The following is a 72,089-nucleotide window of genomic DNA, read 5'->3' on the forward strand; positions in this document are numbered from 1 at the left end:
TCAATATGGCCAACTTTTTGAGAGTGTACTGCGTCCATCTCTTTTTGGATTTTGACTTCCTTCAGCAAATTGTGCAGCAAACAATTTGTGAGGAAGCATGGAGGCACTCTAGAGCCCCGTTCTAGGGCACACCAGTAGACTCCCAGTTCGCTGACAGAGTTGAAGATATTTTTAGTCCTTACACTCAAAATGGGGTTAGTTTAGGAACTCACCTTGCAGTCTTACTGGGCGACTCATACGGTTTGGGTATTCCCCATCCTTGCACTGTACATGAACAATGATCGTTCTTTGCTATTGCAGCACACGCTTCATTTCAATGACAATTGTGCTGCACTGCCTTTGGACCATTAACACAATGACAGGTTGTTCAAAATTCAGCCTGTTGTGGAACATTTGTCTGACTGGTTTCCAGAGACCTATGCTCCTAGAAAGAATACAGCAGTCGATGAGTCCTTGATCCTATGCAAAGGGTGGCTGCTGTTCAGACAGTACATTGTGAACAAAAAAGCTTGCTATGGCATCAAACTGTACATGCTGTGTGAGAGCTCTTCTGGCTATGTGTACAGCTTGGGAGTGTATAAAGAGAAGGTCTCCACTTTAAACCCTGTAGGTTGCCCTCCTGCATTAGGGTCACAGGTAGGATTGTATGGGAATTTGTCCAGCCACTCCTTCACAAGGGTTATAACCTTTATGTGGACAATTTCTAAACAGGAGTAGAGCTGTTTAGTGAGCTTTACAAAACTGGCACTGTGGCGTGCGGTACAGTTTGCTGTAACCGCAAAGGATTCCCAGAGGAGCTTGTCTGCAAGAAGCTACAGAAATCCCCGAGTACAGCATTGGGTTCCAATGAACTATTCACAGTCAAGTTCTCGGATGGGCGTGATGGATACATCATTTCATGACGTATACAATTCATGATGAGACCACCTCCCCAACACAGTTTGGGGTCAGATCGCCGAAGTCCACAAGCCCACCTGTATACTTGATTACAATAGGTACATGGGCAGAGTGCACAAGAATGACCAGGTTCTTCAACCATACAATGTGTGTTGTAAAACTTGCTATAAGAAACAGTTTACTCCCCTGTGCCAGATGGCAACATACAATGTGTATATTGTTTATCATCAGACAACCACAGGAAGACCCATGACTTTCCCTGACTTCTATTTGTCTGCAACTGAAAGACTCACTGATGTTACAGAAGCAGCAGCCTCCACCTCATATGTTCTGGAGGATGTGGCAAGGCTGCAGGAGTGACACTTTGCTGAATGAATTCCTAAAAACACCCAAAAACGATCATCCATGTTGTTGCTGTAATGTGTGCTTGAAGAATGGAAAGCGGCAGGAGAGTAGGTATTACTGTCCCCAGTGCACATCCCAGCCAGGCCTCTGTGTCCCTACTTGCTTTACGTTTTATCATACTAATGCATATGTCTGTGAAATTGACTGAGATGGAACTGCCATTGAGTAAACCTTTCAGTGGCTGTGCATGGATACCAAACTCCCATGAGCCAGTGCCTCATTAAGCAAGCAACCACAGAATTGTACTTCATCTACTTCAGAAAATCATGGACTTCCTTATGGCCTGCTTGACACTTATGTACACAATCAGAATGTGGTAGATGTTTTGTTCGATTACCATGCATTATAGTCCCCACCCTGCATATACTAGTGGACAGAACATATGCCACATTGCCACAGAGTACCCTGTGTGGCAAAATGTTAAAGGCATGACTGAATTTCGAAGTGCTTGTTGGTGAACTTATGTATGCTACACAAGGACCACCATGATTGCCAATGAGAACCAGAGTAAGTGCAATAAGGCAAACAAATGTTGTGTGGGACATATTTACCAACATTTCTACATGTTTGAAAGTGTGCAAACTCAATTTATAGCTTCACTTTCAAAGCAAAAGTAGAAACATTGGTAAATGAGTCCCACAGGATATTTATTTGACTTTTTACTTTAGAGAACTTAGGATTTATTCACCATCATGTCTGCCTTAGTTTCAACAGTAGATATGCTCATTCAGTACGAAGAATAGGCCTCCCAAAGCATACTCGGACACCCCCAATTTGCATTCACAAACTGAAAGGCGCTGGATTTAACATAGTAAGCGCGCTGATGGTGCATTAAAGCTATGTTATCTTGAGCTTCAAGTAGCTAATGGCGGAAGGCATTAGTATAGGTTTACCTGGCAATTATACAGGATTAGTCAGGACTCTGATGAGGACAGAGACATGAATGGGTAAGAAAAGATTATGGTAGGTGTGCATTCACAGGGATATTGCACAGGTAGAAGACAGATAGTAAAGGTAGTACTAATGAACATCATCTATACCTATAGATACCTATAGATTCAAACCCACTGGTGCCACCCCGGGACTGAAGGGACAATGACACGTATGGGTCAGTGTTTGACCTGCTTGCCATGTTCATCCTCCATCAGAACTTAGTAAATGTTCAATTTGCTGTTTGATATGTGCATGATAGTCACAGTACTGCATATAATTGTTGCTGGGACATATGCTACTGCCTCACGGACTAACGTGTGTGCCAGGCACTACCCTTTTTCATAGTTGTTAGAAATTAGGTCTTTGGTTGGAAGTCGGGTTGCCCCCTGTCCAAGCAAGGGCCCTCACTCCTGTCAGGGTAAGTCACACACAATCCAAATTATCCTGTGCCTACCCTCCTGTAGCTAAGCACTGAGCAGTCAGGCTTAACTTCGAAGGCAATGTGAAAGTATTTGTGCAATAAATAATACAATAACACCATATAGCACCACAAAAATACACCACACAGTGTTTAGAAAAATATATAATATTTATCTGGATAAATGCAGGTCAAAACGATTAAAGATGCAATAAGTAAATGTTGAGATATCACTGAAAAGTGATATAAGGGGGGTCATTACAACATTGGCGGTAAAAGCCGCTTACTACCGTGCAGAAGACCGCCAATACACCGCAGCGGCCGCGGAAATCCGCCACAGCTATTATGACCCACATCTCGGAATCCGCCGAAATTCAGACACCCACAAAAGTCCACCACACCAAAGGTCAGTGGTAAACTGGCGAAAACAAAACCTCCACCGTCACGCCAACAGAAACACACCCATGCTATCACGACCCACGAATCCACGCGGCGGTCTTTCAACCGCGGTATTCCATTGGCGGTACACACCGCCGCGCTCAAAATACACACACATCTCCAAAACACCGCCACATTGGACAATTCCAAATACACACACCTGATACACATACGCACACCACTCCCACAAAATCAATACTATATAAAACACACACCCACATCACCCACAAACCCCTACGACCAAAACATTTTGATGGAGGCCAGAGAGACTGCACAGCATAGACAACCCCACCACACAGAGGCACACAACACCATCACCCACTCAACTTCCACGCACAAAACACCACACACTACTACACATCACCACACTCATCACCACATACACCACCCCACACATCACCTACACCACCCCATGGCACGGCAAAGACACCCCAGGTTCTCAGAGGAGGAGCTCAGGGTCATGGTGGACGAAATCTTACAGGTAGAGCCACAGCTATTTGTATCACAGGTGCAGCACACCTCCATAGCTACGAAGATGGAGCTATGGAGAAGAATAGTCGACAGGGTCAACGCAGTGGGACAGCACCCAAGAAATAGGGAGGACATCAGGAAGAGGTGGAACGACCTATGGGGGAAGGTGCGTTCCGTGGTCTCCAGGCACAACATCGCGGTACAGCGGACTGGCGGCGGACCCCCACCTCCTCCCCACAACTAACAACATGGGAGGAGCAGGTCTTGACCATCATGCATCCTGAGGGCCTCGGATGAGTCGGTGGAGGAATGGACTCTGGTAAGTCAAATCTTAACTATCATATCCCCCACCCTACCTGCATGCTATCACAGACCCCAACCCTCACCCCCTCCCCTATCACTCCGACTCCTCACTAATGTACTAATTAACACAAACCACACATCCCAACACCAAGCCCTGCATGACACAACAAAGCATGTACACCCCTCACTAAAGCATGCCCACTGCGCATACCCATAACACCCCCCAACCATCATCACACAAGCCCACACACAGGAATGCTAGCACTGGGGTACACGCTCACCCACCCATTGCACACCATGACACACACAGATGCAATAATCATGCTTTTACACCCCTGCAGGACCACTACCTATCATCACCAGACAGGAGGGTCCAGACATCTCTACCCCACCCACAGAAGAGGCCCACAGTGATGACAGCAGCTCTGGCCAACTGGATCCCGATGACCAGCCCGGACCATTGTGGGCCTCGGGACAGTCGGTTCCCCTCGCACAGGCACAGCCCAAACAGACATTCCCCCCTCTGGAAACACCAGCACAGCACCCACCCAGCGGGCCCATACCTCCGTACCCAGGACACGTCAATCAGCTATGTGTCCACCACTACAGAGAACCCAGGATAACCCACCACCCCAACAACAACAGGGACCTGGGGGCAGTGGTAGTGGGCACACGGTCCAGGGGACGGAGGCCCAGGAACACAGGGGAACTGGGAGGGCTGCTGTGTGATACGGGGCGGGCAGGCCAAGGGAACCCACTCTCCACGAGGCCCTCTACTCCATCATGGGAGCAAACCACCACTCGCAGGAGATGATGGCTACGTTCCTGGCCAACTTTCAGGAGACCCAGCGCCTGCAGGAGGAACAGTATTAGGGGTTCAGGGAGGAACTCAGAACCATCAGCTCCGACCTGGGCACCATCGTAGGAGTGCTGAAGGACATACAGAACACCATGAGGGACACCATGGCACTCCAAGGGGCCCCTGACACTAGCATGGAAGATGAACTGCCCACCACCTCCGCCGGCGCTAGTGGACAGGACGCCCCGCCACAGGACCACCACACCAGCACCCCACCCCCTGCAGATGGAGAACCACCCTGCAAGCGGTCCCTGAGATCCAGGAACAGGACAGAGCACGATGGCAAGACCCCCGCCAAGAAATGAGACCACCCTGATTGTCATCCCACTGTCCCACTTTGTAACCCTGTCCATATTGGAACTGCCCTAGCTCCACTTCCTATGCCCAAATGGGCAGTGCACCTGTGAGACTAATAGACTGGACTCTGCCATGGACATTCCTCCACCATCACCCCTCACTATTGTACAACCCCCTCCAATAATTAGCACTTCAATAAACACCCTTGAAGCACAAAACAATCTGGAGTCAGTCTGTGATTTAGAAAATGTGTATTAGCTATGACAGTGACAAAATCCGTACGCAAATGTAATGTCCACATACCTATGTCACACATCACAAGTCCATGAAGAATGCAAGCAGATGACACACGATGGTAACCACACGTGTGAAACCGTAATGGAAATGTACAACTCAGTTACCAAATACTGCTTGAAATTGACAGACAGGATAGAGGTAGAAGTGTGAAAGTACTTGTAGTAGGCAAGAAAGTGTTCTCACCTGTGTGACACTGGAAATATTGCTGGATGACTGAGTCCCTGTTGTCAATGTCTTCTTCCTCTGCTTCCTCCTCATCACTGTCCACAGGCTCCACAGCTGCCACAACACCGTCATCGGGACCATCCTCCTGCAGAAAAGGCACCTGGCGTTGCAAAGCAAGATTGTGAAGCATACAGCAGGCGATGATCATCTGGCACACCTTCCTTGGTGAGTAGAATAGGGAACCACCTGTCATATGGAGGCACCTGAACCTGGCCTTCAGGAGGCCGAAGGTGTGTTCGATCACCCTCCTAGTCCGCCCATGGGCCTCATTGTAGCATTCCTCTGCCCTGGTCCTGGGATTCCTCACTGGGGTCAGTAGCCATGACAGGTTGGGGTAACCAGAGTCACCTAAAAGCCACACCCGGTGCCTCTGGAGTTGACCCATCACATAAGGGATGCTGCTATTCCGCAGGATGTAGGCGTCATTCACTGAGCCAGGGAATATAGCATTCACCTGGGAGATGTACTGTTCTGCCAAACATACCATCTGTACATTCATGGAATGATAAATCTTCCGGTTCCTGTACACCTGTTCACTCCTGTGGGGGGGGGGGGCAAAGCCACATGGGTCCCATCAATGGCACCTATGATGTTAGGGATATGTCCAAGGGCATAGTTGTCACCTTTAACAGTAGCCAAATCCTCCACTTGAGGGAAAACAATGTAGCTCCTCATGTGTTTCAGCAGGGCAGACAAAACTCTAGACAACACGTTGGAAAACATATGCAGGGACATCCCTGATGCCATGGCCACTGTTGTTTGAAATGACACACTTGCAAGGAAATGGAGCACTGATAGCACCTTCACTTGAGGGGGGATTCCTGTGGGGTGGCGGATTGCTGACATCAGGTCAAGCTACAATTGGGTACACAGTTCCTGGATTGTGGCACGGTCAAACCTGTAGGTGATGATTAAATGTTGCTCCTCCATTGTCAACAGGTCCACCAGCGGTCGGTACACCAGAGGATTCCGCCATCTCCTCACATGTCCCAGCTGACGGTGCCTAGGAAGGACAACAGCGACCACAGCGTCAAACAACTCAGAGGTATGTACCCACAGCTACACAGAACACAAAACATAATCCAAAAAGTTGTCTGTATGTGTGTTGAGTCTAGAACTAGGTATGTGTGACGCAGTTGAAAATGAAGCCATGTGGGCCCCTGAAATGGCGGCTGCCTGACCTCCAAACTGGGACAATGGGTTGTGAGGTAACTGCGCTGGCGTTGTACACCGTTGCGGTAGGCGGTCGAAGACCGCGGCGCAATGCTGCATTGGTTAACATTGGACCCTATGGGTCCCAGGAGCCAATGACAAAGTGCGCCGGCGGTGATGATACGCACCGGCGTGGACGTCACCGCCGCGGACGTCACCGCCATTTTCTATCTGTTGAATCACTCAATACCTGATCTTCGACAGGAGAGGACCTATACTGCAAGTTCTGCTGTGACCTCGGTCTGGAAGAGACAATGGCTCGTGCATCTGGGGAAAGGGCCCCTGCCTTCACTGCACAGGAGTTGTAGAAGCTCGTGGACGGGGTCCTCCCCCAGTACACGCTACTCTACGGTCCTCCAGACCAACAGGTGAGTACACAAGGAGCAAGTTGTATGGGCTGCCTGGGTGGAGAGGGCGAGTTGTAAGAAGGAAGGGGGCACAGTTCTGCGTGCATGAAGGACTGTGAATGCATATGCCACATGGCAAGGGTAGGGATGTGGGCCACTCACTTCGACGGTGCAGTTGGTAATGACTTCTCTTCTTTCCCTGTAAATTTCATGTAGGTCAGCGCCCACCAGAAGAAGGATATTTGGCGTGCCATCGCCAAGGACGTCCGGACCCTGGGGGTCCACCAGAGACGGAGCACCCACTGCCAGAAAAGATGGGTGGACATTCGCAGCTGGAGCACGAAGATGGCGGAGGCTCAGCTGGGGATGGCTTCCCAATGTGGGAGGGGTGCCCGTCGAACCATGATTCCCCTGATCTTCCAAATCCTGGTGGTGGCCTACCCTGAGTTGGATGGGTGCTTGAGGGCATCACAGCAGACACAAGGGGGTGAGTACACTCTCATGCAGCGGACTTTGCGCTCAGTGAAGGTGTCTGAGTGGGGGAGGAGGGCTGTGGGTTTCCCTAGGCCAGGGCGAGTTCTGTAGGCTGGGGCCCCTCCGTAATGCAGGCCATGTGGCACTCCACCCCACCTCTGTAGAATGCCTAGTACAAGTATACATGCCCCTGTGTCATCTATGTGTGCTGATGTCCACCATAGCCATGTAGGCCATATCCCAGGAACTGCATCAGTAGAGCCCAACAGCACGGCGTAGTGCAGGGGGCTGCTGTGTCTGTATTGTCCGCCAACTGTAGCGGTAAGCCATGCACTCAACCTGTCTTTCTTCTGTCGTCCCCCCCTTTTTGTGCTCTCCCTGTTCTTTTGTGCATCACCATCATCAGGCGGAGGTACAGTGGCACCGGAGCACGAGGGAGCTGCATCCCACATGGCCATGGAGGGCCACACCACGGACTCTGAATATACCAGTGGGACGGAGGGCGAGGGGAGCTGCACGGCGGTCACAGGATCAGCAAGCAGCGACACGGACTCGTCCTCCGATGGGAACTCCCTTGTGGTGGCGGAAAAATCTGTGCCCCCCACTTCTACAGGTACAGCCGCCACCCCCCCTACCAGCACTGCCTTCCCAGCAGCCCCTCAGCCTTCGCCCCGTGCCCGCTCACCCAGGAGGGTGGGCATCACCTTCGCCCCAGGCACCTCAGCCCCTGCCCCAGTCACCTCTGCTGCCCTCAGTGAGGAGGCCATTGACCTCCTCAGGTCACCCACTGTTGGGCAGTCTACCATTGTGAATGCCATCCAGTGTGTAGAAAGGAAGTTGCAACACACTAATGCATTCCTGGAGGGCATTCATTCTGGTCAGGCTGCCCATCATCGAACCCTGCAATCTCTGGCCTCAGAACTGATGGCAGCCATTGTCCCTGTCTCTAGCCTTCCCCCTCCAACTTCCTCCACCCAGACCCAATCCCCTGTACCACAGCCTATCCCAAGCACACCATCAGACCAGCATGCACACACGTCAACACACAAGGGAAGCTCAGGCAAACATAAGCACCACACATCCCACAGGAACTCACGCAAGCATCACACACATACAGACACAGCAACATCCACTGCCTCCACTGTGTCCCCCTCCTCCTCGTCTTCCTCCTCCCTCCCAGTATCGTCTACACTCTCACCTGCATGCACTACCACTACAGCCACTACGTCCCGCACCAGCACACCCACCAGCACACCCCGCTCACCTGCACTCACCACCCCCACTACATTTACACGTCCCCTGTGTCCTCTCCCAGTGTGTCTGTGACGCCCCCTCCCAAAGTACACAAACGCAGGCAAACACCCACCCAACATTCATCCACCTCACGACAGCCTCCAGCGCATGCACCTGCACCCAAATCAACAAAAGTTACACCTCCTACAACCACCTCCTCTTCCTCCACTCCCAGACCCCCTCCAGCTACCCGTCCCAGTGTTCGTCAGAAACTTTTCCTGAGCAACATTGACCTCTTTCCCACCACCCCCCCCTCCAATTCATAGGTCCCGTACTAGCACCTCAGCCAAAAAGTCTCCGGTACCAGTGGTGCCTGTTAGAGGTATGTGAAGTGCACCGTGCACCAGGGCAGCCAGTGTGACACGGAGCCACAGCACAGCCAGTCCCCCCCCTGTGAAGCACCAGAAGTTGGACAGTGCCCGACGGGATGGGGGAAGACTCCAGCCGGCAAAGCTGCTCACAAGGGTCCCAGGGGGACTGTCCACTCAGCTGTGACTCCTCCCAAGGAGGGGAAGGGGCAGAAGATGGTGCCAAAGTCTTTGAAGAGCAGCACGACGGAGAAGCCCGCCGTCATCCCGCTGCCCAGGAGGCCACCGCCAGCCTCATCGTCAGTGGCCAGGAGGCCACCGCCAGAGTCAGTGCCCACGAGGGCAGTCCCATCGTCAGTGGCCAGGAGGGCAGTCCCATCGTCAGTGGCCAGGAGGCCACCGCCAGAGTCAGTGCCCAGGAGGGCAGTCCCATCGTCAGGGGCCAGGAGGCCACCACCAGAGTCAGTGGCCAGGAGGGCAGTCCCATTGTCACTGGCCAGGAGGCCACCGCCAGAGTCAGTGCCCAGGAGGGCCTCAGCAGCCACAGCCCCGCTGGGCAATGAGGGACCGCCATGGCAAACACCGCTGCACAGGTCAGAGACAGCAAAGTCAAGCACCGCTGAACAGGGCAAAGACCGCCATGGCAAGCACCGCTGAACAGGGCAAGCACCGCTGAACAGGGCAAGCACTGCTGAACAGGGCAAAGACCACCATGGCAAGCACTGCTGAACAGGGCAAGCACCGCTGAACAAGGCAAGCACCGCTGAACAGGGCAAAGACCGCCATGGCAAGCACCGCTGAACAGGGCAAAGACCGCTGAACAGGGCAAAGACCGCTGAACAGGCCAAAGACCGCCATGGCAAGCACCGCTGAACAGGGCAAGCACGGCTGTACAGGGCAAAGACCGCCATGGCAAGCACCGCTGAACAGGGCAAGCACCGCCAACTCAAGCACCGCTAGCCCATGTGCGGCAGGGGCAGTGACGGAACTGGGACCGTCACGGGGAGAGTGATGCACTCTGGGCACCAGTCCCCCTCCAGAACCAGTGGAGAACAGCATCCACTACCTCAGTCCTTATCAGGATGAAGCACTCTGGGCACCAGTCCCCCTCCAGAACCAGTGGAGAACAGTATCCACTATTTCAGTCCTTAACAGGATGAAGCACTCTGGGCACCAGTCCCCCTCCAGAACCAGTGGAGAACAGCATCCACTACCTCAGTCCTTGGCAGGATGAAGCACTCTGGGCACCAGTCCCCCTCCAGAACCAGTGGAGAACAGCATCCACTACCTCAGTCCTAAACAGGATGAAGCACTCTGGGCACCAGTCCCCCTCCAGAACCAGTGGAGACTGTTATTGACTTGAGAGACTGTGGCTTTGCACTCCCCAGGACTGAACAGTGGGCAAACCACCCACTGTAGAGACTTGAGAGACTGTGGCTTTGCACTCCCCAGGATTGAACAGTGGGCAAACCACCCACTGTATCTACTTGAGAGACTGTGGCTTTGCACTCCCCAGGATTGAACAGTGGGCAAACCACCCACTGTAAAGACTTGTGAGACTGTGGCTTTGCACTCTCCAGGATTGAACAGTGGGCAAACCACCCACTGTAGAGACTGTGGCTTTGCACTCCCCAGGATGGTACAGTGGGCAACCCACCCACTGTAGAGACTTGAGAGACTGTGACTTTGCACTCCCCAGGATACATCAATGGGCATTGAGCCCCCTCGTGGATCTTGCGTGGTGCTCTCATCCGGCTGAGGTGCCCCCCCTTCTCTTCCCCCTGAGGTGCCTGTTGTATTTCTATCTGATGCCCCTGCAGTGTTCTCTCCATTTTGCTCAGGTATCGTGTGTGGGCCTCGCCCATGCATTTTGGGACCAGTGGTCCACGGGCATTGATTGGTGCATACCTGCACTACTAATCGTGATGTATATTTTGTTGGATGTGAGATTATATCTGTATATATTTGGTTACTGTATTTTGACACATTACAATGGTTGCACTCATTTCCTTTTGTCTTTGCATTCTTCCGGGGGGTATTGGGGTTGTTACTGTTATGTTTGGATATGCATTGGTGTGTGTGTTGTAGTGGGTGAGGGTCGGGGTGGGGGTGTTGCGTGTGTGTGTCCCTGACTTTTGCCTCCCCCCTCCCCTATGTCGTAGGTGCAGTGCTCACCGTTGTCTTCGGCGCCGGCGTTGCTGACGATCGTACAGGAGCACGAAGACTATCGCAGGGAGTATTTGGAGTTCTGGCTTCATGGTGGCCTCCTTCCTCGTGGAGTGTGTAGAGGTGAGCGTTTTCCCATTGAAATGGCTGTTTCCGTCGTGTTTTTATCCACAGTGAATCTGCCCCGGAAAAGGTGGCAGATTGGTAGGTTGTGATACTGTGGGCGGTACTTTGTCTCCCGTCTGCCTTTTGGCGGTGACTGCCGCGCTGTTTGTCTGTACCGCCGCGTCGGTCGGAGTGGTAATGTGGCTGTCTTTGTTGGCGGCTTCCGCCACGGTCATAATTCCCTTTTTTTTCCGCTGGCCTGTTTGCGGTCTTACCGCCGCTTTAACACCGTCCGCGGCGTCAATTCCTCTCTAGAAGTCAGGCTCCGTCATTCCGGTTTGTCTGTGCATTGTTCCGGTGGGCCGTACAACAAATTTCCAGTCACCACGCTGGTGCTGTGTTGATCTGCTCGATACAAAGTAGGGCTGCGCTATTCCGGTTCGGCGTGCAGTGAAATTTTCACTGCGGTGCAGGCTGTGTGTCATTTCTGGCAGGCTGTGCATCAAGTTTTGCCGCACAAGAAGTCCTTCTTGTAGAGATGAAGTCGTTTTTGGCCCTAAGACTTCGGGGAACAGGAGGCAAGCTCTATCCAAGCCCTTGGAGAGCACTTCTTCACCACAGCCAGAGAGCAGCAAGACAGCAGGGCAACAGCAAGGCAGCAGTCCTTCACAGAAAGCAGATAGGTGAGTCCTTTGGGCAGCCAGGCAGTTCTTCTTGGCAGGTTCTGGTTCCAGTTTCTTCTCCAGGAAGTGTCTGAGTTCGTAGGGGCAGAGGCCCTGTTTATGTACCCAAATGTGCCTTTGAAGTGGGGGAGACTTCAAAGAGTAGCTTAGAAGTGCACAAAGCCCCCTTTCAGTTCAATCCTGTCTGCCAGGGTCCCAGTAAGGGGTATGGCTGTCCTTTGTGTGAGGGCAGGCTACTGTCCCTTGACATGCAAGTATCAGGCCCTCCACCCTCCGAGTCCAGGAAGACCCATTCAAAATGCAGATGCATGCAAATGAGGCTGAGTATCCTGTGTTTGGGTTGTGTCTGAGTGAATGCACAAGGAGCTGTCAACTAAACCCAGCCAATCGTGGATTGTAAGGCACAGAAAGACCTAAGTGCAGAGAAATGCTCACTTTCTAAAAGTGGCATTTCTAAAATAGTAATATTAAATCCAACTTCACCAGTCAGCAGGATTTTGTATCACCCTTCTGGCCATACTAAATATGACCTTCCTACTCCTTTCAGATCAGCAGCTACCACTCAAACAATGTATTAGGGCAGCCCCAATGTTACAAAAACACAACAGGGAGTACGGGGTTATTTTAATGTAACATATTAATTGCCTCTCCAGAGGCCGCTCCTCTTTTCCTGTTTGTTTATATCCTCACATAGTTTCCCCTTTCTCCTTCTTCTGAACCTTAGTGTCTGACAATAAGGGGACACTCCCTCTCCTGGACACCAGAGGCCAGTAGCCTCTAGGGATAGGTTAAGAACATCTTACATACGGTCCCAGTATTATTGTCCTCCACTTAGTTGTGATTTTTGTCCATAAATTATGTGATGAAGGCCTTGTGCACCCAGTAATTCTGTTTGCTGTATGATTATCTGCTTCACGTGTGCTGTGGTTTGCTGTGCATTGCTGTGTCACAATGTTACTCTCATTGTTGGTCTGTTTTACTTCCAATAGGCCACTCTACCAGGTAGTTTCCTGGCAAGGTAGGCCCCCCTATATTATTATATATTTGTTTCCACATTTATTCATACACTTAGCATGAGTAGCAGGGATCCTTCGCCCTGATGAATGCCCCAAGACTTTCCAGAGCTCATTACTCAGGGCAGAAACATGTCGACTCCTTCCTCCTAGATAGGTGACCCTGTGAGTCCTTGTTCTCACAGAGGTGTCCCAATCTCCACTTTTTAACCACACCAAACAGAACCTTCTATTAAATACTCACACAGGTATCTGTTTAGGTGTTGTTATTCCTTAGTTTAGCTGGATCCCTCTATTTCCAGAACCAGAATTAATTTACGCACTCCCTCCTGTTCCTTTAACAGTGAGGTCGAGTCCGCCCAGGTGGCACTGTCCTACCTGGGTGGGGCTAGGTGGTCATATGATGAAGCATGGCACTATATAGTGTGTTTAGTACCACCTAGTCCATAAAGGAAATTCCCTTCCTTCCCCCCCTGTTTTCTAGACCCTCTGCAGCACCATAGCTAACTGATACCCCACCTCCAATTGAGGACCACAAAGGATCTGGTTTTACAATTGATACACCATTGATCCATCCCTCGTTACATTAAAAGAACCCCGTACTCCCTGTTGTGTTTTTGTAGTGATTTTGGGAGCTAAGTACGGTTGTGTTCTTCTCTTGCCTTTCCCCTCTCTCCCATATACTCTCTCATTGTGAATTGATAGTAGAGCAGCCATCTGGCTGTGAGAGTTTCTTCTCTCTAGGCGAGCACTCCACACTCACCTCACCCCTAGCACAGTACTAAGGTTCTACCCACCGACTAAACCCTTTTTTCTTCGCCCCCTACACCTTCCCCTTAGCAAGATGGCAGAAGGCCTATCCTTTGATGATGAGGAAGTATCAGCAATCCTCGAAGCCCCCACTCTCCTTGGGGACACAGCTCTATCCAAGAGTCAGTCCCAATTGGGAGACTGGGATACTCTAGTGGAGTTAAAACGCTCACAGATCAAAACCATCCTACACGGAGCTGTCCTAACGGAATACCTCCGCAGCAACACGGCACCGAACGGGCTACTGGTTACCAATGAACCACGTATATTTCTAGACAACCTTGAGTTTAGGAAAGATTGGGCCCTTATAGCGTGGAAATGTACACGTGACTGGCTTATACTAATCATAAAAACAGCCACTAGGTTATCTGAAGTCCTCTTAATTCAGTTAAAAAACAGTGAAAATAATTTCAAGTCAGGTGTGAACATTCTCTCCTTTAAAAAGAAACTGGAGGAGGTGAATAGGAATATAAACGAATACAAAGAATACCTGACCCAGCAGAAAATAGCAAAATTCAAAAAATATCTGAACCGGTTCCCCCTAGAAAGAGTGTACCCCTACACCAAACCCGATTACGTAGCCAAAACCTCCAATAATACATCTGAGACATCATCAGGCAGCAACACTAGCTCAGACAATGAGAGCGATTCCTCAGGGAACACACAGGAATGCCGCGGACGACGTGGGCAACGCCGGGGCAGATAAAACTACCCACCTATGCCACCCCCTTGCCCTCCGTATTTCAACCAGCAATGGGGCTAGTCAAACCAATATGGGCCTCCTACGCAATACCAAGCACCCTTCCTGCAGCAACCTGCCCAATGGTCCTTCCCTGACCCACCACCTCCTTTTTTAGACAGAGGCCACGGGAGGGGAAAAGGGAGAAGGAAAGAAGTGCAGTGGTGCCCAAAAGAGGACACCATGGAGAACCTAACGCTCAGAGAAGCCACCCCAGGGACAAGCAAGATGCAATAAAAAAAGATTCAGACAATAAGATCAACATCATAAACCTGAGCAACCGGACACTGAGGGGGTGATTCTAACCCTGGCGGTCGGTGATAAAGCGGCGGCCAACCTGCCAACAGGCCGGCGGTCCAAAAAATGGAATTCTGACCCTGGCGGGAACCGCCAACAGAGACCGCCACATTAACACTCCGACCGCCACGGCGGTACAGACAAACAGCGCGGCGGTCACCGCAAACAGGCAGGCGGCAGACAATGTACTGCCCACACTATCATAACTCACCAATCCGCCACCTCTTCCGGGGCGGGAGCACAGCCGATAAAAACACGGCGGAAACAGACCACGAACGGGAAAACGCTCACCGAAACACACTCCACGAGTACGGAGGACAGCATGGAACCCGAATTAAACATCCTACCTGCTCTCGTCTACCTGCTCATCTACCACGAGTACGAACGCCGGCGCAGACGACAACTGTGAGTACTGCACCTACGACACACGGGAGGGGGGAGGAGGAAAGGTTACAGGCACACACATATGCGACCCCCACCCCCCCAAACTATGTACACACCAATGCAGAGCAACAAGTCACAGTGACACCACCCAAACCCCCCTGAAAAATGCAAAGACATAATTAAATTGTGAAAAAAAATGTATGTAATAAATAGGCTCTGACAAATATAGGTCAACTATGCAAAATATTCATACCAAAATAATACTATATACACTGCAATGTTAACCGAGGCAATTAGTTCCGTACATCAAAAGTAAATCGAAGTGTCCGTGGGCCAAAGTGTAACAACACAAGGGCAAAGCCCACACAGGAGACCTGAGTCCTTTGGAGAGAACACTGCAGGGGCATCTGATGACAAAACTACAGGCACCTCAGGGGGAAGGGAAGGGGGGGGCACCACAGCCACATGAGTCCACGACGCCAGATCCACGAAGGGGCCACCATGCCCACTGTGCCATCCTGGGGAGTGCAAAGCCACAGTCTCACAAGTCTCTACAGTGGGTGGATTGCCCACTGTGCCATCCTGGGGAGTGCAAAGCCACAGTCTCACAAGTCTCTACAGTGGGTGGATTGCCCACTGTGCCATCCTGGGGAGTGCAAAGCCACAGACTCACAAGTCTCTACAGTGGGTGGATTGCCCACTGTGCCATCCTGGGGAGTGCAAAGCCACAGTCCATCAGGTGGATTACAGTCTCCACTGGTTCTGGAGGAGGCATGGTGGGCACAGTGAACCGTTAACATTGCTTGACAGGAAGGGCCCAGCGGAGCGATGCTTGAGATGGCGGGGCCCAGCGGAGCGGTGCTTGAGACGGCGGGGCCCAGCGGAGCGGTGCTTGACAGGAAGGGCCCAGCGGAGCGATGCTTGACAGGAAGGGCCCAGCGGAGAGGTGCTTGAGACGGCGGGGCCCAGCGGAGCGGTGCTTGACAGTAAGGGCCCAGCGGAGCGGTGCTTGACAGGAAGGGCCCAGCGGAGCGGTGCTTGACAGGAAGGGCCCAGCGGAGCGGTGCTTGAGACGGCGGGGCCCAGCGGAGCGGTGCTTGACAGGAAGGGCCCAGCGGAGCGGTGCTTGACAGGAAGGGCCCAGCGGAGCGGTGCTTTAGACGGCGGGGCCCAGCGGAGCGGTGCTTGAGATGTCGGGTCCCTGTTCAGCAGTCCCTATCTTCACGGCGGGGCCCTGTTCAGCAGTGCCTATCTTCACGGCGGGGCCCTGTTCAGCGGTGCTCTTCTGCACGGCGGGCCCTGTTCAGCGGTGCCTATCTGCACGGCGGGCCCTGTTCAGCGGTCCCTATCTACACGGCGGGGCCCTGTTCAGCGGTGCCTATCTTCACGGCGGGGCCCTGTTCAGCGGTGCTCTTCTGCACGGCGGGCCCTGTTCAGCAGTGCCTATCTTCACAGCGGGGCCCTGTTCAGCGGTGCTCTTCTGCACGGCGGGCCCTGTTCAGCGGTGCCTATCTTCACGGCGGGGCCCTGTTCGGCGGTGCTCTTCTGCACGGCGGGCCCTGTTCAGTGGTCCCTATCTACACGGCGGGGCCCTGTTCAGCGGTGCCTATCTTCACGGCGGGGCCCTGTTCGGCGGTGCTCTTCTGCACGGCGGGCCCTGTTCAGCGGTCCCTATCTACACGGCGGGGCCCTGTTCAGCGGTGCCTATCTTCACGGCGGGGCCCTGTTCAGCTGTGCTCTTCTGCACGGCGGGCCCTGTTCAGTGGTGCCTATCTTCACGGCGGGGCCCTGTTCAGCGGTGCTCTTCTGCACGGCGGGCCCTGTTCAGCGGTGCCTATCTTCACGGCGGGGCCCTGTTCGGCGGTGCTCTTCTGCACGGCGGGCCCTGTTCAGCGGTCCCTATCTACACGGCGGGGCCCTGTTCAGCGGTGCCTATCTTCACGGCGGGGCCCTGTGCAGCGGTGCTCTTCTGCACGGCAGGCCCTGTTCAGCGGTGCCTATCTTCACGGCGGGGCCCTGCTCAGCGGTGCTCTTCTGCACGGCGGGCCCTGTTCAGCGGTGCCTATCTTCACGGCGGGGCCCTGTTCGGCAGTGCTCTTCTGCACGGCGGGCCCTGTTCAGCGGTGCTCTTCTGCACGGCGGGCCCTGTTCAGCGGTGCTCATCCAGTAAGTCAAGGGAGCCAGACCTGGGCTGGACTCCCTGCTCAGTCCCCCTCCGACCGTGATGTTTCTGGAAGCTTCGGTGACGGAGTCCTGGGCCCATGGGTGTCCTCCCTTACAGCTGGGACGTGGCATGTGGGGCCCACCTGCTCCGCGCTCCTGCTGCCTGACTTCTCCGCCCTGCTGCCCTTTCGCTCCTTAGATGTGGCTCTCGGGCCCTTGCCTCCCCTAGATGTTGTGGCAGGTGAAGTGGGCGAACTTTGCTCCTTGGGGGCAGCCGTGTCAGTCCTCTCACGGCGGCCCTTGTGTTTCCTGGTCCTCTTCCCTGGGGGGGGCTGGATGTGTCCTTGCTGCTGATTGAAGTGTCACTGCTGGCAAAGGGTGGACTCCAGAACCCATGCACAACAGTGACACTCATAGCTGGGCTGGTGGTGGCTGTGGTGCTCTTGGGACTCTTTGCAGATGGAGGGGGTGGGTCATCGGAGGGAAAGAGGTCAAGATTAGCGAGGAAAAGTTTTTTAGGACCAAGGTAAAGGGTAGGAGAAGTGGTGATGGGAGTGGAGGAAGAGGATGTGGTTGTAGGAGAGTCAGGTGTGCTGTCATTGGGTGAAGGTGCTGGTGCTGTAGGCTGTCGTGAGGTGGATGGCTGTTGGGTGGGTGGCTGCCTGCGTTTGTGTGTCTTGGAAGAGGGGGTGACAGACACAGTGGGAGAGGACACAGGGGACGTGTAAATGGCAGTGGGGGTGGTGACTGCACGCGTGCGGACTGTACTGGAGGGTGTGGTGGTGATGGAAGCACTGGCTGATGTTGGTGTGCATGCAGGTGTGAGTGTAGACGTCACAGGGAGGGAGGAGGGAGACGAGGAGGAGGGGGACACAGAGGTGGTAGTGACTGTTGGCATGTCTGCATCTGGGTGTTGCTTGGGTGAGTGTTTGTGTGATCTGTGGTGCTTGTGTCTGGATGAGCTGCCCTTGGGTGTTGAGGTGTGTGCAGGCTGGTCAGATGGTGTGGATGGGATAGGCTGAGGAACAGGAGACAGAGACAGGGTGGAGGCAGTCAGAAGAGGGAGGCTGGAAACAGGTACAATGGCTGCCGTCAGTGCTGAGGCCAGAGCATTGAACGATCGTTGATGGGCAGCCTGACCCGAATGAATGCCCTCCAGGTAGGCATTGCTCCGATGCACCTCCCTTTCTACCCCCTGGATGGCATTCAAAAGGGTAGTCTGCCCAACAATGAGCGTCCTCAGGAGGTCACTGAGCTCCGCACTGAGGGCAGCAGGGGTGACAGGGGCAGGGGCTGAGGTGCCTGGGGCGAAGGAGACGCCCGCCTTCCTGGGCGAGCGTGCACGGAGAGTAGGCTGAGGGGCTGCTGGGAGGGCGGGGCTGGTGCGCTGGGTGGCAGCTGTACCTGTAGAGGCGAGGGGCACGGATGTTGCCGCCACCGCTAGGGAGCACCCATCCGAGGACGTGTCTGTGTCGCTGGTCTCACCACTGGTCCCCGTTGTGGTGCTCCCCTCGCCCTCCGGATCACTGGTGCCCTCGGTGTCTGTTCCTGGGGCCACTGGGGCCTTGTGACTGGCAGCTCCCTCGTGCTCCGATGCCAAATCTCCTCCGCCTGATGATGCTAATGCACACATGCACAAGAAGATGAAGAAGAAGGGTGGGGGGAGAAAAACGAAGACCAGGTTGAGTGCATGCAATGTCAACACCGTTGGCGGAGAGGACAGACCGAGGAGCCTCATGCACTACGCCGCGCATTCGGGGTACACTACTCAGTACTCCTGACTAGGACAACAGGTCTAGAGACGACAAACGTGCACATGTGTGATGCTGGACCATCAATAGCTGTACTTGTCACCCTACAGAGGTGGGGGCCGGGAGCACAGGGCCATGCCTAAGGGAGGGGACTAGCCTACACAAAGCGCCCTGGCCTAATGTCACCCACAGCCCTCCTCCCCCACCCAGACGCCTCCACTGCGCAGAAAGATAGGAGAATGTGCTGATACTCACCCCCTTGTGTCTGCTGTGATGTCCTCAAGCACCCATCCAAATCAGGGTAGGCCACCGCCAGTATCCGGGACATCAGGGGGGTCATGGTACGACTGGCACGCCTCCTAGGTTGGGAGGCCATCCCCAGCAGTGACTCGGCGGTCTTCCTGGTTCCGCGGCGGATGTCCTCCCACCTCTTGCGGCAGTGGGTGCCCCGTCTGTTGTGGACCCCCAGGGTCCGGACTTCCTTGGCGATGGCACGCCAAATGTCGACTTTCTGATGGGCGCTGACCTATTTGACATGTACAGGGTGGGAAGGAAACATTCATCAATGAACTGCATGTTAGATGTGATTGGCCCCCCTCACCAACTTTGCCAAATGGCACATGCTCTCATCTGTTGTGCGTTGCACTCCTCATTCGCCCCCCACCCCAACAACTTACATCCACCCCACTCCACACAGGCATCGCCCATTCCATGTGCACACGGTGTACTTACCTGTTGGTCTGGAGGACCGTAGAGTAACGCATACTGGGGGAGGACCCCATCCACGAGCTTCTCCAACTCTTCAGACGTGAAGGCAGGGGCCCTTTCCCCAGTCGCAGCAGCCATTGTCACTTCCAGACCGAGGTCACAGCAGCACTTGCAGTATAGGTCCTCTCCTGTGGATGATCAGGTCTCGAGTGATTAAGCAGATAGAAAATGGCGGTCACGCCCGCGGTGGTGCGTACCGCGGCGGTGCATACCGCGACCGCCGGCGCACCTCGTCATTGGCTCCTGAAACCCATAGGCTACAATGTTAACCAATGCGGCTTCGTATAGCGGTCTTCGACCGCCTACCGCCACGGTGCGCCCCGCCAGCGCATTGACCTCACATCCCATTGTCCCACGTCACAGGTCAGGCAGCCGCCATTTCAAGGGCCCACATGGCATAATTTGTACTGCGTCACACAGGCCTAGGCCTTGCCTTGCCACACATACACGCTCTCAATACATAGATAACCGTGTGCTATGCAAGCTGTGGTGAACGTACCTGTGAGTTGCTTGACTCTGTGCTCCGTGTTGTCCTTCCTAGGAACCGTCCGCTGGGACTTGCGAGGAGAAGGATGAATCCTCGCGTGTACCGACCGCTGGTGGACCTGTCGACAATGGAAGAACACCACATCATACTACGATACCGACTTGACCGTGCCACTATCCATGAACTGTGTGCCCAGCTGGAGCTAGCCCTGATGTCCCCCATCCGCCAACCCACAGGAATTCCCCCTCTGGTGCAGGTTCTGTCAGTCCTCCATTTTCTTGCAAGTGGCTCATTCCAGACGACAGTGGCCATGTCATCTGGAATGTCTCAGCCCATGTTTTCAAAAGTTTTGTCTAGAGTGTTGTCTGCCCTGACGAAACACATGCGGAGTTACATTCTATTCCCTGAGGAGGTTGATTTGGCCACTGTGAAGGGTGATTTTTATGCCCTTGGACATATCCCCAACATAATTGGTGCCATTGATGGGACCCATGTGGCCTTAGTAACCCCAAAAGACGATGAGCAGGTGTACAGAAACAGGAAAAGTTATCATTCTATGAACGTCCAGGTGGTCTGTTTGGCTGACCAGTACATCTCCCATGTAAATGCCATGTTCCCTGGTTCAGTGCATGACGCGTATGTGATGCGTAATAGCAGCATCCCTTATGTGATGGAACAGCTACAGGGACAACGTGTGTGGCTAATAGGTGACTCTGGTTACCCCAACCTGCCTTGGCTATTGACCCCAGTAAGGAATCCCCGGACCAGGGCTGAGGAACGGTACAATGAGGCCCATGGGCGGACTAGGAGGATCATAGAAAGGACCTTTGGCCTCCTGAAGGCCAGGTTTAGGTGCCTGCATATGACAGGGGGATCCCTGATGTACTCACCAAAGAAGGTGTGCCAGATCATCGTGGCCTGCTGTATGCTTCACAATCTTGCATTGCGACGTCAGGTGCCTTTCCTGCAGGAGGATGGTCCAGATGGTGGTGTTGAAGCAGCTGTGGAGCCTGCGGAGAGTGAAGAGGAGGAAGACGAAGAGGACGACACAGACAACAGGGACAGAGTTATCCAACAGTATTTTCAGTAGCACACAGGTAAGAATCACCCACGCCATTTTACATTAACTTGAAGAGTCCTGCATCTCAACTTTGTCTATTTCCCCCCAGTTCTTTTAGACTGATGTTTGATTTTCCCTTCCCTTTTCAGTGCTGTATGACCCACTGCGTGACTTCTGGTTGGTTAGCCCATCGACTAATGCTTATTAACCTCGGTATGTTTTCAACACAAAGTTAACCGAACATAATTTATCTGTAATGTGTTATACATTTGTAAATAATACAGGCTGACTCCTGATAGATTTCAGTGCAATGAGTGATTTATTTGTAGTGCTAGATAATGGTACATGATATTAACACGGTGATGGGTGGGGGTGGAGTAATGTCCATGGCAGAGTCCAGTTCTCAGTCTCACAGGTGCATTGTCCATATGCCTGTGGAAGGATGGAGCAGGGGCAGTTCAAGGTTGGACAGGGTGGCAATGTGGGACAGTGGGATGACTTCAGGGGGTATCTCATGCTGGCGGGGGTCTTGACATCCTACTCTGTCTATTTTTTTTATCTCAGGCTCCTCTTGCGCGGTGGTTGTTCTTCAGCAGGAGGTGGGGTTCTGGTGGACTGTCGTTGTGGTGGGGCCGCCTGACCACTAGCGCCGGCGGAGGTGGTAGGCTGTTCCTGGTCCGGGCTAGTGACAGGGGCCCTGTGTGGTGCCACATGGTCCCGCAACGTGTCTTCTATACAGTTCAGGGCCTGGACTATGCTCCCCATAGCGGTAGAGATGTTGGTGAGTTGATTGCTGAACCCCATGTAGCGTTCCTCCTGCTGTGCCTGGATCTCCTGGAACCTGGCCAGTACCGTCGCCATCGTCTCTTGGGAGTGGTGGTAGGCTGCCATGATGGTGGTGAGGGCCTCTTGGAGAGTGGGTTCCCTGGGCCTCTCCTCCCCCCCCTGTCGCACAGCAGCCCTCCGAGTTCCCCTGTTTCCCTGGGCCTCTGTCCCCTGGACGGTGTGCCCACTACCACTTCCCCCAGGTCCCTGTTGTTGTTGGGGTGGTGGGTTAGCCTGGGTGCCCTGTAGTGGCAGACACACCGCTGATTGACCTGTCCTAGCGACAGAGGCATGGGCCCGCTGGGTGGGAGCTGTGCTGTTGGTCCCAGAGGGGGTTGGGTCTGGTGTGGCCTGTGTCTGTGTGTGGGGAACCCACTGTCCAGAGGTCCCCGATGGTCCGGGCTGGTCATCAGGTTCCAGGTCGACAGAGCTGCTGTCATCACTGGGGGCCTCTTCCGGGGGTGGGATGGACATTTCTGGACCCTCCTGACCGGTGTGTTGGCGTTCGGGTCCTGCATGGGGTAAGAGAGTATGGTTATTGTTTCTGTGTGTGCTATTGCGTGCGATTTATGGGTGCTCTTGTCCCCCAGTGCTGCCATTCCCTTGGGGGAGGTGTTGTGAGGGTGTTTTGGGGGGGGGGGGTATGTGCAGTGGTCATGCTTAGGTGATGGGTGTCCATAGTTTGTGGTGGCATGCCGGGGTTGGTGTTGCGTGGGTTGTGCTGGAGAGACATTCTCAGGGAGGATGTGTGATGGGGGGTTGGGGGTGAGGGTGGTGGTGGGGGTTAGCATGCTGGGGGGGGTGAAGTAGTTGAGATTGTACTTACCAGAGTCCATTCCTCCGTGTACTCCAGCGAGGCCATCAGGATGCAGGATGTTTAGTACCTCTTGCTCCCATGCTGTGAATTTGGGTGGAGTGGGTTGGGGTCCCCCGCCAGTCTTCTGTACTGCGATGTTGTGTCGCGAGACCATCGAGCGCACCTTTCCCCGTAGGTCGTTCCAGCGTTTGCGGATGTCGTCCCGATTTCTGGGATGCTGTCCCACCGCGTTGACCCCTTCCACGATCCGCTGCCATAGCTCCGCCTTCCTGGCTATAGTGGTGTGCTGCACCTGTGAGCCGAATAGCTGGGATTCAACTCTTATAATTTGCTCCACCATGACCCGAAGTTCTTGGTCCGAAAAGCGTGGGTGCCTTTGGGGTGCCATGGGGTGGTGTGGATGAGGTGTGGGGTGGTGTATGTGGTGAGGAGTGTGTTGGTGTGTGGTGCTTTGTGCTTCTATGTGGTGTGTGTGATGGTGTAGTGTGCCTCTGTGTGATGTAGCTCTCTATTCTGTGATGTGTCTCTCTCTCCTTCGTCTCTGATCTTTGGTCATAGGGGTTTGTGGGTGATGTGGGTGTGTGTTTTATATTGGGTTGGGTGTGTGGGAGTGGTGTGTGTATGTGTATCAGGTGTGTGTTTTTCAAATTGTCCAATGTGGCTGTGTTTTGGAGCTGTGTGTGTATTTTGAGCGCGACGGTGTGTACCGCCAATGGAATACAGCGGTTGAAAGACCGCCGCGTGGATTTGTGGGTCAGAATGACATGGGCGTGTTTCTGTTGGCGTGGCGGTGGAGGTTTGCTCATCTCCAGTTTACCACTGGCCGCTGATGTGGCGGCCTGCTGTGGATGTCGGATTTTTGGAGGTTTGTCAGTTGTGGGTCAGAATGACCATGGCGGTTTACCGCGGCCGCGGCGGTAGAATGGCGGACTTCTGACCGGCGGTAAGGGCCTTTTACCGCCGAGGTCAGAATGACCCCCTGAGTGAATCCGAAACCCAAGGATTAAGTAAAGGTTTAAATTTTGTACCTATCCCACAAATTGATCTGTTCAAAACTAGAACAGAATTAGCAGGTTTGTTCCGCAAGATCCGCCTCAAAACCTTCTTTCTTGGCAAAGACTATGAGACTCCTGAACAGAACACAGGACTGCGTCCTAAGTCCGTCTTTTGTCCAACAGCAGGGCAAATGCCTCCCGAGGTTTTGGCATTCAAGAAATCAGTGTCCCTTAAGATCAATGGGCTCACAAAGACATCAAACAGAGTATTTCACAAGAGAAAGGAGGAACTCGAGGCCCTTACTTGTCTGACATCCGACCCCAGCATCATTATAAAACCAGCCGATAATGGCGGAGCAACGGTGATCCTCCCACAAAAGATGTACAGAGATGAGTGTGAGTGACTCTTGGGTAACATTAACCATTACAAACGTCTTGCCCGTGACCCCACTCCTGACATCCAAGAAGAAATCTCCTTCTTGGTAGCTAAAGGTATGGAGAACAATTGGCTCACTGAACACGAGGCAGCTTTCCTAATACAGACTAACCCTAAGATCCCTTACTTCTACATTCTGCCAAAGGTACATAAAGAAAAGATTCCCCCTCCTGCCAGACCTATAGTATCTGGGATTGGCTCAGCATTAGAGCCCTTGTCGAAGTTTGTGGATTTCTTTTTACAACCATTAGTGAGAAGAATCCCTACTTACCTCAAGGACACCACCGATGTCCTACTACTACTGGAATCCATATCTTTTGACAAAACTAAAGAACTCCTGATTACTCTAGATGTGGAATCTCTATATACTAACATCCCCCAGGAGGCCACACTGGAAGTGATCAGTAACCTGTTAGAAGCTAATATGGGTGAATCTATAACCCCACCCAAATTCATACTGGACCTAGCGCACCTTGCACTCATGAGGAACTACTTCAAGTTTGAAGAAAGTTTCTTCTTACAAACACTAGGGACATTAATGGCAGCACTTTTGCCCCCAGTTTGGCATGCCTATATATCGACAACTTCGAGAGACTTGTGGTCCTTCACAATGACAACCCTTATCGAGACCAGATAAAACTCTGGAAGCGATACATTGACGACGTCCTGCTGGTGTGGACAGGAAACAAGGAAGAGGCCCTTGCTTTTGCTGTCTGGCTCAATGGGGCCAACCCCTTCCTCACTTTCACCATGACCATAGGTGATAACAAACTACCTTTCCTTGACCTTCTCATCTATGAGCACGATGGTGGCCTGGCAACAGAAGTATACTATAAACCCACGGACTGTAATAATCTGCTACAATACCAGAGCTTTCATCCACGAGCTCTGAAGGATAACCTCCCAGTGGGACAATTCCTACGACTGAGACGGAACTGCTCGTCTGTAGCGGATTACCGCAAACATGCTGATAAACTAGCCACCAAATTACAAACAAAGGACTATCCCACACATCTGGTCAACAGGGCTCGCAAAAGAGCATGCAACAACAACAGGGACCAGCTACTGCAGCCCCGGGCAGTGAAACCAGACCTTGAGAAGATCGTGTGTGTCACCACTTTTAGCCCCTTATCCAATAAGATTCAGAAGATTATTAAAGATGACTGGAAGATTCTCACATCAGGTGGCTTACCCTTCCAGCCGCCACTACATGCATATAAGAGAGCAACCAACATACGTGACCTAGTGGTCCATACAGGACCTAAAGAAAAGCTCCGTCCCAGACAGACTACGCTCTGGCATATCCCACCTCCAGCAGGCCACTACCCTTGTGGCAATTGCAGTGTGTGCCGCCTAACCCGTAAATCTACTACCATTAACCTCGACCTCAAAACCCCATGGGTACAAAAATCTCTTACGACCTGTAATAGTAAGAATGTGGTTTATCTAATCAAATGTCCCTGCCTACTCAAATACATGGGTATGACCACCAGAAAGATCAGCACTAGAATCTGCGAACACAGAAGCACGATCCTGTGTAAACGCGATGCCACCAAATTAACCCGTCACTTCCTTCTGAAGAACCACTCTCTGGATGACATGTCCTGGACGGTCCTCGAGCAACTTCCCCCGACAACCCCCAACATGTCACAAAAACTGTTTCAGGTTGAACAACGCTGGGTGTGGAGGTTGGATACTGCTGGTCTAAACGATGAGATACCCTGGTTCTCCCTCCAAAATTAGACCCTCCGCTAGTAGCCTATCAAACCAAGTCGGTCTTTCTGCCACCCCTGCCTTCTCCTACTGCTCCTGCCCTCCGTACCCTTCTGTGTCCCCAACACATCCACCTCATTTGGACTTTTCACCTCCTTCTCCTTGTCCTTCTTTTCCCTATCCTACCCTTCTCTCACCCCGTATCTCGCTTTTTTTCCCTCCCCCCCTTTCTGGTTCCTCCTTCTACTTTCTCTTCTCTGCCTTCTTTTCCTCAGTTTCTCCTCTTCTCGTCCCCCCTCGGCCCCTTCTCTCTTCCCCCTCCCGCCCTGTCCTCCTCCTTCCCATCCCTCCTCCCTTCTTTCCGCTTTAAGTCCCCTTTTCTTTTCCCTCCCTCTCATCCCTCTTTCCTTCCTTTTTTCCTCCTTCCTATCCCTCTTTTCTTCTTTCCACTTTAAAGTCCTCTTTTCTTTTCCCTCCCTCCTACCCTGCTTTCCTTCCTTGTTTCCGCCTTTTTGCCATCTCTTTTTTTTTCTTTTCAACCCCTCCCTCCCACCCTTCGTTCCTTCCTTTTTTCCGCCTTTTAGTCATCTCTTTTTTTCTAAACCCCCTCCCCCCTCCCCTTCTCCTCCTTGGAGCCCCCACTGCCCCCCTCTTGAACTTTTCTGTTTCCCCCACTCGGCCTCATTCTCCCAGGCCGCGGGCCACCGGGTAGACCCGTCCCCCAGCTTTCCCCACAGCCGCCGGGGAACTACGTTTCCCGGCCGCCCCCGCGGGGACCGCGTCACTTCCTGACGCCTATCCCCGCATTAGGGCGAAGATCATGAACTGGCCGACCACAGTGGAAGCTCCACCGGCCGCTCGCAATGGAATCTCTTCCACGTCTCACGTCCTTATGACGTTGGGGCACGGGGGAGACAACGAACCGACCGACCGTAATGGAGGCCGCTCTTCCGGGTCCCACGTCCAATTAGCGTCCGGACCTCGGGCTGCGGCGATGATTGCCTCCATCTGTTTACAATTATCTCCGGCGATTACCACAATATTAACCCGTCTCTCCCAGGCCACTCCATCCAAGCAGTCCTGGGAGAGGACGGTTTAGGTGCACAGTGAGCGCCCACCTTTGATGCAGTGAGTGATCCGACAACCTCTGGACAACACAGATAAGATGTCAACAAGCTTTCTTCCCTCTCATTCCTTTCTCTTTCCCTTTTTCTTCCTTCACCTACTTCTCTTCTGTTTCCTGCCCTTTTCTTCCTTCTTTCCTCTTTAGCCTGTTCCTTTTCCTTGTTTCCCCTGTTCCTCTCTCTTTTTTCCCTTATTCTTTTTTCCTCTGCTTTTTCTTCTTTTTTCAGTTATCTTCCCCTGTTCCTTTTCCTTGTCCCTTGTCTTTCAATGTCTTGCTCTTCTCTGCTTTCCTTTGTTCTCCCTCTATTTGTTCTTTTCGTCCTTTTTCTGCCTCCCCCCTCTTCTTCTCTGTGTGAGGCACCTTTTGCATTATGGAACCAAGTAGGTGTCCTTCCACCATGGGGCCTCGCTTCTGCATCTCCAGAGGCCGCTCCTCTTTTCCTGTTTGTTTTTATCCTCACATAGTTTTCCCCTTTCTCCTTCTTCTGAACCTTAGTGTCTGACAATAAGGGGACACTCCCTCTCCTGGACACCAGAGGCCAGTAGCCTCTAGGGATAGGGTAAGAACATCTTACATACCGTCCCAGTATTATTGTCCTCCACTTAGTTGTGATTTCTGTCCATAAATTATGTGATGAAGGCCTTGTGCACCCAGTAATTCTGTTTGCTGTATGATTATCTGCTTCACGTGTGCTGTGGTTTGTTGTGCATTGCTGTGTCACAATGTTACTCTCATTGTTGGTCTGTTTTACTTCCAATAGGCCCCCTCCCATGTAGTTTCCTGGCAAGGTAGGCCCCCCTATAATATTATATATTTTTTTCCGCACTTATTCATACACTTAGCATGAGTAGCAGGGATCCTTCACTCTGATGAATGCCCGAGACTTTCCAGAGCTCATTACTGAGGGCAGAAACATGTTGGCTCCTTCCTCCTAGATAGGTGACCCTGCGAGTCACAGAGGTGTCCCAATCTCCACTTTTTAACCACACCAAACAGAACCTTCTATTAAACACTCACACAGGTATCTTTTTAGGTGTTTTTATTCCTTAGTTTAGCTTGATCCCTCTAGTTCCAGAACCAGAATTAATTTACGCACTCCCTCCTGTTCCTTTAACAGTGAGGTCGGGTACGCTCAGGTGGCACTGTCCTACCTGGGTCTGGCTAGGTGGTCATATGATGAATCATGACACTATATAGTGTGTGAGACCACCTAGTCCATAAAGGAAATTCCCCTCCTCCCCCCCCCCTGTTTTCTAGACCCTCTGTAGCACCATAGCTAACTGATACCCCGCTTTCAATTGAGGACCACGAGGGATCTGGTGTTACAATTGATACACCATTGATCCATCCCTCGTTACATTAAAAGAACCCCGTACTCCATGTTGTGTTTTTGTAGTGATTTTGGGAGCTGAGTACGGTTGTGTTCTTCTCTTGCCTTTCCCCTCTCTCCCATATACTCTCTCATTGTGAATTGACAGCCCCAATGTTAGCCTATGAAGGGAGCAGGCCTCACAGCAATGTAAAAACAAATTTAGGAGTTTTACACTACCAGGACATGTAAACTACACAGGTGCATGTCCTGCCTTTTGCCTACCCGCCACCCTGCCCTATGGGTTACCTAGGGCATACCTTAGGGGTGTCTTATATACATAAAAAAGGGGGTTTCAGGCTTGGCAAGTACTTTTAAATGCCAAGTTGGATTGGCAGTGAAACTGCACCCACAGGCATTGCAATGGCAGGCCTGAGTCAAGGTTCTGGGGCTACTTAAGTGAGTGGCACAATGAGTGCTACAGGTCCACTAGTAGCCTCTAATCTACAGACCCTTGGCACATATAGGCCCTCATTATGACATTGGCGGTAAGTACCGCTTACCGCCATGCTGACTGCCGCCAACATACCGCCGCTGCCGCAGGTTACCACTACCCATATTATGACACACACATAGCAATCCGTCACTATACAGCCACACCCCCAAGTCTGCCAGCACAAAGGTTGGTGATAAACTGGCGGTATCCAAACCCATAACGGTACGCCAACAGAACTGCGTCCACAACATTATGACCCACAAATCACCACAACGGACATTCAGTTGCGTTAAACCATTGGTGGTACATACTGCTGCGCTCAAAATACACACACACAAACAAAAGAACACCACATTGGACAATTCAAACTACACACACCTGACACACATTCACACACCACACCCACACACCCACACCACTATAAAACACACACCCACACTACCCCAACCCTTTACCAATACAAACAAGTGCCACAAGAGAGATAGCGAGACCACAGACAAGACCACAGCCAGACACCACCATCACCTATACACCATTCACGCACCTTACATCACACACCCCAACACATCACCCTACACACTCTCACCCACACCACTCACACTACACCCGTGGCACCACAACAACACCCCAGGTTCTCTGAGGAGGAGCTAAGGGTCATGATGGAGCAAATCATCCGGGTAGAACCACAGCTATTTGATCACAGGTGTAGCAGACATCCATTGTTAGGAAGATGGAGCTATGGAGGAGAATCGTGGACAGGGTCAACGCCGTGGGGCAGCACCTAAGAAAAAGGGACCAACAGGCCACCAGCACCCCTCTCCCTACAGAAGGAGAACCACTCTGCAAACGTTTCCTGCGATCCAGGCAGAAGCCAGAGACTATTGCCAAGACCCCAGCCAGGAAATAAGACTTTCCTGTATGTCAACCTTGTGTCCCACCCTGTCACCCTGTCCACCTTGAACTGCCATTGCTCCCCTTCCCCTGTCCCCTTGGACAATGCACCTTTGATCCACATAGACTGGACTCTATCCTGGACTTTCCTCCACCATCAACCCAGTCCATTGCACACTCTCCTCTACTTATTAGCACTTACATAAACACCCTTTGAAAGAATACAAGTATGGAGTATGTCAAATGATTTAACTATGTATACGTTTAACAAGGTCAAAACACTGCAATACAACTGTACAATAATGTATACATATGAATGACCTGCAATTGGCTGCAATCAACACACCAGGACCGATAGTGGGGCAAAAATATCTGCCAATAGAGATGCCAAAGGGTACAGTGAGTGACCATCGAAGTGGGAAAGTCAGCCTGCCAGGGGCAATGTCAAACAGAAAACTGTCAATTAAAAGTGAAGTTACACTGTCTTACCTGTGTGTCATTGGAAGTATAGATGAATTATTACACTTCTGCTGTGCTCTCCTCATCCTCTGCCTCCTCATCTTCACTGTCCACAGGGTCCACTGCTGCCACACGGCAATCTCCAGCCTCATCCTCCTGCAGAAAAGTCACCTTGCGACGTAAGGCAAGGTTGTGCAACATACAGCATGCCACTATGATCTGGCATACCTTCTTGGGTGAGTAGCATAGGGAACCACCTGTGAGATGGAGGCAACGAAACCTAGCCTTCGGGAGGCCGAATATCCTCTCTATAATTCTTCTTGTTCGCCCATGTGCCTCATTGTAACGTTCCTCTGCCCTTGTCCTGGGATTCCTCTCAGGGGTCAGTAGCCATGAGAGGTTGCGGTAACCAGAGTCACCTGCTAATATCAACGGACACCTGTTAGACACACACTAACCCTTAGGGCCCACACCATACCCATGCACCAACATCCACTGGGTGGAAACCAGGGCTCACCTATTAGCCACAGCCTGTGCCTCTGGAGTTGAGCCATCACATATGGGATGCTGCTATTCCTCAGGATAAAGGCATTGTGCACAGACCCAGGATACTTTGCATTGACATGGGAGATGTAGTGGTCCGCCAGGTACACTATCTGCACATTCATTGAGTGAAAGCTCTTTCGATTTCTGAACACCTGTTCATTTCTCAGGAAGGGGGGGACAAATGCAATATGTGTACCATCAATTGTCTCAATAATGTTTGGGATATGTCCCATTGCATAGAAATCAGCTTAGACTGTGGCCAAATCCTCCACCTGGGGGAAAACGATGTAGGTGCGCATATGTTTAATCAGGGCAGACAACACTCTGGTCAGCACTATTTTTAACATTTGCTCTGACATTCCTGCTGCCAAGCCCACTGTCACTTGGAAAGAATCAGTTGCCAGGAAATGGAGTACAGATAGCACTTGCACAAGAGGGGGGATCCCAGTGGGGTAACGGAGAGCAGGTATCAGGTCAGGTTCCAATTGGACGCACAGCTCTGTTATTGTGGCCCTGTCCAGGATAATGTGCCTATCCGCCATTGTTGCCAAGTCCACCAGGGGTCTGTATACGGGGATGTCTCCATCTCCTATTAATCTGCAGCGGCTGCAATCTATGGGGCAAAACAGCGAGCATCTGGTCAGTATCTCATACTTCCAAACACTACACTTCATTGCATGTTGTGATTGTAACAGTATATTGTTGGAGAGGTCCAAATTATGCTTATGTGTACTGTAATGCAGTTAGGTGCCATGGCCTGCCCCCCCTCTGAAATGGCATCCGCCTGTCCTGTATGGAGGGACATGTGGAAATGAGATAATTCCGCTGATGTTGTGCGCCGATGCAGGAGGCGGTCAAGAACCAGTCCAAGTTGAAATTGGCAACTTCCAGGGATTATACAAATTTGTAGTCTGTGACTCGAGTCCCGTATCCCTACTGGGAAGAGACTTATTGTGCCAAACGAGGTGTTCAATTACCTGTTCCAATGAAGGGATTGAGGTGCAGACAAACAGTGATGATGAAGGGGACGATGGTCAGTTTCCAGAGTTAGAGATCGATACCTTCAGTTTAAAATTCCTGGATAAGGTTTACAGTTGGTGGAGAATTCCTCAAGGGTTTTCTGAGTCACCTTCAATTTTCAATCAGATATTGAAAAAGTATTTGGAGTCATTAGAACTGCCTTTCAGTTCGACTCCAGTACAGTACATTGATGATTTGATGATTGCGTCCAGGACAAAAGATGACTGCAGGTATGACACAATTGCCTTACTGAACCATTTGGGAAAGAATGGACATAAAGTGTCCCCAAAGAAGCTGCAATACTGTCAGAAAGAGGTGAAGTACTTAGGTCAAATGATTGAGAAAGGGTCGAGAAAAATATCCAAAGAAAGGGTGACAGCCATACTGCAAATGAATCCCCCGACAACAAAAAGAGATGTCAGGATGTTTTGGGGAATGGTGGGATACTGTCGCAAGTGGATTCCGAACTTCTCAAATATCTCTAAACCATTGGTGAAATTGACAGTTAAGGAATTTCATGATGACCCGGGTACCATAACCATGTCCGAGAAAGAGATGGAGGCATTCATGGAATTGAGGGAAAGCATGTGCAGGGCACCAGCTTTAGGTATGCCTGATTACACAGACCTTTTTCTACTGTTTTGTCATGAACATGATGCTTGTTCTTTGTCTATCCTAACACATGTCCATGGAGGTGCAAACGCCCAGTAGCATATTTTTCAGCTACTTTGGACCCAGTCGCAGCAGCCTTACCAGGTTGTTTGCGTGCAGTCGCAGCAGTTGGTCAAAGCCTCACTCAGTGTGAAGGCATTGTGATGGGACATCCCTCAACAGTAATGGTCCCACATTCAGTTGAAATCCTGTTGACCCGAAACAAGACGCAGAATATGACAAGGGCACGCCTTACAAAGTACGAGACAATCATACTGGGGTCACCAAATGTTTCCCTTAAGAGATGTACTGTATTGAACCCGACAACTTTACTTCCTCTTGAAAATGCAGACATTGATGATGCTGAGGAGGTAGAACATGATTGTCTTGAGGTAACAGAACTATGCACCAAACCAAGACCTGATATTAAAGATACCCAATTAGAAGAAAACGATTACATTATGTTTGTTGATGGTTCATGCTTCAGAGACTCAGTAGGAGTACTGAGAGCTGGATATGCCGTGTGTACAATCACTTGTATATTAGAAGCTTCCTGGCTCAAAAGACTATACTCTGCTCAAGTATATCAACCTAGTTGCCTGGTTTTCATACTAAATGTGTTTTTCTAACATGCAGTGTGCTGACTTGCTGAAGGACATGAACTCTTGTTTTTCCAAAAGCTAGAAGATGAATGTAACTGTAGTAGATCCGCTCTCATGAAATTCGACTTGCTTGTAGAAACATTTTAGCTGAATGCAACAGTGTAGATTAATAAGAGGTACAAGGTCACCTGAACCGGTACAGACAATGGAGTTACTGACTGAAAATGTGCAAAAGACCACAAGAGGATGAAATCATACCGGACATTCTACCCGCTGAAGACGTCATTCATAAGGACCAATAAACTAAGTGAAAACAGTTTTGGGGTGACAAATTTGATGAAGTAATTGAAACTCTATTGAAGGGAGATAGTGGGCTACTGACTCCAACCAATAAACTTTTAGGGGATTGTACAACAGAAAAGGAATAAAAACCCATGACACAAGGAAGTAAATTAGAATAGTAGACTAGTAGATAGAGGAGGGGGGATGCTGATGCGATTTGCTTTGACCCAGATACTTTGTCACTCTGCATAGAGACTTTGCTGTTTTGTTCTTAAAACCATTCTTGCCTTATATTGCCTGTTAACACTTTACCTCCTTATGAGGGAAGTGCCCCTTTTACTCGATTGCTGAATTCCTGGCTGATGGCGAATCAACTGCTGTCCTGAGGACGAAGACGGAATCTGAGTCCTGACCCAATACGGAGGGTAACTATATGACAATGAAATTGTGATTGTCTGTTTGCTTTTCCTTTCTAGGTACCAACTGCTTCTCTTTTGACAGAGACCATAGTTAGATGTTTTTTCCAAATTGGTGCTGATAAATTGTTTTGCATCAAGCCCAACATGCTAATGCTAATTCGAGGTTAGGTGAGGGGTTCACTAAACTGATGCAAATAGACAAATGACTGAATCTATGCTTTGTTGAATAATGCGTTAATGATACTCTGCTAAGGGTAACCTATGTTGACGTCATGCTATGTTCTAATATTCGTGATTCTTGCTTCGATTAAATCTTATCAGAGTTGCCATATTGTGACTATGCTAATGTGTTTCTTGGTTTTGAAATGAATAAATGTGCTAGTAGAACTGTAACTAATAGGCAATAAATATGACAAAATTCATACTAAACTGGTGTGGTTATTCATGACTGCAAGGTCATGGTAGTTTCTGAGTCTTATTAATGTCTTTGACTAAATTGAATTGTCTTATTCTGGTAAATATTGATGACGTTATTGACATATCGATTGACATGCTGATTAGCTATCTCATCCTAAGGTGTCTTCAATCAAGGTCAAAAGATTCATTGGCCTAAAACGAGTCCCAAAGTGAGTAAAGTAATCATAAAGGGACGCATTAACACACCGTTCCATAGATATGGCGCAGCCATGTCACATGGAAATGGCGCACCAAAGCACAGGTTTTTTTGATGCCATGCTGCCATTACTCAGCATTGCATCACTCTCATAAATCTGCCCGAAGGTGTCTCCATCCAGTACATCACGAGATGCCAGTAGCTCACAGACACCTTGCGCATTGAGATTATTTTCAAATAAGCACAGTTTTACATTTTGTTTTTAAAGTTAAGGAAAGGTTTTGTTTATTTTGTTATCATTAGGCTGCAGATAGCAGGGCCTGATAACTAGTGAGTGGTGGAGTCAGATTTATGATCTAGGGTTTGGCAGAGAGGTGAAGAACTGAAGCACTGAGGTTTTTAACTCTTAAAAAAGTATTTGTCAAAATTATGCTTATGAGTGCTTTGAAAGGGAGAAAATTAAAATGAAGAGTTAACTTAATAATTGAGTTAACTCTTTATTTTAATTTTTCCAGTTATAAAGAATCACATTTACAAACAGCAGGCCTCTACTCTCACTGGCCAGTAGATCCTGCCATATTTATAAAATAGTCATTGCTTTTAAATGGGCGAAATTTCAAGTGATGAGAATTATTTCTATAAAACATTGAGGGCCTGATTCAGATATTGACAGACGGGTTACTCTGTCACAACAGTGACAGATATCCTATCTGCCGAAATCTAAATCCCATTATGTCCTATGGGATCTAGGTTTCATCTGAGAGAATATCCATCACCGTTGTGACAGAGTAACGTGTCCATCAATATTTAAATCAGCCCCAAAGTCTCCACTTAGCCAATTATGTCTTAATATTTTATGAAGCATGTGTCTTCGCTGTGAATTCCTCCCAGTCAAACAAATGGCTGTATTTTTCTGATATGCATACCAAGTTCTTCCATTCTTTTCTGGACATGGATGTCAGCGTTTCCAAGTCTGGAGGGTTGTGATGTTTAATTATTTTACTAATATTCTCCAAATTGAGTGAAACCTTTAAATACTGCTTTTTTTTCAGTTACTCTAAAATCAATCCTTTTAACCTGAGTCGGTTAGGAATCACATATGTAATTCACTATTAAGGTGTTAGGAAGTTTGAGCGAAGGCTTCATGCTTAACTCTAGCCCTACTTTGCATTTTGCAAGGGGGGGGTCAAAGTTTGCAGGTTCAATACTTTGCAAGTAGCTGAGTTCCAATTGCATTAACATTTCCTGGTTTAATATGAGGGATTCATAGAGTAGGGGGGAATGAGATTTTCTGTCTGAGGTATCATGGATTGACTCATTGTTCTTCCTCCTTAGAGCTTTGAGAATCTACTAAAAAACTTTTGTAGTTTAGATCTCCTTCTGCTTCTTGGTTTTAAGATGGGATGACCAAGAGGTTGCACCAGATAACCATAAGTATCTTCTTTCACTGTAGTTACATTTCCCAGCTCCAAAACCAATCGTTTTTTTCTTTTTCCCAAGTGTTGTTATTTTTGTTTTTGCGAAACTGCCATGCAAATCATTTTCTAAATTATTGGCATTGAGCTTTGACAGACGGAAGTCCTTTTGCAATTTGTGAGAGCAGGACAATATCATCAGTGTGCCAAATGGCTGATTCTATTTTTACTGAGTTTTGGGGAGAGAGCCTCTGGGCCATCTAAATACTTTGTCGATCAAATATATACAGCGAGAATAACAACAGGGAAAAAATGCAGCCTTGTCTAAAACCAGTTGAGCTATCCATTTCGCATGGAATATTTGTTTAAGTTAATGCAACAATACTATCGATTGTAGAACAGCCTGTTGAAATCCTGCCTGGGCGATTGGTATCAAATGTCTCTACTTTCACGGTCTGTTAATAAATTAATCAATTGTTTTGCAAAAAGCATCCCTTCACAGTCTAACAAAGCTTTTGTGGATCAGACATCTTTCCTTTTTCAAAGATAGGGTGAATAATGGAACCCTTCTGGGGGCTGGCGATAGATCCAAAGGCAAGGACTCCAGTAAATGACTTAAATAACACGACACTTCAAAGAGTAGGACGAGCTGTAACATGCTCGATTGACAAGCCATTCTGGCCTACTGCTTGGCGGGAGAGGGACCTCTTTATTGAAGTAGCGAGTGTAATAAAAACCGGGTTCTCATAACAATGTGAGGTGAGGTGATCACGATGTAAGAGGAATATAATGTTTCAATATGAGATGACCAGGTGTCCCTCGAAATTAAGTGGCCGTTTGCTGGTCTGTGTGCTGCTGAACCCGAGTCGATCAATGACCAGAATAGTTTTAAGTTCATTTATGTCCCTTCCTGTAATTTCTGAATAACACTTGCATATGTAAATTTCATGCGCGCCTTGGCAGATTTTATCTAGTATTCCTATGTGAGAAGGCAGGTTTTCTTAGTTAGTTGTTCACATTACACGCATTTCACATTTGTTATTAAACGGGAAGCATAGTTTTGTCAGAAGAGGGGCTGATTTCACAAATTATGTTATGTTTGACTTAGCAGAGCTCCCAATTCAGAAATCCAATCCAGTGGACCGGGACATATTAAGGATTTTGGGGAGCCCTGGGCCAAACGTATTTTCAGGCCGCAGTTTGAAGCGCTTTGAATTTATGATCCAGTTTCAGGTCTTTTGTGCCCTCTTCCGCCAGATCACTGGCGGTGCACAGGCACATTGGACCAAATTCTTAATGTGTTTCAATCTAACATTCAGGCATAGGGATGAGTTTTTCAATATTGTAACAGCAGCAGCTCACTAATATTATCGCAAATAATCTCTGTAACATTCTCCCATTTCTCATATGTGCGGTCCTGTTTTGAGCTAAAAGAAACTTTTTTTATGGATGTTGCATTAAACACAAACACAGCATTTGTCTGCAAAATGCCTATGACTCTCACACATCACCCGTTATAAAAAAAAAGGAAAAGACTAAGAATAATTCTAGGCCGTCATGGCAAGACTCTCTTCATAACAGAGCTGGCATTATCAGGGCACCCTGATAGACTGGGGACATGGGCCAGAGACCACTTTGCTCATGCCTTAAAACGTCTCTGCTACTGGATGCACCTCAATTGGCAAAAAATAGGCTGGTTGTTAAAATATCTTGGCCCCGTAGATTTTTTCAATTTGGAGAAAAAGAAAGTATTCCATATCAGGTTTTTGTTATAGAGGGGGATAGCGGTTAATGAAGTCTGTTCACGTTTGAGTTCCTGATAATTTCCAATTAGTGTTGTCACCTGTAGTTTATGATTGCTCTCACCTCAAGGCAAGATTACCGATGAGATGCAATGATAATATATGGAATAGTAAAAAAAAAGTATAATCGATTATGCTGAAGGCTTTTGTGAGCTGAAATGTACAAATCCCAGGCTGGTCTGTTGACCAGAACCGGAGGGAAGTATATCTTTATGATTACGATTTTGGTTTGATGAAGCTCTTCCAGAAGAACAGCCAAGATATAACTTGAATTAAGTCGAATCCTAGTTTATTTCAATACTTAAGGAGTTACTTATTAGAGTGACAAGACAACCACTAGGGCGACTTGCAATATTTATTCGTTGCTAGGCTTTCATATATAGTAAAATTAGATAAACTGAAGAAAGAGGTTTTCCAAGATTCTTCGAAGTGGATAATTTGGCCAAACAATGCACACTCAATTAAAGGGTCCTTTGAAGCCTGCAAATGTTGTTCTAAGCCCGAAATGTTCCATGAGCAAATTGTAAATACTGGCATTACAGAAGTAAGCAAATAGTTTGGGATCCTGGAAGGTGTTAAGGTTAAGTTGTGAACATTTAAATGTAAAGTAACAAGACTCTGATTTGGTAAGAAAAATTGATTACTTATAATAGGAAAAACGTAAACATGCTTGAATTCAGGGTCTTTAATATTGCAGATTCTATTTGAAATGGGTGAGGCAAATCCGTAACTTACACCGATCGAGCATATATGGATATTTTGATTTTGAAACTTAACTGACTATAATACCCCACTGTGGCAAATCCGATTTTCTAGCCCAGATTTTTGAAACGATTAACCCGGAGTGCCGCTGCGCTCATGTGACATCGGTTTTACAGCTCTGATCATATAAACATCGAATTGTAAAGAACGTTTTCAAGGCTGTAGACTACAGCTTTTGAAAATGGTTTAGTAGTTTAATGATTTTCTGACAATTCAAAACATCGCATGGACCTTCAGATTTATATATTGGGATGGATCTCGGTGGGTAAGTAGCTGGCTTTGTTATATATCTCAGTTTGTTTCCATTACCAGTGTAAATCCAGGTTAGACCCTGTGCTGAGTATTATTACCTATCACAGACTGAGATGGATGAGCCCCCTGTGAGGGATCACATTGAGCTCACATTGAGCACTAGATGTAAATGTCACTGTTTTGAGATGATCAACTTTATTTGGCTTTTCTCAGGTTGGCAATGATCTAATCGTGGTATCATCTGAGGAGCAACCTGGTAGGAAGAAGTCAGTTTTTTATCTATGAGTACTAGATCATTTGCAATATTTCTTATCCTGTCTGTAGGAGTAGCCGAGGCATGAGTGTTTTTATCAGGGTTTGCTTGAACAAGACTTGTTGAAGAAATATTTGTCCCTCTTCCCACTACTTTGCTTTGCCGGTACAGGAGGAGCCTGGGCCTGACAACTTGGAGTATGTGACAGTGGGACGGTAGGGGATCTCACCCGATGTTAAATTCTTGGATGACACAAGGTGGGCATAAGTGGGTGATCCAGTACTATATGCAGACTTGAAACTAGGGCAATGTGTAAACGATGTATTGGAGGAATTTGATATTTGAGGTAAGCTTGTTTTATTGCAATTTGTATTTTTGACTACAATATTTGTATTGAGCTTTTTCAGTTTCTTCACCCCTTTTTACTTATGTACTGTTGGGATTCACTATTTCTGTACTCAGTACCTATAGTGCATTCTGGTGCAGGTTCCAGTAGGCTGGCTTTTGCACCTTTTTTGTTGTTTGCAGAAGTTGAGCTATTGGTGCCAAGATAGTCACTAGGGGCTGTCGTAGTGTTGGTGGGAGATTACCCCTTTTTGACACTTTGAGAGGCTTTGTTGGAGCAGCCAAAAGTAGTGGTTGCATAGTATTTTCCATACTTGATTTTTGTAAAGTTACTTCGTTATTTCTATTTTTTAACTGTAGCAGTTGAGTAGAATTGATAATGTTATGTTAGTATGGAAGAAAGGTTTGTCTCCAGTTTGTAAAAATGAATTCTCAACTTTCAGTAAAGATTTAGATTTATTGCATAAGGACTACACGTCCTGATTAATATTTTTGAGATGGATACTTGCTCCACAATATTTTGGGATTGGTTGGAGAGAATGTCAGATATTTATGATGATGTGGAACTAAAAGCATCCATTGCAGCAAGTACTGGGTAAGTGGGGGGAGGGGGGGAGTTCCCGTTCTGAATTAGATGATGATTTCTGTTACAGCTGTCTTGGGGACTCTAGATCCAGGAGAGAAACTGTCCGCGTTTGGGGTAAGGCAGTGAGTCTGTTAAGATCTGAGAGCAATAAGTTATCCAGCAAGCTGGCCAGTTCTTGAGAATTCTCCTTTGGTTCATGGGTTCCAGGTTCTCATCTACTCCATATTTGAAATCCAGTCCACTGAAATCAGCTGAAGTATTATCCTGATTGCTGGTGACTTGTACCATTGTTTATTCTGCTATTGTAGCTCCATAATAAGCATTTGACAGATTGGGACTTGCATTAGTTGATCCCATGTTTAAAGCATTGGTAGTAGAAGATGAATTAAAATCAGGGTGATCCATGGTCATTTTAGCTGCTGAAACAGTTGAAGTGGTAACTGCCATATTTGAGATAGAGTGATCGAAACAGTCTGTTGTAGTTCACTGGGTAATTCTTATTAATGCTGAGGCACCTGCTTCCAAGGGTGTATAAGATTGAGATATTCATTTGCCTTAAACAATGTGTCTTGGTTGTCATTGAGTCTGCTTTTGTATAATTAGAGAAGAGAGTAATCACTTATTTGGGTCCTCCCTATAAACACATGGTTTTAGGTGGGTTGCTGACTGGATACCATATTCATACTTTCCTTGCATTTTGTAAACTTTATCAGATTTAAAGATTGCTGGTCAAGAGATGTTAAGAATTTCATTATTGAAGGACTAATAGTGACCTTAATGAACAGGCTGACCAGTCACTTAAAAACAAAGTGAAGTAAAGAATCAAGCAAACAATGCAGTAACATGGTCGTTGGCAGCAGAAATAAATAAAGTTAGCTGTTTAATATTCCAAAGGAAGGAAATCAATTGAACCTGAAATCCACTAAGCAGCAATGCACCCCAGTACCCTGCATCCTACATCTGGTGTGAAACACCAAGCACCCAGGAGCACCATGTTACATGCAATCTTGTGGGTCGCCAGTAGGCTGTGACCTATGCTTGAGCAGGCCCTCATGCACCTGCCATTAACCACTTGCTAACAGGAGCTGGTGACTTAGTGGCTCCATCCACTAGTCCCCCAAGCCAGCACCGGGCACATCACCTTAGACAACAGCCCTGGAATGCTATGACTCTGGGACACTGGGACATCCAACCTCCAAGGTTCCAAGGTGCTAAGTGTTGGAATCCTGTGCCGGGGTAGTTTCTAGGACTGGGTCTTGCACTAGTCTAGTCCTACCCTTGGGACATTGCAGGGTACAGTGGGGATTTCCCGAGCCCGACTGTGTCTGGCGTGGCTGAAAGCATGGGTGTTACCAATGAAGTAGCAAGCCTTGAGCAGCCAAATGCTATGAGACTTAGATAATAATTACCAGATGTTTAGAGAACTGTGAACAGATCTGTCTGTGTTTCCCTTGTTGATCTCCATTTCAAAAGTTATCTTCAGGTGCCTTTTGGTACTCACACCATCTCCATGCATCTCAATGTGTCATCTATGAAGAGGAATTCATTAATAAGCGGTTTTCATCAATGCATCAAAGTGTGTGCATGATGTTGCCTTCGTGAAATTGTGATGACGTGATATGTCCACCTTCATTCTAATCATCTAGAGATTTTATTTCAGCACATTGGCTTGCCACCACACAACAGTGATCAGTATCAAATATATCCTTTCCTATCATGGCCATAGTGTGGTTAGGACTGGGCTCCTGCCACTCACTCTTAATGATTCTGCCTAGCAAGTCTTCTCAGAAGCCTCTTGGGAATTGTTAACCGAGGATTGTTGTCTTTAGCAACCTGTCCTCCCTATGTCAGTTCATTGATCCTGCCCATGATGGAGACCAAGGGTCTGGTTTACTATGTAATGGTAATAGCCATGAAGTGACAAAAGAGTCACATGTCTTATGTAATGCCTAATCTCTTAGAACATAACACTTGAAATTATTTTCCTTGAAAGTAGTATTTTAAGAAAGTATTTCTATTACAGCCATTGTTCGTCAAATTCATTTTTAGACATGTACAAGTGATCCATAAGGCACTTGAAAAAGGCTCTGATGAAAAACTAGTCATTGTAAAGTAGGCACTTGCCATTAATGGAACTCATCCTGAAGAGATTAAGACAAGCTAAATAGAACACAGTGCAACTCAACAAAAGTGACTTGCCTTGTAACAAAATTAGACATTTTCAAGAAGGATGAAAAAGTAACCCAGAAAGTGAAAAGGAGATCTAGTATTCAAATAGGCAGTATACATAGAAGCCATGGAATAGACTAGAATCCTTTTGTGATCCAGAACAGAAGAGGATGTCAAATACAGAGCCCTGTAGAAAAGAGGAAGCACACTTGGGCGGGAACGGCAGCTGGAACCAGACCATGCCAAAAGAAAAGTGCCAGACACTGGTGAAGTTACCCAGGAAATAGGTTGGACAATATGAAGCAAGGGGACACTGAACACGAGGTTGCATCTGTGGCTCAAATTCTTCTTCTTTAGGTGATTTGGTTAATATCCACTGGCACCTGCCATTCTATTTCATACCTGCATGCCATATTACTGCATTATTTTGAGCTAAGTCAACAGCAAAGCCTACATGAAATGGTTTCAGCTAATGGGTCATGTGCTGTAATGCAAGTACAATATTTTAGTATCCCATGAAGTGTTAATAGTTTGGCAAATTTTAATGCAATTTATCTGGCATTAAAAGACAATGAGTGGCTTGCATTTTAGGCAGTAAACAATATGGGACAGCAAGGTATTAAGAAAATAATTTCTTAAAGTGTTAAGCTTTCTTTGGTAAAAAATAACATTGTTAATTTTGCCTCTCCGTGAAACCTTGTATTGTGGATATCAGGTTATAAAACTAGTTATTCACTTTGATGACAGGAACAGTGGGCAACACACATGATGCACTATCCCCATCCCAAAGGAAACACAACCCCAAGTTATATAAAAATCAACTGTATTGTACACAACACCATTAGACCAACCACAACATGTCAGTAATATCCTGCTACCCAGACAGTTGTCAGAACATTATACAGTCTTTTTACTCTGCAGAAATCAGCAGTAGTCACATATAACACACAGGTTACTTATTATTCTACAACATAAGCAGTAGTCAGGAAAAACATTGCTATAGAAATGCACTTGTCATAAAAGTATCATAAATGTCCATACCAGGAACATTACAAAACATGTGGCAAATCATGAAAACATATTAGCATGGAATGCCCATAAAAGGAACATTAACAAATATAGGGCACACCATATTGTATATAATGCATCAGCAAACCACATTCTCATCACTGCCCACAACAGGAATATCATAAACATATATGGTGAATGTTATATAAGAAATACTTCAGCATATACGTCATATTGAACACCGGTCACAGTGAACACACTATTCACAGGGCACATGCCGCAGGGAACATACCCTCCTGGATGCTGTCAACAAGTGTCAGTCTCACCGTACTTGTACCCAGGCGGAGGTTACAGAGTCATGTGCTACCCACTGGAGCTCATCTGCTCCTAGGGCTGTAAGACACTGATTGGCCTTCGGCGAGACAGAGCCTCTGTTGAGGTCTTCGCCCATCAAGCGCTATGGGGCTACCCACAACCAGGGCCACCCCTCGCAATCCTCAACAGGTTTTGGGTGGAGGAAGCGCAACAAAACTGAAGAGTCTCCCACGATGGCCGCCTGCATTGTCATGGCGCGACAGTGAACTCCTGGGCCCCTTTTCCGTTGGGTCGATCAATGGCAACCCTCCAGAGCCTCCTACCTCACCACCCACCTCCTCGATGGGGTGGGCGAGCCCTGGCATGTACCCCACCTCAATACAGGGAGCTGGCTTCTTGCTCCTCTGCGTATGGCTGCACGAGACCCAGGCTACCTGAACAGATGCCTGTTTGTGACCCAGGGGCGCCTCTTGACGGCCTCCCGTGCCCAGGGGGCACCAAAGGAGCGCTCCTTCTCCCACCTTGCTCTTTCTCGTGCCCTGGGGGCACTTTGGAGAACATGCTTTCAATGGGCTTGCCATTTTGCTCAAACACCAGGGTCGCAGCGGTAATTTCTTCACCCGGCCGCGCTCACCAGGCATGAGGTGCATCAAACAAAGGCACCCATCCAGGCGCTATATTAACACAAGGAAAGCGCACACAAAGCACTTTGGGCAATTCTAGTAGACCGCTTACCAGGCGCTATGCTCTCATGAAAATGAAAGCTAGAGCAGAGCTCCCCACGCACAGCAAGCAGGCAGTTGCAGGGGTCAGGGGCCACAGCATCCAGCCACTGGGCGACACAAACGGTGGAGCCCAGGGCAGCAGGGCCCAGCAGCAGGCCAACACAAAGGGGATGCAGACAGTGTCAGTTCCTCCAAGTGACCTAGCAGGTCACAGGTCAGCACAGCAGCAGCAGTCTAAGGCGGTTCCTGATGAGTCCCTCCAGCAGCATTCTGTGTCCAGTTACAAGCATTTTAAAGTCCAGAGTGTTCGCAAAGTGTTCCAAATTGTGGGGGAAAATCCCCTGTACTTATACTCAGTTTTGCAGTGGTTTAACAAAGAAGGGGAGAGAAGATTCAAACCAGTTACAACTAGTTCTGGAAGTGAACCCTCTCTCCTCCAACACAGGCTCCAAACATCAGTTAGGGGGAAACAAGCCCTTTGTGTGAGGCCAGGGCACAGCCTTTACAGATGCAAGTTTGCCCCGCCTCCCCCCCTCTCAGCCCAGGAAGACTATTCACTATGCAGATGCACCTCTGTGACACCTCCACCCTCCCTGTGTACAGGCTGTCTGAAAGCCCAACTGTTACTCTGTCCAGTCATGGATTGGAGTTAAGCTGCAAAACACCAGAGTCGTAAGCACAGAGAAATGCTTACTTTCTAGAAGTGGCATTTCTGTAATGATAATAAAAAATCCACCCACAACAGTAAGCAGCATTTCTCATTACCATTACAACCATACTAAACATGCCGCCGCTACCCCTCATAAATCAGACAATACTCCCTAGACATAAGGCAGGGCATTTCCAATGCAATCCTATGAGAAGGAAGCACTCACAGCAGTGAGAAACCAAATAGGCTATTTGTCACTACCAATACAGGCCACGCAACCAGGCACATGTCCTGTCTTCTACATACATAGCACCCTGCCCATAGGGCTAGCTAAGACCGACCTTAGGGGTGACTTACATGTAGTAAGTTGAGGGTTCTGGGCCTGGAAAATAAATTTAGATGGCAGGTCCCTGTGGTAGAAACCTGCACATGCAGGCCTGAGACAGGTTTGAAAGGCTGCTTCTGTGTGTGGTGCAAGCAGTGCTGCAGGTCCACTAGAAGCATTTAATTTACAGACCCTGTGTATAGGCAAACCCCTGCACATGGGACTTACAGGTAAATTAAATGTGCCAATTAGGTATAAGCCAATCATACCAACTTTAGAAGGTAGAGAAGCTGCACTTTAGCACTGATCAGCAGTGCTAAAGTGTTCAGAGTCCAATCGCTAACAGCAAGAGGTCAGGAAAATTAGGAGGAAGGAGGCAAAACGTCTGGGGATGCACCTGCTAAAAGGGCCAGGTCCAACACTCATGATTAATCAGTTTTGTTGTTGCTGCTCTAATTTCTTGTATAAATTTGATGATCATATACAATTAACATTCATTTTTTATCACACCATATGTGGATTTATTCAAATATAGAATCGGTCCATGCTTGGACTAGAACATTAAATGTTGATATTCATCTATATTAAGTTTATTATCAAAATGAGTCCTCTTTGAACATTTGTTACATTATAATTCTAAGTACCCAGTTGGGGAATATTTGGTTACCCTGACTATTGTGGCAATACTAGACAACTTGAGCGTCACTCTCATTGTCTATTTGATGTCACTTGAACCTCCCAGTAAAATAAAATACCAGTTATACACTGTTACACATCTATAATTTTCAGGCTCTAGCTGAGAGTCACAGGAATGAATACCAGATTCTAAATCTGGTTAGCCACTGCAATGACATACCAACATTGTGAAAACAGTTGCTGAGTCATATAGCAATTATAGTATTTTCTGACAGGGCACTCTAAGAGCTTGTAAGTGTGGTGCAGGCTCCATGCGCTGATGGGGAGCACAGCTTTGGAGGGAGGGTGAGAGTGGGGGGGAGAGAGAGAGAGCGAGCGAGAGAGAGAAAGAGCGAAAAATGGCATGAAAAAGTTTATTTTTATTTTTACGTTTGAACAGCGAGGAAAGGCAATGCCATGTATGGTTTCCTCATTACTACTCTGCACAGCAGCTAAAAGTAGGGGCAGGTGATATTGAGGATCATACAGAACATCACTTTATGGATGGCTTAAAAACACATAACAGGGCTGTTCTTTTAACTCTGGAGTCTGAGTGACATAAGAGAATTCAAACTTTGGTCCCATTGCTTATTTATTGGTAGCCAAAAACCCCCAATGAAATACAGTCTCTTTCACTCATGAAAACCAATCTACAATAACGTATTTACAGAAGTTTGGAACAGGCAGTTTAAAAAGGTGGCAGGACACTGCATGCAATTGTTCCTTGTACCTGTGCTGTGGGGTGTCTGTCCGGATTAGATGTATAGGTTGGTTAGTTGGGATTGTTAGTTTTTGGGTGTTAAGTTTCCTTTACTTACTTCTGTTTATTACAACTATTATTTCTAATTTACAACCTGTACCCCAGGCAATGTCTGGTAGGGGGAGGCAGACTCAAATGGGGGAGGAGGAGCTGGGAGGCTTTGTGTGGCTGGTAGCCCACTAACTTACATTAATGTTGGAGATGGGTGGGCGTGTGATACAGGGCTACCGGACGGAGGCGAGGCAGCTGCCTTGGGGCAAGGTGTTCCAACACCTGAAGAGGGTGTACTGCAGCAACCGCTACGACCACCATCTGAAGCATCGCTGGGCTGATCTAGTGGCCAGGGAGCAGGATCTTCTGGACCATCTTGGTGTGGTGATCGGTGGCCCTGTTGGTGAGTCTCCCACTGGCAAACTCTTTACTGTTCACCGCACTTGAATGACAGTAGCAGATGTGTTGGCATGCTGCATTCAATGCTTATGGACAGATTGCATGCAACCAGAATGAAGTGTCACTGTGCCAGCATAGATATGAGGTTCACATATCCTACCATTTTACCAATGCAAGTCAGATATTAGATGAGTCATGAGCAAACATCACAAACTCACACATTTCAGGGGCCTTGGCAAGATCTGAGCCCCAGCATTGTGTCATGTATGATAGGCCAAGACACCGTCAGCACACCATATATAACTGGATTGTGAATACAAAGTAGGCCAATCCATGTATGGCGCAACATTATCTGGATTTCACATACATGATCCCTGCCATTATGTGTACGAAGGGCGGCATACCCATCTAAGTGGGCACTGGCAATGGGGCATTTGATACCATCAGACAACTGTGACACATCAGTCATGGATTACTCAGTGCATGAAAATTGTAGATTAAAAATTGAGCCGCTTGTCCTTCACAAAGTGCCTGTGTATGCCTTGTAGGACAAGCCAGACTACAATACCTAAGTTAGTTGTCTTGCAGAGCACCAGGGTAGTGTCATGTATCTGTCACCAAACTCCCCCTCATTCCATGGAGTTCCATCTTCTACAGATTGGTCACATATGGTTGTTGCGGGGTGTAGCACTACATGAGTCTCGGGCCCAGTATAAGAGTGCAGATGTGTGGCTCTCACTCACCTGAGTAACAGTCTCATTGTGAAATTGCACTGTCCTCAACCTGGATAATTAGCTTACTCTTCTGAAATTGTACACACTGTAATATGTTGTCCACTAGTAGTGACAGTGATATGATACTAACCATGGTTTTCCTTCCATATCTTTCAGGTGGACCTGTCCCGTACACCATAGGCAAAGTGCCAAGATTTGAGGACCCAGATGTATCCAGTAAGTGTGATTTTGTCTGTCCTGTGTAGTGATTAAAGCCCTCATTATGACAATGGCGGTAAATCCTGCTTACTGCCACTCCGAAAGCTGCCAACTTACCATCGCAGCAGCAGATATCCATTCACCATAGTATGACACACACACACCAATCCGACAGAATACTGCCACACACACAAATCTGCCAGACCAATGGTCAGTGATAACTGGCGGTATCAAAACCAACACTGTTACGCCAACAGAACAATGGCCACCACATTATGACCCACGAATCACCACAGCAGACATTCACCGTCCATAAACCGTTGGTGGTACATACCACTGTGTTCACAATGGACTCCCACAGACAAAACAACATCACATTATACAATTCAAACAACACACACCTGACACCCATACATACCACACACTACACCCACACACCCACACACCCACACCGTTATAAAACACACACACACATTACCCACAACCATTTACGATCACAGATCATTAGCATGAGACTGACACCAAGACCACTTAGCCAACTAAAGCTACATTCCACGCACTCCACATCACATACCCCAAAACATTACCCAACACACTGTCACCAACACACCTCACATAACACCCATTGCACCACAATCATGGATAGGGTCAAAGGTGTGGGACAGCACCCCAGAACAAGGGGCGACATCAGGAAGAGGTAGACCTATGGGGGAATGTACGTTCCATAGCAGCAAGACACCAGCTCACTATCCAGAGGACTGACAGTGGACCCCCACCTCCTCCTCCACAGCTCACAGTATGGGAGGAGCAAGTCTTGGCAATACTGCATCATGAGGGCCTGGATGGAGTCGGAGGAGGACTGGACTCTGGTAAGTCAACTTTCAACAATTATCACACCCATACCTGCATGCCATCACATACCATCACCCTCACTCACATCACTCTACTCCATCCCACATACTACACCATCACATCTCTTCAATCCCAATGCCAAGCCCTGCATGCTGTACCAATTCATGGACACCCCTCACAGCCCTGCATGGACATTTTTCACTAAAGCATGCATAGCAGAGAGAACTAACAATCCCACTATACACCAACATAGACAAGTAAAAGCTGGCAGGGCAAAATCAACCATAGAGGGGAAGCCACAGATGTACAATATGTCATGCACATTAACCATAACACATCATTTACATCCCCACAGATACCCCAGCCAATGTCACCGGAGAGGAGGTGCCAGCACTATCCAGTCCCCCAAATGAAGAGGCCCACAGTGATGACAGTACCTCTGGTCTTCAGGATCTGGACGATCTACCTGGCCCATCAGGGACCACTGGACAACCGGTTACCCAAGCCCAGTCACAGACCACCACAGAGGTTCCCCCATTAGGAAACAACACCACAGCACCCACCCAGCATATCCAAACCTCTGTCCCCAGGACACGTCAAACAATAGTGTGCCCACCTGTACAGAGATCCCAGGCTACACCTCGCACCCACGCAAATCAGGGACCTGGGGTCAGAGGCAGTGGGCACACAGTTCCGGTGACAGAGGCACAGGCCACCAGGGATACTGGGAGGACTGCTGTGTGCCAGGGAGAGGACAGGCCCAGGGAACCGACTCTCCAGGAGGTGCTCTTTGAGATCCTGGCAGCCTACCAACATTCCCAGGACACGATGGGCCAGATCCTGGACAACGTGCAGGAGAACAGGCAGCTACAGGAGGGACAGTACCAGGGGTTCAGGGAGGACTTGCAGGCCATCAACAACACCCTGATCTCCATAGCGGGGTGCTGGCAGACATGGCCAACATTATGAGGGAGTCAGTCTCACACCAGCAGTCCCATGCCACTAGCCAGTCATCTGAACAGCAGTCCACTTCCGCTGCCATTAGTGGCAAGGAGGGCCCGCCACAGGACTCACAGGCCACCAGCACCTCTCCCCCTGCAGAAGGTGAACCACCCACAAATGTTCCCTGAAATCCAGACAGAAGCCAGAGACACTTGCCAAGACCCCTGCCAGTAAATGGTACTCTCCTCATTGTCACCCTTGTGTCCAACACAGTCAGCCTGTCCACCTTGAACTGCCATTGCTCCCCTTCCTATGCCCCCTTGGACAATGCACCTGTGCTACAAACAGACTGGAACAATACCCTGGACTTTCCTCCATCATCACCCCATCCAAAAAAATTATTTTGAGTATGTCATGTATTTCAAATATATATTAATTGAAACAGGTACAACCAGTGCAAATAAACTGTACATAGAATGAGCATATAATTAATGACTTGTAGCTGGCTGTTGTGATCACACCTTGAGTATTTGTCATATCACCAACATCTGTAAAATTAATAGCTAGAGGGAACAGTACGTGGGCATAGAATTGGGAAGTACCAGCATGCCAATGCCACACAGAATACAACCAAAGTCATTGAAATGTAAAGTTACACTGTCTCACCTGTGTGTCATTGGAAATACTGACGGATTAACGGTGCAAGCCGGTGTTAAACTTTTTGGTGCAAAACTGCGTTAGTGTAGTTTTGCCCCAAAAAGTACAAATCAGGGCCTCAGCATTGATGTGGGAGATGTACTGGTCCGCAAGCACACCATCTGCACATTCATGGAGTGGAAACTCTTATGATTCCTGAACACCTGTTCATTCTGGCGGGGTGGGACAAATGCAATATGTGTTCCGTCAATCGCCCCAATCATATTGGGGATACGTCCCATTGCATAAAACTCGGCCTTCACGGTGGACAAATCCTCAACCTGGGGGAATGCAATGTAGCTGCACATGTGTTTTATCAGGGCAGACAATACTCTTGTCAGCACTATTGAGAACATTGGCTGTGACATTCCTGCTGCCAAGCCCACTGTCACTTGGAAAGAACCAGTTGCCAGAAAATAGAGCACTGACAGAACGTGCAGAAGAGGGGGGATCCCAATGGGGTGACAGATAGCAGATATCAGGTCAGGTTCTAATTGGGCACACAGCTCTGTGATTGTAGCCCTGTACAGTCTATAGGTGAGGATATTGTGCCTGTCCTCCAGTGTAGCCAAGTCCACCAGGGGTCTGTACACGGGGTATGTCTCCATCCCCTATTCATCCGCAGTGGTAGGAATCCAAGGGACAAAAGAGTGAGGAGCCTGTCACAAACTGAACAATAAGCCATAACAGTAGTTTGCAATCTATATACATGAAATGGGTCAGTGTGATCTGTACACTATGGGGCATATTTATACTCTCTTTGCGCCGAATGTGCGTCAAATGTTTTGACGCACAATCGGCGCAAACACTGCCCCATATTTATACTTTGATGTCCGACCCCGCGGGCGTCAAAGTTCCACCATGTGCGTCATTTTTTAGAAGGGGGAACCAGCCTTGCGCTAATTATATGCAAGGTAGGCGTTCCCTTCCAAAAAATGACTTTAAGGCCTGTGCGCCTTATTTATACTGTGACGTCATTTTGACGCACAGGAGGGGGCAGACCTTAAAAAACGGAGCCCAGCCTGATGGGCGCCGTATTTTAACGCCTGGGTCAGGGCAGGCGTTAAGGGACCTGTGGGCTCAGAAGGAGCCCAGAGGTGCCCTCCCATGCCCCCAGGGACACCCCCTGCCACCCTTGCCCACCACAGGAGGACACCCAAGGATGGAGGGACCCATCCCAGGGAAGGAAAGGTAAGTTCAGGTAAGTATTTTTTTCGTAATTTTTTTGTGGCATAGGGGGGCCTGATTTGTGCCCCCCTACATGCCACTATGCCCAATGAACATGCCCAGGGGACATAAGTCCCCTGGGCATGGCCATTGGGCAAGGGGGCATGACTCCTGTCTTTGCTAAGACAGGAGTCATTTCAATGGGGGTTGGGCATCCAAAAAAATGGCGCAAATCGGGTTGAGGCCAAAATTTTGCCTCAGACCTGACTTGCCCCATTTTTTGACGCCCAAGCTCCATTTTCCCCTATGCCGGCGCTGCCTGGTGTGAGTCATTTTTTTTGACGCACACCAGTCAGCTGCGCCGGCTAACGTCATTCAATAAATAAGGCGCCCGCATAGCGCTTTGGAATGGCGTTAGCCGGCGTTAAAATTTTTTACGCACAACTGCGTTGGCGCAGTTGTGCGTCAAAAAGTATAAATATGGGCCTATGTGCCTATTTCTCCTGTGACACAGCATTATTTCATAGGCCTGCCCCCTCGAAATGGTGTCCGCCTATCCTGTGTGGGGGGACAGGTGGAAGTGAGGTAATGCCGCTGACGTTGTGCACCGTGGTGGGAGGCGATCAGGAACCACTGTGCAATTCCTCATTGGTTAATATTGGGCCCTATGGGGTACAGTGGCCAATGGTGATCTACGCCGGCGGTGACTGTATGTCCGCCTCTGACGTGTCTGCCATTTTCTATCTGATTCCTCACTTGCTTCCTGACCTTCCATAGGAGAGGACCTACACTGCATGTGCTGCTGTGACCTGTGTCTGGAACCTACCATGACCTGTGTGACCGCGGAAAGGGCCCCAGCCTTCACTTCAGAGGAATTGGAGAGACTGGTGGATGGGGTCCTACCCCAGTAGGGACTCCTGTATGGGCCTCCAGACCAACAGGTAAGTACACTGTGGACACGATGCATGTGGCATGCATGTATAGAGGTGTGTGTGAAGGCATCCTGTAAGGGGGAGGGATGTCCTCCTGGCTGGGTACACATTGAGTGCTGGGCCATGTGTGTGCCAATAGTGTTGTAAATGGGTATGGTGGGCCATTTGTGTAACTGGCTGGACTGTTTGTCTAATGGTGTTCTCCAGTCTGTATTGCCTCTGCAGGTCAGCGCCCATCAAAAGAATGGTATATGGTATGCCATCGCCAAGGAGGTGCGGACCCTTGAGGTCTATGGCAGGCAGAGCACCCACTGCTGCAAATGGTGGGAGGACGTGAGACGCTGGGCACGGAAAACCACGGAGGCCCAGTTGGGGATGGCCTCCCAACGAGGAAGGGGTGCCTGTTGAACTATGACCCTCCTGATGGCCCACATACTGGCGGTGGTATATCCAGAGCTGGATGGGCACTTGAGGGCAATACAGCAGCCACAAGGGGGCGAGTACAGTGGCTATCATTACAACTTACGTCAGGTGGGGTAGTATCCAGGTGGTGCTTGTGTGTCAGTGGGTGCCCGTAAGCCAGGCCAGACATAGCAGCATAGGTCCTCTGGTGGCTAAGGGTCTGAAGGGAAAATACTGCCTACCTAGCTTGTTAGCATCCATTACTGGCCAGGGCTGCGTGGGACCCAAGTGTGCTGCAGTTGGCGGTCGGTGCTCCTCATCATGCCTTGGTGGCTAGCAATATCACTGGTAGTGCAATGCATAGTGGGTAGGCCTGTACCCCCTATGTGAGGGTGCTGTGTATGCCAACGGTAGTGTTGGTGCAGTCATTGACCCAGTGTATCCTTTGTCTCGCTCTCTTCCCTTTCTTGTTTTGTCATCCTGTCCTTATGTGTATTAGCATCATCTGGTGGAGGAGCAGAGGCACCGGCGACAGAGGGAGCTACATTCCACAGGACCGTGGAGGCAGAGTCCACCGATGCTGAGGGCACCAGTGGGACGGAGGGCGAGGGGATTGCCACGGCAGAGACAGGAGGGGACAACACAGACTCTGATACCTCCTCCGATGGGAGCTCCCTGGTGGTGGCGGACACCTCTGTGGCCACCCCAGCTACAGGTACAGCCGCCACCCCTGTATCAGCACTGCCCTCCCAGAAGCCCCTCAGCGAGTTGCCCGTGCCCTCTCACCTAGGAGGGTGGGCATCTCCTTCGCCCCAGGCACCTCAGGCCCTGCCCCATTGAGTCCTGCTACCCTGAGTGAGCAGGCTATTGACCTCCTGAGATCCATCTCTGTAGGGCAATCAAAAATTTTGTGAATGCCATGAAGGGGCTGGCAGCCCAGATGAAACAATCTAATGCTTTCCTGGAGGGCATTCAACTGGATTGGCGGCCCAACAGAGATCGTTTTAGGCTCTGGCCTCCTCTCTGATGACAGCCATTGTTGCTGTTTCTACCGTTCCCCTCCAACTTCCACTTCCCAGTCCCATTCTCCTCAACCCCAACCCATCCCAAGCACACAGCCAGTCGAGCATGCACACAGTACAACACACAAGAGTGGCACAGGCAAACACAAGCACCACACTTCATCCCACAGGCAGTCACACAAACACCATCCAGTTGCAGAGACAACAACATCCACTATTTCCACTGTCTCCCCCTCCTCATCTTCCTCCATCTCCCACCCAGTTACGTCCACACTCACACCTGCATGCACTACATCATCATCCACTACCTGCATCATAACCACACCAAGCAGAACACACACCTCACTGGCAGACACATCCATGCACACGTGCCCTGTGTCCTCTCCTACTGTGTCTGTCCCCCCCTCCTAAGGTACACAAACGCAAGCACTCAGACACACAACAGCCATCCACCTCACAACAGCATACAACCCATGAACCTGCACCCAAATCCAGCAGACATACACCTCCAACAACCACTCCCTCATCCTCCACTCCCATTACTTCACCATCTTCCCGCCCCAATGTCCCTAAAAAGCTTTTCCTTTCCACCATTGACCTCTTCCCTACCCCTCCCCCCGTTCCTGCACGTCTGGCCAGGGTATCAAGAACCCAGCCAAGCACCTCAGCCAAACAGTCCACAGGCCCAGTTCTATCAGAACCTACTCATGGTGGAAAGGATTCCGAGCCACAAATCCTGAAGGGGAAGGAGCCCTCACCAGCCAGCAGAAAGGGGAAGGAGCCTGCACCAGCCAGCATAAAGGTAAAGGAGCCTGCACCAGCAAGCAAGAAGGGGAAGGAGCTTGCACCAGCCAGCAGAAAGGGGGGAAGGAGCCTGCACTTCCAGGCAAGAACGGGAAGGAGCCTGCAGCTCCAGGCAAGAAGGGGAAGAAGCCTGCACCAGCAGCTGTCACAGAGCCCCCACCGCTAGCCATGGTTGTGCAGCCATCAGTGAGTGCAGGGGCTGAGCAGGAGCATCCCACTACTACCACCACCACCACAGAACAGCCATTGCAGGGTGCAGGGGCTGAGCAGGAGCATCCCACTACTTCAACCACCACCACAGTGCAGCCATCGCAGGGCACAGGGGCTGAGAAGGAGACTCCCACTATTTTAACCACCACCACAGTGCAGCCATCGCAGGGTGCAGGGGCAGAGCAGGAGCCTCCCACTACTTCAACCACCACCACAGTGCAGCCATCGCAGGCTGCAGGGGCTGAGCAGGAGCTCCCACTACTACCACCATCACCACAGTGTAGCTGTCCCTGCCAGCGGATGCCATGTGATACAGCCTCCACGGGCTGCTGTGTGGCACGACCCCTCCAGAGCCAGTGGGGTATTCACCCACTCCAGTGACTGTGGCCTTGCACTCCCCAGGACCAATCACAGGGCGTGTTGCCCCCTCCAGAACCAATGGGCATGTCACCCCCTTGAGAGACTGTGGCCTTGCACTCCCCAGGAGCAAGCACAGGGCTTCTTGCCCCCTCCAGAACCAGTGTGGGAGGCACCCACTCGAGATACTGTGGCCTTGCACTCCCAAGGACCAAGCACAGGGCATGTTGCTCCCTCCAGAACCAGTGGGTATTCACCCACTCGAGAGGCTGCGGCCTTGAAATCCCCAGGAACAATCACAGGGCACGTTGCCCCCTCCAGAACCAGTGGTCTTGTTTCCGCATCCAGTTGAGGTGCCCCCTCTCCCCATGAGGTGCCTGACTATTTGCCAAATGATGCCCCTGCAGTGGGGCAGGTAGCGAGTGGGGCCTTTGACTTTGCTCTGCGGCCATGTGGCCCCTGTGAACTGAGGACTGGGCAGTGTCCCCTTGTTGTACCTTTGTACATGTCTGTTGCAGTGGCAAATCGTGTTATTAATTTTGTGTTGATCTGCTTATAATCACTTTAGTCAATTCCTGTTGTCCTTGCATTATTCAGCCGATGTACAGCGAAAAAAAATTTCTTGTACAGCTGGCTGTGTGTATGGGGTGTGTGTCATGCGTGTGTGTTTCACTCTTGTTTTCCTTCCCCCCCTCCATTGTGTGCTAGGTGGCTGTACTCACCGTCATCGTCTTCGCCGGCGTTGGTGTTCGTGGTGGAGCATAACGTAGAAGATCATCGGGTTTACTTGCAGTTCTGATTCCACTGTGGCGTGGTTCTTCCCTGTGTCTCCAATGGTGAGCCCTTTCACTTCTGTAATGTGTTTCTGCCAGGCTTTTCAAAACATTGGTACCACCCTGGAAAAGGTGTCAGATTGCCATGTCATAATATGGTGGGCAGAACTTTATCTTCCGCCTAGCTGTAGGCGGCTACCGCCGTGGTTACTGTTGTTTCCGCCCTGGCGGTCGGTGTGGTACATTGACAGTCTTTTGGAGATCTAACCGCCAGGGTAATAATTTGGGGGTACTTACCGTCATCCTGTTGGGGCAGTACTCCTGCCACTTTATCACCGACCGCCACAGTCGTAATGAGGGCCTAAGTGTTTTGTGTGAGTGAGTTATGTGTGTTGCACCTAATGCTAGAAGTGATGAGCTGTCAAATGATCGGAAATCAAAGTAGACTGGATAGTGATACTGTGTCACATTTAAGTGGTTCCCCATGCATGTTCAGAGAGTCATATCTTGTGAGGCTTTTGGTACTCAATGGGCAGCATTGTGTAAACAAGGTGATGACAAGCCACATGTAGGCTCACATGTGACTTAGATGTGCACCATTGTGAAAATAATGGCACTGGAACACACCCTCATTCTCACAACACAGTAATGCACCATTTTGTAGACAAATTGGTGCATCCCTGTATTGCAATGTACATGTAGGACTGGGTGGGCAATTGTTCCCCAGCATGGTGCCACATATATTGTACTCCACTTATGTGACATTGATATTGAATTTAATAGGCATGCATGCAGGTTAAGTCCAATCATGTGCTGGCATGGATATGGGTTTGCGATGAATGGTATTGGCTGATCAGGTATTGATGGGAGTGTTCATTCACCTGGACACATGAATGTAGATGTGATAGACCTATGGATACCAGCTTCCTAGTTGTCATCACCTAACATATGGTCCACTTCCTGACTCCATGTATGAGTGAGTATGGGTTGGTGGGTGACCTGGACAGTTGAGATGATGGTCTGCATGGCCTGAGGCACAGGGGTGGGAACAACAAACTTGTAGGTAGATATGATGTTCTCAGTGTAGGTGACATTCATTTTGATCAGGCTTACATTTGTACCTATCAACACTGACCTCTTATGGTTACCAACTACATCCCATACTCCCAATAAGAGATACAAGTTACTGGTGATGTATGTTTGAAAAATTGACCCATTGATGAGAAATAGTGGCCCTGATTTTTGTGAAGTTGACACTGATTTTACATTGTTACACATGGTACAAAACCAATGCATAACTAATTTTGATTGTTTCCTAGTCTTGTTGTGGGTGGCTATGGTGTCAATGAAATGGTGCTAAGGCAGTGTTGTTGTTTCATCCATCAAGGCCATTGTATTATCCGGAATGTGAGTAGGAGTGCATGTGCAAATCGATGTAGATAGTAAGCTAATTATCTGTACATACTCTACACAATGCTGACACTGATGGTTGCCTGTCTCATTTTAACAGCTGCCAACATGAACAACGAGGAACTGTGTGCCTTTCAGAAGAGGGCAGTACACTATCGGCACATACTGGCAGTGGAATCTGGGTTCAGGAGGATGGCACGCTGCTATCGCTTGGAGTGATCTACCGGTGGGTGGCAGGCATTCAGCCAAAGGGGACCCACACTGCCCACACAGGGTGAACCAAGCACCACAGCTGTGCAGGGGGCCACAGCTTCCACCATCACTATTGCTCCAGCTGCTGCACCTTCAACATCCATCCCACAGCAAACCACACCTGCTGCAATGGACATGAGTACGATCAGAGACTTACAGAGGGATGTGACAAAGGTCCTCAAAAAGTTGGACTCAATTGAGAAGGAGGTGGCCAAGAACAATAAGACACTCAAATACATTAAGAGGAAACTCAAGAGAGCCAACCTCTGAATGGCATGATGTCTCTCTTCCCAAGTTCATTCCCCTCCCTACTCATTTTTTCTAGTTTTTTTGTGGGTATTAGGGGGTTAGTTGTAGGTTAGATTAGGTTATTGGGTTAGATAGGATAAGTAAGTTTAGGGGTGGGTTTTCTACTTTTTACAGTTTAGTATGTAAAAAATAAAATATACAAAATATATATATTTGTTTAAAAATAGGTAGTAAATGTGTAGTTTAGTTTATGTTGTCCTGCATGTGTCTTGTGATATAAGGGGGGTGGGAGGCGAATGTTTAGAGTGTGTTGTGAAATGTGTTAGGTAAGTGTAGCATAGAGTAGTTAGGGTCTGTCGTGGGTTATGTATAGTTAGGATATGTGAGGTATAGTTAGGATAGGTGTTCTTAATTATTTTTAGTTTTGTTAAAATCTTATTAAAAATGTTTGGGTACTCCCTTACTTCATGTGTCATAGTCCTGGATCTCAGGGTCTTCCCATGGGTTTAAAGTGAAGATTGTGTGTTTTTCCTACGGATTCTGTCCTTCCTCCAGATCCCTCTCTTGACATGTTTATCCCCTTCTTTTAACTAAGCTGTCACATTGGCAGCTACAACACATCTACTTGTCTGTGCATCTGCCATCTAATGTACCAACCACTCAAGGTGACTATGTTGGCCATGTATTGGACAGGTAGGTGTGGTAAATCAACTGTCATTTTATGGGTTTTGTGTCAGAATGTTGGGCACTGTGGGATTTTTGACAACAGTCTACATTTCATTCCTATCCTGCTAAACTAACCCGTGGCAATTACAGATAAGGTTGAATCCCTCTATTTCACACCAATGTGTTCTACTGGTACTCCCAGCTGACAATATTGCCTGAGAACTGTTTCACAGCCATTCATGCCATATGTAGTGGGTGTCGCATACATGTGTTCAACATGTTTTACATACTCAGTGAATTGCTTGTAGGTGATGAAACCAGAATCGATGTTCATCATGTAGGTACCATGTGCATAGATATGTGCCCGCATATTCATGCACTCTTGTACTGACACTGTGACTTGAGACCTATTACACACATCACAGTTCCTAAGCACAGTAGATGTGTCACAACACACACAAACATGCTAGTTGTGTAGGTGGTGTTTAATAACAAGTGGTATAGTGCAATATTTACAATGTCCAGGTCTGTGACCCCATTCGTGGAATCCATCCAATTGTGACACAACATAAGTCCAGGGTTGAGGGGCATGTCATGGGATATGTTTGGGTAAAGTGTCTTTAAGTGCAGGGGAACATAAATTGGCAATTGAAAAGTTAGAGACAATTGCAGTCCATAGCAGAAAGGTCACTAGTATGTTGAAGAAGAGTGCATATCTGCAACAATGCTAACACTGGCATGATGTCAAGCACAAGACAAAGGAAAACACTGCCCGTGTGGCATGGGCTGATGCTACCGGAAACTCCTACGGCTAAAGATGATCTGTTCTACATCTTCATCCTCTGATGTGTGGTGCCTCCTCTACTCTTGATGAAGGTAGTGGAGAGGTAGAGGGGGCCACACACACTTCAGTGGTTGGAGATGTGGACTCCCAATTCCCGGCAGCTGCCATCTGTGGCACTACATATAGCATCACTGCAGCATGGAGGAGCTGCTGATTTTTAAGTATAGCTGCAACATCCCAGTGGTGCACAGCCATGTCTGCCCTAAGGGAGACCATTTCCCGGTGCAAGGAGTCTATCTTGTCCTCAAACACGCTGATGCCAGTTTGGGAGGGCAGTTATTATGGCTTTTCCCTCATGGCAGCAAATATGTCCCTCAGACACTCCTGGACTCCAGGCATTGGGGAGTGTGTGTGTCCGTTTGCTGCAGTCTGTTCTGTTGCTGCAACCATGCACATCCGTATCCCCTCAAGGCTGGCTGACATAGTTTGCATCCCACCCGCACGACCTTGACCAGCTCCTGCTGGAGTCCTACCACTGTCCTCTCAAAGGTGGTGCCTGGGTCCTCGGAGTCTTCTGCTGTGTCAGTGCTGGTAGGTCGTACTATTGGGGTGCTAAGTGGAGCCTGTGGGATGTCTGCTACATCAATACTCCTCCTTGCGAATGGAGGTGGTGTCTGAAGGTTCACAAGGACTTCCTGGTGGGTCTCTTGTCTGATAGTTGCCAGCTAGTCTTCAGGTCATCAGGGTACGCCAGGACAGGCAGATCCGCAGGAGAGCCATCATCCTCTGCAATGAGAAGAATGCAGCCACACAGAAGAGCCAAAGCATCATTAACAAATTATTGTTTATGTGTGGGAAGGAACACCTTCATGCACATAGACAATAACTTCTAGCATTTTTCTCTTCCTATTCATGCTGCAGAATGCATAACACATTGGAAAACTGAAAAACGAGGAGGTGTAAATGTATTCCTCCTCATTGCACTATGCTAACGTCACCCCTGGGGCTGGTGTAAGAGTTTTGGCCCTGCCTCAAGTTGACAAAATTCCATTTATATGAGGCAGCATTGAAATGCAATGGGTGTTGCTGTGGCACACCCACAGCAACACCCATTGCACCACCTTCCACGCACAGTGATGGTCAGGAAGGGGCAGTAGTTACAAGGTGACATCAAGCCACAAAAAGTGGCTTTACACCACCTTGTCAAAATGGAGCAGTGCTTAGGGCCACAGGAGGGTCACTGAAAGTGACCCTCCTGTGGCACTAGGGGCCTATGATGTGCCCCTTAGTTCCAAAGGATTTTTCCTGTAGATCATAGCTGCAGTCTACAGCCCTATGCCACGCCTATATGTCACATGAATGGAAGCCCAGTTGGCAAATTGGCTGCGTCATATCTCCTAAGTGTTTTGTCCATCCTTTTTGAGGCTTGACACCATCTTTTCATGTTCTACCCTCCCTTTGCATCCATTTTCATGGTGAGGCCTTGCAATGGGTGTTTCTGTGCTCAGGCCACAGCACCACACATAGCAATTTTCACCTGTCACAGTCTTACATGTTTCACATACACCCATGTTGTACTGAGACCTTGCACCACCCCAGGGATGGCATTGCCAGGACACTATGCGCTTGTTGCCATTGATGGCTCCTCATGTTGTTGTTTGTGTGTTACATTGCATGGCTCTCATGGACCTTGCAGAGTTCAGTTTCATCTCCTGTCTGTGTAGGTATGTTTGTCTTACTAAACACCTATGTCCTCCCCCTCAATGCCGCCCTACTTGCACTATGATACATGAGTGCAGCATGGTGACAGTACAGCTCATTTGACACAAGCACAGGGTTGAACCCAGGGATGGCCAGTATGGGTATGACATTTCTGCTGCGTACATCATTCTGTATGTGACAGTGCCTGATGATAAATGAGTCCATGGACATAGCAAGTTAACAAGAGTTGTACTTAGGTCAGGGCCTGAAGCAAGTTCTCATTACATGTGCATCAGTCCAAGGGGCACCTGACCGCCCCCAACAGTATAGGTTGTAGTGGCAACTGTTGTCAATGTGGAATGCCACATAGGCCAATGGCCTGGACTTGGCAGGTTTCCAGCAGCTTACAGACTGGCTATGGCATCTGTCCTGTGACACAGACCAGTGTTCCGTTCAACACTATCTCCAGGTCTGTTTCCGCATTTCCACCAGCCTTTGCATGGTGGTGTAACCCCCATGAAATGGTTGTTGGTGATGTGGTGTGCCCCTGGGTGCGTCTGCACAACCCATGCACTTGGCATGGGCAGTGCAGGGGGTCTATTGCCTTGGCCCTTTGTCCTTTCCACCGCCTGATTTGCAGGACTGAGTGCAGCGTGTCCTGTTACACCCAATGCAGCCAAAAACTGGCACTGACTCTATTTGATCCATCAACAATGTTTACTAAGTGCCCCACGGAGCTATCATGAGCAGACATATTTCCAGCTGCCATCCCAATGTGTGACTCATACTGCAAGTGCAAAGGGTACACTGCACTGGCAGTCGTACCAACACCGGGCTTGCCCATTTACCATCCCAAGCCTGTTGATGTGGAATTATCCGTCATTATGTTCACAGTAATACCCCATATGTTGTATTTGTGTGCTTATTTCCCCATTGTATGACATGGTTGAACCAAAGTAGTTGTGGGCTCAGCCTGTGACTGTTGTGACCTACTGTTTGCTATCTGTGGTACTTATTTTCTGTAGTGGCACATTTCAGTCAGCATCAAGAGGTGTGGTTCAACACTACTTCAGTTTAGTTTGTCTGGGTAGTGGCATGTTACCAATGATACCTGCTATTTCTCCAGCGCCTGTTCAGTTCATTGTTCCATGCACCCAGGGGACCCTGACTGCATGATATAGGGATGGCTGCCTCCTGTGAATGTTTTGACTATGTGCGGTGTGGTGGTGCTACCGGCACAACCCTGGGTACTGTTGGGACAATTGCTATGACTTGTGTGCTGTGAGATGCAGAACACATGCGTTTGTGCATTGAGGCAGGGCAGTTGCAAGGTGTTACTGCAAGGGACACTACTATGAAGTAACCACAGGAATAGTGTTGACTGACTACCAGGTCTCTGAGGTCTTGGTTGTGTTGGTGGTGTTGATGTGACTACATGCAAGGGATAATGTGATTTCAAAGCCAGTGGCACAGTGATTATGTGAGAAGTTGGCCTGGTTTGTAGTGGGTACCAGAGGTACTTACACTTTATACCAGGTCCAGTGATCCACCTTAGTGCAATGTAGGCAATGTATAGCAGCTAAGGGTGCCTAGGGGTAGCTGTAGCAAAGCAGCCTAGGCTGATTTAGGAGACATGCAAAGCTCATGCAATACCAGTATTGTCACACAGTACTTATACACATTAAAAGACAATATCCAGTTTTACCAAAAATAAAGGCACTTTATTTTAGTGACACAAGGCTAAAACTATCTTAGAGTCAATACTCTTTCTGGAGGTAAGTATTATACATAATATATACACTAGTAACGGAAATCAGGTAAGTAAACAGTCATAGAATAGTGCAAACAGTGAAAAACACAATAGATTGCAATGGGCCTAGGGGCAACACAAACCATATACTAAAATAGTGAAATGCGAATGTCGAATTCCCCCCTAGGCAAGCGTAATGTGTAGAGGTGGTCTGGGAGTGTAAGAAAACACCAAAGGTTAGTAAAATACCCCACCCCTGAGCCAAGGAAAATAGTAGTAAAGTCCAGCAAGGTTCCTCAGAAAACACTAGAAGTTGTGGTAAAGGATTATTCAAAAACCAAGCAAGACTGCAAGAAACCAACAATAGATTCCTGGACCTGAAGATGTGTGGAGAGAGGAGACCAAGGGGGTCATTACAATATTGGCAGTAAAAGATGCTTACCACCGTGCAGAAGTCCGCCAACATACCGCCGCGGCCGCGGAATTCCGCCACAGCTATTATGACCCATATCTCGGAATCCGCCGAAATTCAGACACCCACACAAGTCCGCCACACCAAAGGTCAGTGATAAACTGGCGATAACAAATCCTCCACCGTCACGCCAACAGAAACACGCCCATGCTATTACGACACATGAATCCACGCGGCGGTCTTTCAACCGCGGTAATTCATTGGCGGTACACACCGCTGCACTCAAAATACACACACATCTCCTAAACACCGCCACATTGGACAATTCAAAATACGCACACCTGATACACATACACACACACCACTCCCACACACCCAGTACAATATAAAACACACACCCACATCACCCACAAACCCCTACGACAAAAAATTAGAGACGAAGGCCAGAGAGAGCGAGCACAGCAATAGACAACCCCACCACACAGAGGCACACAACACCATCACCCACACAACATCCATGCACAAAACACCACACACCACTACACATCACCACACTCATCACCACATACACCACCCCACACATCACCTACACCACCCAATGGCACACCAAAGACACCCCAGGTTCTCCGAGGAGGAGCTCAGGGTCATGGTGGAGGAAATCGTACGGGTAGAGCCACAGCTATTTGGATCACAGGTGCAGCACACCTCTATAGCTAGGAAGATGGAGCTATGGCGAAGAATAGTCGAAAGGGTCAACGCAGTGGGACAGCACCCAAGAAATCGGGAGGATATCAGGAAGAGGTGGAACGACCTACAGGGGAAGGTGCGTTCTGTGGTCTCCAGGCACAACATTGTGGTTCAGCGGACTGGCGGCGGACTCCCACCTCCTCCCCCACAACTAACAACATGGGAGGAGCAAGTCTTGACTATCATGCATCCTGAGGGCCTCGGAGGAGTCGGTGGAGGAATGGACACTGGTAAGTCAAATCTTAACTATTATATCCCCCACCCTACCTGCATGCTATCACACACCCCCACCCTCGCCCCATCCCCTATCACTCCAGCTCCTCACTAATGTACTAATAACACAAACCACCCATCCCAGCACCAAGCCCTGCATGACACAACAAAGCATGGACACCCATCATTAAGCATGCCCACTGCACATACCCATAACAACCCCTAACCATCATCACACAAGCCCCCACACAGGAATGCTAGTACTGGGGTACACGCTCACCCACCCATTGCACACCATGACACACACACACATGCAATAATCATGCTTTAATACCCCTGCAGGACCACTACGTAATGTCACCAGACAGGAGGGTCCAGACATCTCCACCCCACCCACAGAAGAGTCCCACAATGATGACAGCAGCTCTGGCCAACTGGATCCAAATGACCAGCCCGAACCATCGTGGGCCTCGGGGCAGTCGGTTCCCCTCACAAAGGCACAGCCCAACACTGACCTTCCACCCTCTGTACACCTGTTCACTCCTGCAGGGGGGACCAAGGCCACATATGTCCCATCAATGGCACCTATGATGTTAGGGATATGTCCCAGGGCATAGAAGTCACCTTTAACTGTAGCCAAATCCTCCACCTGAGGGAAAACGATGTAGCTCCTCATGTGTTTCAGCAGGGCAGACAACACTCTGGACAACACGTTGGAAAACATAGGCTGGGACATCCCTGATGCCATGGCCACTGTTGTTTGAAATGACCCACTTGCTAGGAAATGGAGCACTGATAGCACCTGCACTTGAGGGGGGATTACTGTGGGATGGCGGATTGCTGACATAAGGTCTGGCTCCAACTGGGTACACAGTTCCTGGATTGTGGCACAGTCAAACCTGTAGGTGATGATTAAATGTCGCTCCTCCATTGTCAACAGGTCCACCAGCGGTCGGTACACCGGAGGATTCCGCCATCTCCTCACATGTCCCAGCTGACGGTGCCTAGGAAGGACAAAAGCGACCACAGAGTCAAGCAATTCAGTGGTATGTACCCACAGCTACCCAGAACATGAAACAAATTCCAAAAACTTGTATGTATGTGTGTTGAGTCCAGGCCTCGGTATGTGAGACGCAGTTGAAAATGAAGCCATGTGGGCCCCTGAAATGGCGGCTGCCTGACCTCTAAAGTGGGACAATGGGATGTGAGGTAATTGCGCTGGTGTTGTACACCGTCGCGGTAGGTGGTCGGAGACCGCAGCACAATGCTGCATTGGTTAACATTGGACCCTATGGGTCCCAGGAGCCAAAGAGGAAACTGCACCGGCAGTGATGATACGCACCGCCGCGGACGTCACCACCGCGTACGTCACTGCCATTTTCTACACTGCAAGTGCTGCTGTTACCTTGGTCTGGAAGAGACAATGACACGTGCGTCTGGGGAAAGGGCCCCTGCCTTCACTGCACAGGAGTTGGAGAAGCTCGTGGACGGGGTCCTCCCCAGTACATGCTACTCTACGGTCCTCCAGACCAACAGGTGAGTACATAGGGTGCAAGTTGTATGGGCTATGCCTGGGTGGAGAGGGCTGGATGTAAGAAGGAAGGGGGCAGAATTCTGCGACCATGAATGAGTGTGAATGCATGTGCCACATGGCAAGGGCAGGGATGTGGGCCACTCACTTCGACGGTGCAGTTGGTAATGACTTCTCTTCTTCCCCTGTACATGTCATGTAGGTCAGCGCCCACCAGAAGAAGGATATTTGGCGTGCCATCGCCAAGGACGTCCGGACCCTGGGGGTCCACCAGAGACAGAGCACCCACTGCCGTAAAAGATGGGAGGATATTCGCTGCTGGAGCAAGAAGACGGCGGAGGCTCAGCTGGGGATGGCCTCCCAAGGTGGGAGGGGTGCCCGTCGCACCATGACCCCCCTGATGTTCAGGATCCTGGCGGTGGCCTACCCTGAGTTGGATGGGCGCATGAGGGCATCACAGCAGACACAAGGGGGTGAGTACATTCTCATTCTGCTGACTTTGCGCGCAGTGGAGGGGTTTGGGTGGGGGAGGAGGGCTGTGGGTTTCCCTAGGCCAGGGCGAGTTCCGTAGGCTAGGACCCTCCGTAATGCAGGCCATGTGGCACTCCACCCCACCTCTGTAGAGTGCCAAGTACAGGTATACATGCCCCTGTGTCATCAATGTGTGAACATGTCCACAATAGCCATGTAGGCCTTATCCCAGGAACTGCATCTGTAGAGGCCAAGAGAGCAGCGTAGTGCATGGGGCTGCTGTGTCTGTATTGTCCGCCAACGGTAGCGGTAAGCCATGCACTCAACCTGTCTTTCTTCTGTTTCCCATCCCCTTTTTGTGCTCTCCCTGTTCTTTTGTCCATCAGCATCATCAGGCGGAGGTACAGTGGCACCGGAGCACGAGGTGGCTGCTTCCCACATGGCCATGGAGGGCCACACCATGGACTCTGAGTACACCAGTGGGACGGAGGGCGAGGGGAGCTTCACGGCGGTCACCGGATCAGCAAACAGCGACACGGACTCGTCCTCCGATGGGAGCTCCCTTGTGGTGGTGGCAACATCTGTGCCCCCCACTTCAACAGGTACAGCCGCCACTCCCCCTTCCAGCACCGCCCTCCAAGCAGCACCTCAGCCTTCGCCCCGTGCCCGCTCACCCAGGAGGGTGGGCTTCACCTTCGCCCCAGGCACCTCAGCCCCTGCCCCTGTCACCTCTGCTGCCCTCAGTGAGGAGGCCATTGACCTCCTCAGGTCACTCACTGTTGGGCAGTCTACCATTGTGAATGCCATCCAGGGAGTAGAGAGGGAGTTGCAACACACTAATGCATTCCTGGAGGGCATTCATTCTGGTCAGGCTGCCCATCATCGAACCCTGCAATCTCTGGCCTCAGCACTGATGGCAGCCATTGTCCCTGTGTCTAGCCTCCTCCCTCCAACTTCCTCCACCCAGACCCAATCCCCTGTACCTCAACCTATCCCAAGCACACCATCAGACCAGCCTGCACACACCTCAACACACAAGGGCAGCTCAGGCAAACATAGGCACCACACATCCCACAGGCACTCACACAAGCATCACCTACATACAGACACAGCAACATCCACTGCCTCCACCTGTGTCCCCCTCCTCCTCGTCTCCCTCCTCCCTCCCAGTCTCGTCTACACTCTCACCTGCATGCACTACCACCACAGCCGCTAGGACTCGCACCAGAACACCCAGCACCACACCCCGCTCACCTGCACTCACCACCCCCACTACCATTTACACGTCCCCTGTGTCCTCTCCCAGTGTGGCTGTGACGCCCCCTCCCAAAGTACACAAACGTGGCCACACACACACCCAACATCCATCCACCTCACGACAGCCTCCAGAACATGCACCTGCACCCAAATCATCAAAAGTTACACTTCCTACAACCACCTCCACTTCCTCCACTCCCAGACCCCCTCCAGCTACCCGTCCCAGTGTTCGTCAGAATCTTTTCCTGAGCAACGTTGACCTCTTTCCCACCACCCCTCTCCAATTCATAGGTCCCGTAGTAGCACCTCAGCCAAAAAAAGTCCAGTACCAGTGGTGCCTGTTAGAGGTATGTGGAGTGCACCGGGCACCAGGGCAGCCAGTGTGACACGGAGCCAAAGCACAGCCAGTCCCCCCCGTGAAGCACCAGAAGTTGGACAGTGCCCGACGGGAGAGGGTGAAGAATCCTGCCGGCAAAGCCGCTCACAAGGGTCCCGGGTGAGTGTTGAGTCAGCTGTAACTCCTCCCAAGGTGGGGAATGGGCAGAAGAAAGTGCCAAAGTCTGGGAAGAGCAGCACGGCGGAGAAGGCCGACATCATCCCCGCTGCCCAGAATGCCACCGCCAGCCCCATCATCACTGGTCAGGAGACCACCGCCAGAGTCAGTTCTCAGGAGGACGGCACTATCGTCACTGGTCAGGAGACCACCGCCGGAGTCAGTGCCCAGGAGGACGGCACTATCGTCACTGGTCAGGAGACCACCGCCAGAGTCAGTACCCAGGAGGGCGGCACTATCATCACTGGTCAGGAAACCACCGCCAGAGTCAGTGCCCAGGACGGCAGCACAATCGTCACCAGTCAGGAGACCCCCGCCGGAGTCAGTGCCCAGGAGGGCCCCGGCAGCCACAGTCCCACTGGGCAATGAGGGACCGCCATGGCACACACCGCTGCACAGGTCAGAGACAGCAAAGTCAAGCACCGCTGAACAGGACAACCACCACTGAACAGGGCAAAGACCGCCATGGCAAGCACCACTGAACAGGGCAAAGACCGCCATGGCAAGCACCGCTGAACAGGGCAGAAACTGCATAGTCAAGCAATGCTGAACAGGGCAAGCACCGCTGAACAGGGCACAGACCGCCATGGCAAGCACCGCTGAACAGGCCAAGCACCTCTGAACAGGGCACAGACCCCATGGCAAGCACCGCTGAACAGGGCAAGCACCGCTGAACAGGGCAAAGACCGCCATGGCAAGTATCGCTGAACAGGGCAAAGACCGCCATGGCAAGCACCGCTGAACAGGGCACAGACCGCCATGGCAAGCACCGCTGAACACGGCAAGCACCGCTGAACAGGACAAAGACCGCCATGGCAAGCACCGCTGAACAGGGCAAAGATCGCCATGGCAAGAACCGCTGAACAGGGCAGAAACTGCAAAGTCAAGCACCGCTGAACAGGGCAAGCACCGCTGAACAGGGCACAGACCACCATGGCAAGCACCGCTGAACAGGGCAAGCACCGCTGAACAGGGCAAAGACCGCCATGGCAAGTACCGCTGAACAGGGCAAAGACCGCCATGGCAAGCACCGCTGAACAGGGCACAGACCGCCATGGCAAGCACCGCTGAACACGGCAAGCACCGCTGAACAGGACAAAGACCGCCATGGCAAGCACCGCTGAACAGGGCAAAGATCGCCATGGCAAGAACCGCTGAACAGGGCAGAAACTGCAAAGTCAAGCACCGCTGAACAGGGCAAGCACCGCTGAACAGGGCAAAGACCGCCATGGCACGCACCGCTGAACAGGGCAGAAACTGCAAAGTCAAGCACCGCTGAACAGGGCAAGCACCGCCAACTCTGGCATCGCTAGCCCATGTGCGGCAGGGGCAGTGACGGAACTGGGACCATCACGGGAAGAGTGATGCACTCTGGGCACCAGTCCCCCTCCAGAACCAGTGGAGAACAGCATCCACTACCTCAGTCCTACACAGGATGAAGCACTCTGGGCACCAGTACCCCTCCAGAACCAGTGGAGAACAGCATCCACTACCTGAGTCCTTAACAGGATGAAGCACTCTGGGCACCAGGCCCCCTCCAGAACCAGTGGAGAACAGCATCCACTACCTCAGTCCTTAACAGGATGAAGCACTCTGGGCACCAGTCCCCCTCCAGAACCAGTGGAGAAAGGCATCCACTTGAGAGACTGTGGCTTTGCACTCCCCAGGATGGTACAGTGGGCAAACCACCTACTGTAGAGACTTGAGAGACTGTGGCTTTGCACTCCCCAGGATGGTACAGTGGGCAAACCACCCACTGTAGAGACTTGTGAGACTGTGGCTTTGCACTCCCCAGGATGGTACAGTGGGCAAACCACCCACTGTAGAGACTTGTGAGACTGTGGCTTTGCACTCCCCAGGATGGTACAGTGGGTAACCCACCCACTGTAGAGACTTGAGAGACTGTGGCTTTGCACTCCCCAGGAAGGCACAGTGGGCAACCCACCCACTGTAGAGACTTGAGAGACTGTGGCTTTGCACTCCCCAGGATACATCAATGAGCATGGAGCCCCGTCGTGGATCTGGCGTGGTGCTGTCATCCGGCTGAGGTGCACCCCCTTCCCTTCCCCCTGAGGTGCCTGCTGTATTTCTATCTGATGCCCCTGCAGTGTTCTCTCCGTTTCAGGACAGGTATCGTGTGTGGGCCTCGCCCATGCATTTTGGGCCCAGTGGTCCACGGACATTGGATGGTGCATACCTGCACTACTGATCGTGATGTATATTTTTGGCATTTGTATATATTTCTGTATTAGTTGTCTTACTGTATTGTGCTACATTACAATGGTTGTACTCATTTCCTTTTGTCTTTGCATTCTTCTGGGGGGGGGTTGGGGGTTGTTACTGTGATGTTTTGAAATGCATTGGTGTGTGTGTTGTTTTGGGTGAGGGTCGGGGTGGGGGTGGGGGTGTTGCGTGTGTGTGTCCCTGACTTTTGCCTCCCCTATGTCGTAGGTGCAGAACTCACCGTTGTCTTCGGCGCCACCGTTGCTGATGTTCGTAGAGGAGCAGGAACACAATCGCAGGGAGTATTTGGAGTTCCGGCTCCATGGTGTCCTCCTTCCTCGTAGAGTGTGTTAAGGTGAGGGCTTTCCCATTGGAATGGCTGTTTCCGCCGTGTTTATATCCACGGTGAATCCGCCCCGGAAAAGGTGGCAGATTGGCCTGTTGTAATACTGTGGGTGGTACTTTGTCTTCCGCCTGTCTGTTGGCGGTGACCGCCGCGCTGTTTGTCTGTACCACCGTGGAGGTCGGAGTGTTAAAGTGGCTGTCTATGTTGGCGGTTTCCGCCACGGTCATAATTCCCTTTTTTTTCCGCCAGCCTGTTTGCGGTATTACCGCCGCTTTAACACCGTCCGCCAGGGTTGTAATGACCCCCCAAGGCCAGATGTCGATGAAGAGTCCAGGAAGAACAGGAGCCCCTGCCAAATCCAGATGAAGGTGCAAAAGTGGATTCTCCGGTTAGAAGAAAAGTAGAGAAATGAATCAAAGAAGACAGCTGCAGTTACCTGTTTGGTGCAAGAGATGTCCCACATCGAGTTGTTGAATGCAGGCTGGTTTTCATCACAGGATTCCACCAACAAGCCTTGGTTCACAAAAGGACGTGTTTTGCAGCAAAGAGCCATTGCCTGGGCCCAGGAGGGACCTGGGGGTCTCGACTCAGACCGAGGAGACAGAGAGCCCTCAGAAGGCCAGGCAGCACCAGCAGGAGCCCCAGGACACGAGGACAAAGGAGTTGCCAATTGCAGTCATCATAGCACTGCACAAAGGGATCCCATGCTGCCGGAGAAATACTCAGGAAGCTGAGCATCACAGGATAGAGCGCTGGGGACCTGAGCTACGATGTGCACAAAGAATCTTTGGAAGAAGTGCACAGAAACCCAAGGAGCTGCAGAAGACGGGGTGCACAGGGGTACTGTCTGGCACAGGGAGGCAAGCTCTTACCTCCACCAACTTTGGACAGCTGGACCTTTGGACAGTCAGTATCACTTCAGTCCACCGCCTGTGTTCCAGGGATCACGCTCGTCAACAGGAGAGGAGTCCCAGATTACAGAGAGATGCCTGCTGAAGCAGGGAAGTGACTCCGTCACTCCACGGGCGATTCCTTTGGTCCTTCTGGTGCAGAATGAAGACAGGCAGACCTCAGAGCATACACAACCTTGAAACTGCTGTGGTTGCTGGCTGGAGCTGAAGTTGCTGGGTCACAGTAGCCTTCTTGGATACTTTGTTGCAGTTACAGAGTTCCTGGAACAGTCTGCATTTGATCCGATGGT

This window comes from Pleurodeles waltl, chromosome 4_2 (assembly GCF_031143425.1).
Source record: "Pleurodeles waltl isolate 20211129_DDA chromosome 4_2, aPleWal1.hap1.20221129, whole genome shotgun sequence".
Lineage (NCBI taxonomy): Eukaryota > Metazoa > Chordata > Amphibia > Caudata > Salamandridae > Pleurodeles > Pleurodeles waltl.